The 64719-nt window shown below is 35.5% G+C and overlaps 2 protein-coding genes across 2 annotated transcripts; both read left to right on the forward strand.

Moving 5' to 3' along the window:
* Positions 1–18058: 18058 nt before the first annotated feature.
* On the forward strand, positions 18059–40267 carry LOC120625913 (proton-coupled folate transporter-like). The gene is made up of 7 exons (XM_039893180.1): positions 18059–19132; positions 31348–31501; positions 31980–32081; positions 36137–36274; positions 37409–37492; positions 38318–38474; positions 39480–40267. The coding sequence occupies exons 1-7, from the start codon at positions 18323–18325 to the stop codon at positions 39628–39630; spliced, it is 1596 nt and encodes a 531-aa protein (XP_039749114.1). The 5' UTR covers positions 18059–18322; the 3' UTR covers positions 39631–40267.
* Positions 40268–42575: 2308 nt separating this feature from the next.
* Positions 42576–55665, forward strand: LOC120625842. The gene is made up of 7 exons (XM_039893080.1): positions 42576–43396; positions 48212–48371; positions 49455–49556; positions 50186–50323; positions 51340–51423; positions 51751–51907; positions 55452–55665. The coding sequence occupies exons 1-7, from the start codon at positions 42593–42595 to the stop codon at positions 55525–55527; spliced, it is 1521 nt and encodes a 506-aa protein (XP_039749014.1). The 5' UTR covers positions 42576–42592; the 3' UTR covers positions 55528–55665.
* Positions 55666–64719: the final 9054 nt, after the last annotated feature.

Raw genomic sequence — 64719 nt, forward strand, 5'->3', positions numbered from 1 at the left:
TCTACATCTAAACCCCCCAAATTGGTCACTGGCCACTCTCAAACCCGGCGCCTGCCACTCATAATGTGACCATGTATGTAAGTATAGGTTTTAATAATTCGGCGTGCTTTTCTTTACTTTTTAATAAAAAACAAAACACATCGCAACTGATTATAACTTTGTACTTTAGTGATAATATCTAACGATATATCTTATACGAAGCGGACGGTCAGAACTCGCTTCGATCCTGCACCTACGGCAAACTCCAGGTTCCATTTAGTCGCACAAAATACTATAGTCACTCTTTTACGGTTAATTGTGTCGGACTCTGGAATTCCCGGCCTGCTGACATATGACAGGCACAATCTCTATACATATTCAAGAAGCGTTTGGAAAACCTTTTCTTATCCATGTACATAATAGTACGTAGTATACTGCATTAATATGTATATACTTATATATATGTATAATATGTGTATAGTATTAGAACTTTTGAGTAAATAGTTTATTATAATTATTTTTGTTATATTTCCTAAGTTTCTTCTTACATGTGTTTACTTTGTATAAAATATGTCTTTGCAATAAAGCTTTCAAACTAAAAAACAACTAATGTAATTTTGAAATATTTACAAAAATGAAACTTGAAAAATCATGAATTTTAACAAAATGTTTTTTATAAAACATTATAGTAGTATGAGGATTGTTTAAATCCAAAATTAACGTTAACTCGGCCAGATTAAAAGACATCAACAAAGCGTAATAGGTTTAAAATATGGTAAAATATTTTCTACATACGGTTAGAGATAGTAATTTCGCCAATATATTGTTGGCTTTCATCATGAAGGCCACAAATGAGTAGTTGACAATATAACCACAATTTCTGACGTCAAGTGTTGACTTCGCAAATTGAGTTAAAATTTATGTCACAACATTTCGTGCGTACAAACACCGTGCGTGTCAAATCATTTATTTCAAGAGCCTACTTTGCATGTACTTCTTGTGGTGTTTATTAAGTTTGTAATGACTCTACCACCGGATCAGAAAGCAGGTTCAAACGAGAAAAAGCAAGCAAAAAAACAAAGTAGTTGCTCTTTTCCAACATCAACAATTTATAATTTAACAAACGGAGTGGCTCGCGGCGTGCTTTCGAATAGCGACCTTGACATTTAGACGACGTTTAAAGACGCGAATAAATGATAATTATTCTATAACTTAATTACGTATAATGAACCAGACTTTATGAAATAAAATGCTTGAAATTGTAATAATACGATTTAAAGATAAACCAGTTTTGTTCGTACCATCTGCCGTAAAATAGAACAATCGATACGAGATTGGCTTTCTAAAAGGTCGATTCATTGGCCATCATATAGGTCGATGATAATGGTGTCGCCCACTGCAGGTCATGCATTTGCTTTTGTAGAGATATCCAAATAAGACATCGGTGTCGATTCTAATAAAAAAAAAATACGGAAATCTCTGAACTATTTTTTTAGAGTGCTGAGATAGTTTCTTACACTAGCTTTGTTGAACAATTATTATTATAAGGAAAAAGGTGAATAAAGTAATTAAATATAAGTGTCAAAAATTTTGCTTCCGGTTACCTATTACTTGAGATTTATAGCTCGTAATAATAAAACAACAAAACTAAGAATATGTTCTCTAGTTCGGTTTAGAATTGATTGATGATACTTGATAGCCTGTTCGAAATCCGATGTCGGTTTGTTATTACGGGCCTTAATATACTAGGTGGTATAAATTAAGAATTTTTATTGTTCAAACTAGTAGTTTTAAAATTGTACGACGCAGTGTTGAATGTAGGGGTATTTAATTACTAATGCCACTTTTTCGAAGCTATCTGCAACCTTGAAAGGCTATCAAATTTGCGAATATCCTTAAGGTCTCTATTCACAGGCAATCCGTTGCGTCGATTGCATTAAAACTGTTCACACTCGTGCAATCGGTTGCTGCGATCGATCGCTATTACCTACTCGATTGAATTGAAACGTGACATTAGGGAAAGCTCATGCAAGACAGTAACTTGTGTAAATAGACGGTATTTTTTTAAAAGATCAGCTCTTGACGACAATCATGCCCTTTAGAAAGCAATGATGATGTCATGGCGCTTAGACTAGATAATTGTGCGAGTAACTTGCAATAGTAAATAAGCATTATGTTAACGTTACTTTATTTTGCAAGTGTAACATGCTGAAAGGCGATTATATTGTAAAATAAAGTAACGATAAAAGTTATCGGCAACATAGGCATTCTCACTATTTATTTGACATACGTATGAGTATATAGGAAGAAACTCGTGCAAGACTCGCACGAGTGTACTTGAATGATGAAACGCTTCAGATTGCTTGCGATTTCCGAAACGCTTGTGACTTAAGTATGTAATAAGCCTTTACCATCGAATTAACGTAACCGACATATTATCAAAAATTTTACAATATGTTTTTTTTTCTATGGACTGCTTTTTGTAAATTTTTGGTTTGTCGGTTATGCTAATTCGGCGGTAAAGGCTCGATATGGACGATGCGATGGATTTCAGATATTATGTATAGACAACTTTACATATGATCAAACAGACTTAATTCAATATTTACGCCATAGCCTAAAAAAACCAAGTAGGCATTGTATGGTTTGGGTTTTACCATGTGCAAATTTAATTGTAATCTGTGGACAAATACGGAAGTGTTTCTAAGGCCTTAGATAAGATGTTTATTTACGGCACGGCTAAATGGCACCTTAGCGTTTGCCTAATGGAGCCCTTATGGTAATACAGACTCATCAAGCTCTCAAGTATCGGTAAACCTATTTTCATTTTAGGTATAACTGACAGTCCCAGTCTCTGCAGAGCATGGTGACGGAAGTAACCCCGATTCACGTAATGCTCCAATGCAATGGAGTAACAGAAGAACGCGCAGCACACTTTGGCTCCTCAGTAACACTTCATGAAGCACTCGGCGACCTTGGCGGCCTTCTGGATTGAGCTCGGCTGGCTGGAGTGATCCAGCGGGGAGCCACATCAGTGACCATACGTACAACGGATGGTATCAGACCAACCAAGTGCGTAAACGGCCCATGAACAGAAGAAGAAAAATATCGGTTAACCTAGCCTAAGACAAATCATGAGAACTTAAAACTCAATATAGACGACTATTATTATTTATTTATCTACTTAAACTCATATTTAAGTATGTATGGTATGTTAAAATATGTATTTGTATATTTATTTTTTGTATTTATCAATAGTATTGTTGTATTTGTGTAGTCTGGTTTATGTATTAGTATGTAGTTATTCGTATGGATGTACCCCACCTTTTAGTTTTTCTTTTTAGTTTTCCTAATCCTAAGGTTGCCTGGCAGAGATCGCTACATAGCGATAAGGCCGCCTTTTGTATCCTGCTTCATTCTTCATGTGTTTGTTCTTTTTTTTCTCATCTTTCTAAATGGTGTACAAATAAAGAGTATAAAGAAAGAATAAAGAACTTGTTCTCAGCTTATCATAATCATATTAACTCATTACCGGCCCAGTACATGGCACGGGTCCCACAATGAGAAGGGGCTGCGCTGGCCCAGTGCGGATCTATGGACTCAACACGCCGTTGACAACATTATGGAGAACTGTTAAGCATACAAGTTTCCTCACGATGTTTTCCTTAACCGTTGAAGCAAGTGATATTTTAATTACTTAAAACGCACATAACTTAGAAAAGTTAGAGGTGCGTGCTGGGATTCGAACTCGGCACCCCGAAAGTGAAGTTGAGCTCCTACCCACTGGGCCACCATCGCTTTCTGTCCCTCCTAAAACACAATTTTATTACACACGGGAAGAGGCAACTGTATTCTAATAAACATCTACCGTCACCTCACGGCATCTGGCATCTGCTCAGTCTATACAAGTGGGTCATCAGTTTTGTCTGTCAATTACTACTATATAAAGCTTACCACTGCCCAAAGCTACCAAGGAAGTCGAGAGTATATACGAGTGCTTTAGTTGTATAAGTCATCATCATCATCATCACATCAACCGATAGACGTCCACTGCTGGACATAGGTCTTTTGTAGGGAGTTCCAAGTTCCACGATTCTGAGCCGCTTGGATCCAACGGCTACCTGCGACGCGCTTAATGTCGTCTGTCCACCTCGTTGGGGGTCGACCAACGCTGCGCTTACCAGTACGGGGCTGCCATTCCAGCACCTTGGGAGCCCAACGTCCATCCTTTCTCCGAACTATGTGCCCGGCCCATTGCCACTTAAGCTTCGCGACTCGTTGAGCTATGTCGGTAACTTTGGTTCTTCTACGAATCTCCACATTTCTGATTCGATCGCGTAGAGATACTCCGAGCATAGCTCTCTCCATCGCCCGCTGAGTGACTCTAAGCCTTCTTATGAGGCCCATAGTTAACGACCATGTTTCAGAGCCATAGGTCATCACTGGCAACACGCACTGTTCGAAGACTTTCGTCTTCAGGCACTGAGGGATTTCTGACGAAAAGATGGCACGGAGTTTCCCGAACGCTGCCCATCCGAGTTGGATTCGGCGGTTCACCTCCTTCTCGAAATTGGACCTACCTAACTGGATCGTGTGTCCTAGGTATACGTATTCGTCAACAATTTCGAGTGCAGTGTTCTCAACGATTACTGGTTGAAGCGGAACATGAGCATTAGACATAATCTTCGTCTTGCTCATGTTCATTCGTAGGCCAACCTGTTGAGAAGCTCTGCTGAGGCCATCGAGCATCGTATTTAGGTCTCCCAGAGTCTCTGCCATTATGACTACATCGTCGGCAAACCGAAGTTGAGTGATGTACTCGCCGTTAATGTTGATGCCAAGTCCGTTCCATTCCAGAAGCTTAAAGACGTCCTCCAACGCAGCGGTAAATAGTTTCGGGGAGATAACATCTCCCTGTCGCACGCCTCGCTGCAATTGGATTGGTCTCGTAGTCTGATCCTGTATACGAACTGACATAGTGGCGTTTTTGTACAAACACTGCAACACTTGGATATACCGGTAGTCAATTCGGCATCTCTGCAGTGACCTAAACACAGCCCAAGTTTCCACCGAATCAAAGGCTTTTTCATAGTCCACAAACGCTAAGCAAAGTGGCCGGTTATACTCTTCAGTCTTCTGTATAACCTGCCGCAGCGTATGAATGTGGTCTATGGTACTAAAGCCCTTACGGAAACCGGCTTGTTCGGGAGGCTGGAAGTCATCAAACCTACGAGCGAGACGATTCGTAATGACTCTCGAAAACAGCTTGTAGATATGACTCAGCAGCGAGATGGGTCTGTAATTCTTCAACAAGGTATTATCACCTTTTTTGAAGAACAGAACCACCACACTCCTGTGCCATGCCTCTGGCGTTGTGCCTTGGTGAATAACGGAATCAAACAATCGCTGAAGGACTTTCAGTATCGGTTTTCCACCTGCCTTCAGGAGTTCTGCCGTTATTCCGTCATCACCCGGCGCCTTGCCATTTTTAAGCTGCTTGAGAGCCACACTAATCTCGTATAGGCTGACGTCTGGGATATCTTCGGTATAGTGTCGAGTTAATTTGGCTCTAGGATCCTTAGCCAAATCTTCAACAGGCGTCTGTACTGTGGTGTACAACTGTCCATAAAAGTTCTCAACCTCACCCAAGATCTCAGGTTTGGAAGAGACAAGACTACCATTATTGGTCTTCAGTCGCATCAACTGGCTCTGACCGATAGACAGATCTCTAGCGAACACTTTAGAGCCTCTGTTTTGCTCGATGGCATTTTTAATACGCTCTGTATTGAAGTGCCGCATATCACGAGTCTGTGATTTAGAGATCTGCCTATTAATCCGCCGGTAAGCGGACGCGTCTGCTATAGACTGTAGTCTCATCTCTTGCCTCTCCGTCATAAGCTTGAGTGTATTGGTTGAGAACCTATTGGCCTTGTTTCTACGGTGGGCCTTGTAGAATTTGGACCCGACTGTTTGGACAGTTTCCACCAGCCTGTTGTTCAAATCGTCCACAGTGTCGCAATCTGCTAGGCAACCGAACCGGTTCTGTAGTTCTAGTTGAAAGCTCTCGGGGTTTTGAATATGGGCACGAGTAGGCCGGAGTGTAGACTTCACCAGTCTGACTCTTTCAAGTTGAACGTTTATACTCAATGTGCCTCTTACCATACGGTGATCACTTCCGGTTTTAACCCTGTTGATCACAGAGACATCATTGAATACATGCCGTTTGGTCGACATGATGAAGTCGATCTCGTTTCTCGTGGAAGCATCGGGGCTTATCCAGGTCCATTTCCTGTGTGGCCGCTTCTTGAAGAAGGAGTTCATCATATAAAGGCCCTCCTTCTCCATGAAGTCAGCCAACATTTGACCCCTGTGGTTCCGTTGCCCATACCCAAATTGCCCCACCCTCAACTCTGAACCAGTTCGCTCGCCAAGCTTCGCGTTGAAATCCCCCATCACAATATTGTAGTAGGTGTTCGAGGCATGTATGGCTTTTGAAATGTCCTCATACAAAACCTCTACATCCTCGTCTGGGTGTGCCGAAGTCGGCGCGTATACCTGTATGACCTTCAACGAATACCGTTTGGTAATTCTGAGTATAAGGTATGCTACCCTGCTCGACACACTTTCGACTTTTACAACATTGTTGACGAGAGACTTGTGGACGATAAACCCGACACCACCCTGTGACTGTTGGTCACCCTCCCGGTAGTAAAACAAGTTGCCGGATTCCAAGATTATCGAGTCCTCCCCCTCTCGCCGGACTTCAGACAATCCTATAATATCCCAGCGCAACTTGCTCACCACTTCTTCCAGCTCAATCACCTTTCCATCGGTCCTCAACGTGCGTGCGTTGTATGTTGCCAGGTCAAGTCGTCGGGGTTGGCAGCGGAATCTCTGCCGGAGATTCTTAACACCCCTTGCCCCGCCGTTACCATAACCGCTGCCAGAGCCAGGAATAGCGGGGCCGCCGGGAACTAGGGGCTGTGGTTTTTTTCTCCTTCCCATTAAAGATATGCCCGATAATGACCACGCTGGGCAGGCGGGTTGGTCATCGCAGGGCTAGACTGATCGCCCCGGCGTCGCTGCTGCCCGACACCGGTCTGTGCCATTTGTTCAGCCTAGCCAATTCGAAGTGGTTATACCGCCACTTGTCGGTCGCCAGAGCCTCGTCGGTTAAACAGCAGGGTGCACCACGTGCAGGTGAGGTTGGCAATTTGGGAGGCTGACTGGTACTAGCCACACCCACTTACACCCCCCACACCCACTTACACCCCCCACACCCACTTACACCCCGTTGTATAAGTATTGTGGAGAAATTAATCATTCATCGAATCACAGTAACATAATCATATTTTTGAGTATCTAGAAAAGTATGGATAACGCTTATTTATGTACAACTGTATATCTTGTATGTTAACGACGGCCACAAAGGACAAGATGGACGAAGGAAGTTGGTTAAGTAAGTAATTGGACACGTGAATCCAAGCATTTTATGTAGTCGACTAAGAATGATGCTAAAAAATTATAGCTTTTAATACACTATATTTAAAGATGAAATTGGTATGATAATGCAAAATAACATCTCATTGCTCTTACATAGAAATATTGAAGATATATAGCTCTTAATTCTAGAGTGATAAAGACTGTTTTACCTTTTGCAACTTTTGTTATGTATAGTATTCCATATATGAATCTTGAAGACTGAGAGCTGGTGAACCGGTTACCGAAGTCTTAAGGTACATTAGCTGTACATAATTTTCTTCGTCCCAGCATGTTTACAATATGTCTATTTATTACTCAAAACATAAAACTATATTTAACGAGCTAAAAACTATTAAAATATGCTATCTCACCTCCACCATCGGATCTAAATAAACGAATTCCTTTGGATGCTAACAAACAAGCTATGTGTGTTGGAATGTCATGTTTATATTTCAAGCAATTGATTTTATCTTAAAATTTTCAAAAAGCCGTCAGTTCAAGCAAACGATGTTGCAGGCATGACCTAGTGTGTAAGTAACCTTGTTAAAGCATTGTTAAATTCAGAATAAGAAACCTAAACTAAAATATAATAATAAATAGGTACATATTTAAAATCTGTAGCGTATCGAAGGTCGGGTAAGTGAAGGTGAATAAAAAGCAATCAAGCGTCTAATCTGACAAAGAATACGTTAAAAGATTTGCATGTAGAGAAACATATTTTATTAAAACTAAAAAATTATAACTGTTACAAAAAAACACAAGGAAATAAACTTTAGCAGTGGCACATATTAATAATCTGAACAAAACACACGCACTACGGCTATTTTGACTACACTAGTTGTTACCCAAGACTTTGTCTGCGTAAAACATTTTCAATTCTATTCCTATTTGATACCAAATACTTAAAATAAAAGAATAATTTTAGATGCATTTATTCAAAGTATTTAATAACGGTATAAAATACCAGTATAAACACTTTAAGCAAATCGTTTACCAGCTCCCAGACTATATATTGGATGACTGCAGCCAGAATATTTACGTATCTGACCACTCTTGTACTGGCTATTTACACTCCAACGATGGAAGATGAGACTGTATTCTTTAAATTAATAGTTTATAATGTTTTTGTGAACGAGTGATGTGGTAATATAAAGTTTTTAGTGACTGTGTAATGAGGAAAATACGTGTGATATTTTATTAGGCTTTTTTGTGTTTATAGGTACATTTTTAATTGTTTCTGTTTTGGCTGGATCAATGTTATAGCTTGAGACCTCATTTTAACTTCCTAAAATTAAAATGAGGTAAAATTGGTTCGTTTATCTAAGGATAACTATTGTGTTAATAATAAGCTAATTAAAAAATATCTGGTGAAAAGCCACATCTAGGATTTATTTTATTCATAATTATGAAAAAAAATCCGGACCATTTCAAGTGTACGTCGTGTATTGAGGGTTTTATACCTTTGAAGGAAATTACCAATATTTATATTTAATTAAGTTTACTTATTCGACCGCGCTGTTAGCCTAGTGGGTAAGACGTCAGCTGCCCTTTCCGTACCGAGTTCGATCCGCGGCACGCACTTTTTTCGGAGTTATGTGCATTTTAAGCAATTTAATATCATTCGCTTTAAAGGTAAAGGAAAGTGTTGTGAGGAAACCTGCATGCCTGGGAGTTTTCTATAACAGTCTCAAAGTCGTGTGTCGCTGACCAATCCTCAGTTGGCCAGTGTGGCCAATTTGCATCCACTGCTGGATATAGGCATCTTTCAAGCAGCGCTAACTCATATGGACTACGGTTTAAACCATCTCATTCGGTGAAGTGACCTGCGCTTTGTAGTGGGACGGTAATGATAATTTTTCCGCAACTAGATAACTCCTCAGCGCAGGAACTGGTAAGCGCAGCGTTGGCCGACCCCCAACGAGGTGGACAGATGACATTAAGCGCGTCGCAGATAGCAGCCGGATCCAAGCGGCACAGAGCCGTGGAACTTGGAACTCCCTACAAAAGACCTATGTCCAGCAGTGGACGTCTATCGGTTGGTGTGATGATGATGAGATAACTCGAACAACAGTCTTCAAGGATTATTGCTAATTTCTTGAATCGCAGAGGCATCCTTTTTGATCATCCTTATCGACACATAATGTTTCTCGTTTCATAGTTTTGCAATGAATACTTTTACAAATTGACAAATGAAAAACGGTTGCGGCTTACAAGGAAATACCTATTTTACAATTTGCAAATTAACTCTGACGCTCATATGATATACCTACCACTTATTCTGTTAATCTTAATTTAGAAGCGAGTTGAATATTTGAGTTTTGAGCCTAGCTTACCTACTGTCTGATATTTTGTTTTATCCAAATCATATTACTGTCCCACTCCAGGGCACGGGTCTTCTCCCACAATGAGAAAGGTTTAAGGCCGTAGTCCACCACGCTGGCCCGGTGCGGATTGGTGGACCCCACACACCTTTGAGGACATTATGTAGAACTCTCAGGCATGGATTTTTCCTCACAATGTTTTCCTTTACCGTTTAAGTAAGTGATGTTTTAATTGCTTAAAAACATATCTTAGAAAATTTAGAGGTGCGTGCTGGGAACTCGCCCCCGAAAGTGAAGTCGAAGTCCTACCACTGGGCTATCACGGCTTCGAAAATAGCATCACCACGCATAAAACGTATGCTATTAATACATTACTTTTTAAGGAAGGATAGGAAGTAAAAGCTAGGAATACAAGATATCATAGTTTTGGACTATTATTAGTATTCCGCTACCAAGATATCCCCACTGGTATGGAAGGGATGATTTTTTCCCCCTATCCCTACCGAGTGATTTTTATCAATAATTAGTACTGTCAAGAAGAAAAATACTTAATTGTTAGGCAAAATTAAAACTAAATTTAAAGATGATTGGCAATCGAACTATGATTTCTAAAACATTTACTAGCTTTTAGCCGCGGTTTTGTTGGTTATTTAAAAATCTTTCCCAGTAGTACAAAAACACCGTCCATGTACCTTGACCACCGACTACCGAACACTATTCAAGAATGCTTTTGTAAACAATGTCGCTCCAATAACCACAAAGACATGTCAATTTCAAGCAAAGGACACATGCGAATAACGTTTAGCTGCCCATGAGACCTGTAGACCCCTGTGAATTTGATGTTTTCTTAGAACTAAAACTAGCCTTTTATTCTTCGTCATTTCAACCAATTCTGTATCCAAACCAAGACGATTGGTTGCTGAGTTAGGGCGTAGAGACAAGACAAACAGACAAATATACTTTTGCATTTATATTAATAAGGATGATATAATTCCAAGTAAACATTATTAGTATAACAGTCACCATTTATGGTCTTTTCAGGGCAATCTACTATACCCGCATAATGGAGCTCTCATTTTTATTTTCATTATTTACTGATGGTGTTACCAAAACGACTTTGATAGCTTAAATCTTGCTATATAAACCTGTCCATTTGGAGGATTCTATTCCATAAAATAATTATTTGTGTTAATCCGAGATCTTAATTTAAACAGTTTTTATGCATAGCGGCCGTTTTAAAAAGGCAAAACAGTAGGTAAGCCAAAATCCAATAAGTAAATCCTTAAATGATTTTATGGTTTTTTACAAAAACTATCAAATTCTGTTAAAATAAATAAATAAAAATACTACGACAATACACACATCGGCATCTAACCCCAAAGCTGGCGTAGCTAGTGTTATGGGTACTAAGAAGACTGATGAATATTTATATGAATAATATACATAAATACTTATAATATACAGATTAACACCCAGACACTGAAAAACATTCATGTTCATCACACAAACATTTTCCAGTTGTGGGAATCGAACCCACGGCCTCGGCCTCAGAAAGCAGGGTCACTGCAAACTGCGCCAATCGGCCGTCGAAATATTCACGTCAAGGCTTTCCTTTGATACAGGCAGGATGCTTTGCTTTGGGAGGCTTTGGCTATGGCTAGTTACCACTCTACAGAGAAAGACGTGCCGCCTAGTGTTCAGCGTTTCGGTACGATGTCGCGTAGACCTCCGATTAAGGTTGGGGTTCAATATAACTGCCATGATCCTAACAGGTTAGCCCACTCCTATCTTAGACTGCATCATCGGGTGTAACTTAAAAGTTGTACCTACTTCTTACCTCTTATGATATCGTGGCCCTTTAACGTCCATTTTCTACATTGAATTTATCTGTAATCTGTTGGTAAGTTCCTAAGCAAAGTTGTTATTAGTTAACAATTGGGTGAATATTTTTGACTATAACAAAGTTGCTACGTAAGAATACTGATGGATTGAATATGAATTAATATATGAATATACTTTAATTGTACAGAGATATATAAACAGAGCAAGAGAGTACAATTTGGTGGCCTTATCGCTACATAGCGATTTCCATCAAAAAAATAAGACATTATAAATGCCCAAATGAATATAATGTCTTAATATAAAAAAAATAAGATATTATGAATGCCCAAATTGCCCACACCGGAAATCGATCCAGGGACTCTCGCTTATAAGACCACAGCGCTCAGTACTACGCCATGGAGGTCGAAATATTAACTGTTTAAAAGCAATGATGATTTATTAGTGCTTTTTATATTTACTTTTTTGCAATCGGTCGTTGAACTGTCCCGGTTAATATATCTGCTTAATTATGTAGAACTGGTTTGGGCTTGGATATTGTTTTTTAGGGTTTCCTCGTTTGGATGTGACCATTAATGCAATGTTATTTATTTATTAGTAAGGTGCCTCTACTTTTTCTGAAGTGGTCATAGCCCAGTGGGTAGGACTTCGACTTAACTTTTGGGGAGCCGAAAGTTAAGTCGAAGTATTATTTTTTTTTAAATTATAAATTTAGTTCTAGATTTAAAAAAAATTAAAATATTCAGTATCGCTAAGCCTTGAATGAGGGGTTTGCTGCTGACGGCTGAGAAGTTCTGTCCCCTATCTCCAACGACAGTTTGGGCAAAATTAAACACATATTATTAAACGTATAAAAATAATTATTTAAATCGGTTATAATTTGTCGGGGTTATGGTGTAAAATCGTCAAACACTCACCCCCTCTCCCAAAGAAACCGAGCTTAATGTCGCGATAAAAAGTATCCTATATTACTTCTAACACTTTCAAGAATATGTGTACAGTTTCATGAGAGTCGGTTAAGTAGTTTCTGCATGAAAGTGTAACAAACAAACTTACATGCACATTTATAATATTAGTAGGGATAGGGATATGCGTTTTAAGAAATAAAAATATCACTTGCTTCAACTATCTTTTGCTACAACAAAATGCCGCACTAATGCAGGTAAACGCTCTCCAATGATGAATGACATCGATGTACACTTTGGCGACGTTGACATTTATGCAACTAGTGTAAGTAATTTCAAGAAGTTGTTAATAAGCTTATCTGAAATAAAAAAAACTTAAATAATAAGTCGTATTAAATAGTAGTTTGCATTATAAGTGATGAATTATTTAAAATTTTTGTAATAACTTAAATTTCTTTTTCAATTTTTGTGTAGTCCGAATGTTTAATATAAGTTTAGTAATACTTGGACAATGATGTGGGTCTTGCGCTAATGCTATTTTATTTTTAGATGTCTTTTTTGTTATTTTTGTGCATGACTGTCTGTTGTCGCTAAAAATAATTAAAAAAAAAAAAAAAAAATTCAACGGTAAAGGAAAACATCGTGAGGAAATGCATGCCTTAGAGTTCTGCATAATGTCCTCAAGGGCGTGTGCGGTCCACCAATCTGCACTGAGCCAGCGTGGTGGACTACGGTCTTAAACCCTTCCATGTGTGCCATTGTCACCCGTGCTGTTTAGTAGGCCGGTAATAGGTTTATGTGATGATGTACTTTCTCTAGTAGGTAAAAACACTAATAAAAATACTACTTGACTACTACTTGGCCTGACTTTCTCGCTGGTCTAGTGGTTAGCGTGTTTGATTACCGATGACGCGATCTTTGGTTCGGTCCCGGATCGGGCCAATAGTAATTGTCAGGTATTGAGTTTTCTTATCGAGGTATCTAAACCGACCCGGTAACCTAGCCCTGGGGCTCGTACTCTTTAGTCAATTATTCGTACCACTATTGCGGTTATCCATACTTCCAAATTTTGACGGCCAACTGGCGCAGTGGGCTGCGACCCTGCTTTCTGAGTCCAAGGCCGTGGGTTCGATTCCCATAACTGGAGAATGTTTGTGTGATGAGCATGAATGTTTTTCAGTGTCTGGGTGTTTATCTGTATATTATAAATATTTATGTATATTATTAAAAAAAAAATTCATCAGTCATCTTAATACCCATAACACAAGCTACGCTTTCTTTGGGGCTAGATGGCGATTTGTGTACTGTCGTAGTATATTTATTTATTATCATTATCATTTATATTAATATTAAATACGTGACAGTGTCCGTTTGTTTATTATCTATGTTCGGAAAACCACGGCAACGATTTCAATCAAAATTTGGCACATTTATAACTTGCATCTAGGGAATTTACATAGGATAGTTTTATCTCTTCAAAACACCCCAGTTACGTTCCCGTTCCAGGGGGATTTTAAAATATAGTCTAAAATCCAAAAAATAGCCTATGCATGCTATTTTTTGGATTTTAGATTTAACTTTTATCGGCTTCACAGCTTAACCTATCTTATCGAACTTAACCACCCAAAGTCGCGGGCAACACCTTATGTCCTATACTAATATTATAAATGCGAAAGCTTGGATGGAAAAGAATAAAATACATTACACGTTATATTTCTTAATTTCCAGTTACCCATGGAAACTAAATTATGCAAAATAATAATTGAATATTTAACATTAAAATCTTACACTAATATATAGAGCTGAAGAGATTGTTTATTTGTTTACTTGAACGCGATTATCTCAGGAACTACTGGTCCGACTTGAAAATTCCGTGTTTGATAGTTCATTTATCGAGGAAGGTTATAGTCATATAACATCATGCTAAAACCAATAGGAGCTAAGCACCAATGAAGAATTTTTCAAAGTTGGGTTTTTTTCCTTTTGAGGGCTTTTGCTGCGTGCGCTGTGTAAACGGTTAAAGTTTCGATAAAATCATTTATTACAGTTGTTCCCATTTAAAAGTTCTTAAGGTTGACATAAGTCTACCCCAACGGTCCCTCGCGATTCGAAAATCGACGAAATAGCGAGGGACCGCTAGTATTAAAAATTTTGCGAGCTTGGTAAAAAAAAAGAACCTTACATGTACCCTTACACTATCGATACACTATATCCGTCCCAATAAAGCCTAGGCTAGTTTTCAGAAGTTCCACTTCTACACATAAACCCATAAGAAGGGGTAAGGGCGTAGTCCACCACGCTGGCCCAGTGCGGATTTGTGGACTCTACACACCTTTGAGAACATTATGTAGAACTCGTTTTCCTTTCACTAGTTTTCCTTCACCGTTGCAGCAAGTGATATTTTAATTACTTAAAACGCACATAACTATGATAAATTAGGGGTTCGTGCTGGGATTCGAACTCGGTCTTACTCACTTCTACTGTGTGTGATAATTAGTTGCACAGGATTTTTTCTTAGTGCAGTATTCAAAGAATAGCAGGCGAAACCATCAATATTCCCACGCGAACGAAGGTGCGGGCAATATAACTAGTTTAAAATAATACTAATTGTTTTTAGACTTGCGCCGTCGAAACTCATATTAAACTTGTGAATTGCTCTGATTCGCACACAATCAAATGTAACGCCATTATATAATTATAAACAGTGACAATTGCAATTTTCACAACTACTGTCGCTGCAACAAGCGGAGTTTTGCGTTCGCTCTTCCGTGAAATACCTACAATTTATAGCGCATCATTGTTGAATGAATCTAGGAATTTTCCATAAATGTAATATCTTATCTGATTTCTTATACGCAACTATTCGTATCATGATTATCGCAACATTACTGTCCCACTACAGGGCACGGGTATTCTCTCAGCAGGGCTAGCACGAGCGGGAGATAAAAATTATTTCCCCTGATTATAGCCCCTGACAAGGGCTCGTGTCCACCTGCTAAATCACTGGAACATGGAATAGGAGAAGTTTACCCCCGTTTATTAATACACATATATTATTTGGATATTATTTCCACTTGTGCGCCAGTGCTCTGAGAGTTGATAAAGCTGCAGGGCAAGCACGGGCAGGAGACAACAATTATATCACCCGATTATATGCCCTTACATAATTAACTTAGCCACCTGCTAAAGTGGAAATATGGAATAGGAGAAGTTTACCCCCGTTTATTATTAAACATATATTATTTGGATATTATTTCCACTTGTACGCCAGTGCTCTGAGAGTTGATAAGGCTGTGGGAGAAGGTAAATTTGTATCTTTTCCACGGGGAGATAATTATCTTCTACCCATGCTAGCCGTGCTGAAAGAGATGTGTTTAAGCTTTAGTCCATACCACTGGCCAAGTGACTAGAGTAGACTTCACACGCGTTCTGAGGACGGTACGGAGAGACTCTCAGGCATGTATGCAGGCAATTTTTAGTACAAAGGTTGGCACTTACCTTGGTCCAAGAATTAGTTTTGCCATCAAAGGTGGAAGCTGTTAGCATCTTAGGTAGGTACTAGGTATGCCTCGCAGCGGTGGTTTCGGAGACGTTTTAGATTTCATATCGTTTTATTTAAAACCCATACGCAAAAATAAAAATATATAAAAAAGAACCGACTTTGTTATCCAAATAAAATGCAGGAAACAATAAACATATTTCTTGCTTTTTAGTTGTTACATAACAAAGTCTTTTCGAAATATTTTTTTCAAAAATGAGGATGTTCTCCTTTGAAGTCGGTTAAAAATCGAGCATCCCTCAAATTTACGACACTGCTGAGTTTTTTCCACTCACGTATATATTGGAGAAAAATTATAACGGAGAAGCGCGATAAACGGATTTTGAGGAAACTAAGAAACTGTTGCATAAAATGATTTTATGAAACACGATCGTGAGTAAACTATGCAAAACCTCGGTTACGATCTATGTATACGTTTTGTATTTTTATATAACTTATTGTATACGTTTAGATAAAGTAACTGAATTTATCTTAACTCATGTAAACGGGCAGTTAACTACCTATTTTAATTATAAGGTCAAATGTTATAGCCTCAACGAAAATGTCGTCACAAATCAATACGAAAGCCGACCACAAATCACGGACGCAAAAAAACCTCAACTATAAAAAAACATTGTGTGTTTTGTAATGATTTGTATTTGAACAATGTTTTTCTAAGCTTTTTTTTGTTGCGGAAAAAATATTGATTTGTATTCTATAATATTGATTTAGTTGTACACATATAACTCCTGATTAACTAACATCATTACTGTGCCACAGCTCAATACATTCTTCCAATCAATGAGAGACAAAAGTTAGAGCCCACCTTGCTGCTTAAATGCAGGTTGGCGGATTTTTTTAGGATAAGTGATGATAACCAGGCCTGATATTAATAATTTACTGAAAGTAATAGTAATATAGACAGAACCAGTTTCCGGATTGAGATGCAGATTGTTTTCTTAATTTTAGTCGAGATTTACCTACTATAAAAGCGTACTAGTAACGTAGGGCACGTTAGATATAGGGGAAAACAGAACCAAAAAATATCAATAATACCTTACTCTGAAAAGACATAAGCTGACTTTGACGGCCAAGCAATATGTTTTTCGGGGTCGACAAGAGAATTGTTGATCTGGACTTGTATAAACATAAAATAATATTTCAGCTGTAATTCGTAGCCTATGTTTACTTTTTCTTTTTTAATTTCACTACAAGTTAGCCCTTTACTACAATCTCACCTGGTGGTAAGTGATGATGCATTATAATATGGTAGCGGGCTAACCTGTTAAGAAGAATGGCAGTCAGACTCCTAATTGGTTTCTACGCAACTTAGCACCGGAACATTAAATCGCTTAGGGGCATGACTTAGGCGGTGGGGTGGTAACTAGCCATGGTCGAAGTCTCCCACCAGCCCAGAACAGAGAAAAGATATCAGAAATTATATCCCCTTGCCGGGAACTGAACCCGGGACCTCCTAAAAATTTCACCAGTCATCAATTATTAAGGTATCAGTTTAAGTAATAAACCCCCAGTAAGTTTGTGATAGCTTATATCTTAGAAAGCTCACACTTTATACCAGTTTGATTTATAATAATACTTAGTAAGATTGATTTGATGTCAGCTATTGATTAATACAGGTTTAATGCGTGGCCGCTATTAAGGAAATAATAATAATGGTGGAATATGCATAAGCTCCGTACTAAAATATTTAAACAAACAACTTACTTCATATCTCCATCAGTCTATATGCCAGTCAAAAATTACAGTACAGTACAGCTTATAAATTCAAATTCACATTCAATGAAATAGTAAGTTTTCAAAATTTGAGGGGCTTCTTATAAAAGTAAATTTTGTAGGTACGTGTTACAAAATCGATCTGAGCGACCTTTTTGCATAATATTGTTCCATCTACAATTATTGAGTAATGTAAATTAGCTATTAAAATAGAATTCAAACTATGATAACATAACTTTACAATCTTCAGTAATAATAAAACGAGCGTTGATCCATCCAATACAAAACAAAAGCCAATTATCTTTGACTACGTTTTATCATTATCTACGCTTAATTGATATCAAACAAATATATCGGACAAGTAAATAATAAAAGCAATTATAATGTCTACCACATTGGCGTTCATTGTGTTGTGTAAAACATTGCAACACTGAGTGTCGTTCGCGTCTCAATAGTTTTAATATAAAATGAAAACTTTAGTGTATCAATTGAAGATATAAACAACAAGAACTGATTGTGTCATCATGGCAGAAAAACAAGAGCATATAGAAAAAATGGAAGAAAAACCTTTACATTTAGAGAAGGAACGACTAAAATACAAAGACAAAAGTTTCACAGAAAAGCTATGGCATATAAAGGATAACATTACTGTTGAACCCTTACTAGCTGGCATGATTATACCCAGTGTGATATCTCGCTTTGCGATGGCCAATTTTAATTTAGATAAAGCCTGCAGAGTCTACTTTGAATTCGAAGACCACATTTGCAATGCTTTGGTCAAGAAGAATTCTAATAACTACTCAGTCTATGAAAAAGAAGTACAAAAATTAATATCTTCTATAGACATCTGGAAAAGCATTATTCACACAGGGCTACCTTTTATAATGATAATGTTTCTGGGGGCATGGAGTGACAGAACTGGAAAGAGAAAACTCTGCATTTTACTACCAATCTTTGGTGAAGTATTAACGTCGTTAAATAATTTGGTGAATGTTTATTTCTTCTATGAAATCCCCGTTCACATAACAGTGTTTTTGGAGACGTTCTTCACAGCAATAACGGGAGGTTGGGTGACAATGTTTTTAGGTGTGTTCAGTTATATCACAGACGTAACAACAGAGGAATATCGGACCTTCAGAGTGGGTCTCGTGAACATTGGAATGACCGTGGGACTGCCTATTGGAATCGGTATGAGTGGATACCTGTTGAAAGTGGAGTTGGGGTACTACGGCATTTTTTCATTGACAACAGTCCTGTTTATTGCTGTACTTCTTTACGGATGCTATAGTTTGCAAGAACCTGACGAATGGCTTAAAGAACGAGGGATGCCTATTGTAAGTATACATTTTATTTTAATATACGTGTATATAATTATTATTATACTAATAACCAGTATCATGATAGGTAACAAAATTTTTATTATTATGGTTTTAATGCTCAATATATTATCATTGTCTATTCATGTACTTATTATCTCAAATCCTGCTAAACAATGGATCACGTGCTTGTGTAAACACACCATGTCTACTATACTTTAATACACAAATTATAACACGTGTGTTTACACATATATATTTATCACTTATATATTATATCATGCAAAATTACTTTGTACATTAGTTGCAGTTTGTACTAGTTTGTTATAAAACGGTGATAGCCTGGTGGCTAAAGCGTCTGCGTCCATTCCAGGTTTGCGTTCGAACCCCTGCACGCACCTCTAATTTTTCAGTCTTTTGTTTGATTTCAAATTTTAAGCAATCAAACTAATAAATAAGCATTTGCTTCCACGGTGAAGGAAAACATAATGAGGAAACCTGAATTCCTCAGAGCTTAATAGAACGTTTTCAAAGGCTCGTGCCTCTTCAACAATGTCTGTCTAACAATTGGCAGTGGAGCAGAAATGGTAGACTACGGCCTAAACCTTGCTCATTCTGAGAGAAGACTCATACCCTGTAGTGGCCCGGTAATGGGTTGATAATGAGGGTGATTTACTTATAGTACTCGTAATACTAATTATGACTATTTACTTTGACTTCACACTTAATTTATTCCCATTAAATATGTCATTAATTTACTATTTAAATATTTTTACTATTTGTTATCACTATTCGTTATCGTGGTTTGAAATATGTATCAATAATCCTTAGTCGACCTACATTACTACGTTTACCAGGTCAAAAGAGGCAAACATCAAAAATGACAATGCAATCTTAATTCATCCAAAATAACTGCACTTTTTACAATATTTTACAAAGACTGATGATTGAATGAAGGAGGAATGAAAATGAATTTTAAATTTTGATATTTTCATGATTTAGTTTTATTATTTGCTAAGGAATAGAAGGCAGCGACAGTGAACTGGGTCACCACTGTAAGGTAAAAAGAAACACAATATATAATGATTTGTGAAATTAACTGTTTATCCATACGAATATTATACATTTGAAAGTATCTCAGTTTATCCGTTTCGTTTTATCTCTAAACCATATAACGAGGTCGTAAAAAACTCTCTGTCACAATACGTTAGATGAAAGCTAGAAGAAGTAGTTACTTATATAAAAATGTACTTGATGATGATGATGATCATGGTGGTGGTGTTAGTGGTGGTGGAAGCGGTGATGACGATAAGGATGTCATACATAACATGTCCTTCAACTATGACACCAACGCCTGGACTGTGTACGGAAAGGGCTAACCAAATTTTGTTTAAATCGTATATACGACTAGAAGTCTTAATTGTTAAAACTGTACTTCCGCAGGATTTAACTATGGTAATTACGCGGTATGGGACTATAGAAAGCGATATCTTTGTTTGTCTTTTTTGATTGCACCGACCGATACAGTAATTTACAATCACAAATCCTTAGATACACAAATTATTGCTGATAATAAAAATAAAACATGAATATATTTTGTCGGTAGCACACTTGAATTTACTTATACCACGTTATACTATTTTTTTACATTTTGCTACTGTAGATAATTTTTTTCTCGAAACAGTTTCGCCACCATTTTTAAAAACAGTTTGATATAAAATTAAATATTTACAGCGCTCACGAGCGCAATTTTTTGGGTCTAATGGTGTAAAAATTTTGTGGTCTGCATATAACCTAAGTATCTAGTATGTCACATTTATGATTCCAAAATGTATATGCTATACCTTCACAAGACGTTCGAATGTTTGCTTTATAAATCTTTTTAATTATATCCGATATTGGAACAATTGTAGAGCCCACTATTTAGATGTTATGCTCATGATCATCTTCATCATCTTCAGATGTTTTTTGCTGATCCAGATGGAGTCCAAGACATAGCAATAGTCAAATATAACATCCAGTTAACCAATGCAGCACCTTGTTTATTAACTAAAAAACTAAACGATTATTAAGTTTACTTTGTAAGTTATTATTTACTTAACATTATACCAATGATTCACTATATTCAGCCGCGGTACCGTGAATCTTTTCGAATTAAAAATAATCATCAAAAGATTTGACAGAGATACGATTTATTTCGGTTTTAAAAAGAGCACAACGAAAAGACATTTTATTCAGTTGATCGGCTATCTTTTCTTATCACCAAGTATCATTAGGCAGATGTGTGTTGACGAAAGTAATCGAAAAGGCCGGCTTTGTTAGACAGAATAATGTGTCAACATTAGCTTCAATTTTTGTCTCATCGTTCATATGTTTGACTGCGGAGGACAAAGTCCTGGACCGGTCTTCCGTGAGAACTGATTCAGTGACTACCTCATCATATCAACCGATTGACGTCCATTTTTGGACATAGGTCTTTTGTAGGTAGTTCCAAATACTACGCTCTTGTGCCACTTGGGTCCAGTGGCTCCCATGTCATCGGTCCACCAACGCTGCTTTTATGGGTTTAAAGTCGCCACTTTGGGACGCCAACGTTCATCGATTCTCCGAGCTATGTGCCTCACCCTTTGCCTCTTCAGCTTTGCGCCTCGTTGAGCTATGTCCGAAAATCTGGTTCTTCTGGTTCCATGCATTATTATAAACGTTCAATAGTTCAATTGCATTAAAAGGCCCAAGGTCCAGTACCTTTGGTATATTATTAGCAAATATGATGATAATTATTATTATCGTTATTATTATCGTTATCCAATATTTTTTACAGCTCGACAAAAACCATTTGTGAGACTCCATAGCAAATAGAGAATATCTGATTATTGTATCACTTCAAAGAACGTCTTATTAAAATTATCTGATATTACTTCTACTTCGTTAATCTAGTGGTTAACATTTTAGATAACAGACTATGAGGTTCTAAGGTATTTCCTGGTTCACATCTCTTATTGTTAAGAATTCGATTTTTCTCTCAGTTAATTCTTAGTAACAACCTACATCATACCTTCATTAATTGTCAGAAGTCTTGGACAACATATAAGTCATATACGTATGAGAGAGAAAACTTGTGACTGGGATGAAAATACTAACTTAATCATTAACAAATTAAAGCAATGCCATTATTAAATCGAAACCTACATCCTAGATAGATAGATGCGAAGTATTTGCTGATGATTTATTGTTTCAAAATTACTAACTAACTCTTCATTACCGGAATTCAAAATGGTTCTCAATCGATATCCATAGTAATAATAATAAAAATTACCCACGCTAAGGTAAGCCTTGTGGTGATGGCAGATCAGAATACAGTTGTCGCCACCCCTCCTCTATCCGTGGATGTCGTACGAGGCGACTAAGTCCTCCGACACCTTACTACTACTATCATCTACTGCGATCACCAACCCGTCTGCCCAACGCGCTGTCTATGGATATACCGTCCCTTTGGGAGAGGCCTTTAGTCCAGAAATGGTATGTTATAAGCTATTGATGACACTAAGGTAGTCTACCGGAGCTAAGGTGATACGCTCGACCATAGCAATAGGAAGATCTTCCTCCAAGCGGGTGATCGCGCTCGGGGACCGAGGTTCAAACATTCAAATGTGGAAGTATATATGGTCGATTTTTGTGATTACAGCGTTAGCGCGATGCAGGATTTTTGTGGCGCCATCTAGTTTTTGGTAATGTGAGACCGCCACAGTAGCCAAGTGCCGTATTGATTATTTCATTGAAGATTACTTAATGTTATCATCAACAATCATTATAATCACATACCAGATACCAAAAGTATTACCCATTTGTTCGAAAGCGGTAAGTTGCTCTCTCCTATGAGACAGGAGGCTTCTACCGAGGCATTATAATAACATGTGTTTAGTGAAACATGTATAAATTGGACGGGTGTCAAGATGTTAACTTTTTGCGTCGCCCACACCACGCACCGTCCCAAAAAAAAGTGTCCACTCTGAGTGACACGTGACTCTCGAGATAATTAAAAGTCAATGACACTTCTGATAAGTTCAATTTATAGGTCGTCGTTGAAGGGCCTTTTTCCACAGAATAAATATGGATAGTTGTAAGCATTTTACTCTATGCAGATAACAATATCGTTTTATGTAATATGCTAGCAATTACTCGCGACTATGCCTGCCCAGAGTTTCGGTTTTCGCGTTTCCTACCAAATAGATTTCTTAGAAGATGCCTTTCAAGGTTCCTATGTATCATTGAAAATGTAGAAGTTGATTTTGGTTTTTCTCTAGTCTGGCTGGTGGAAGGCTTCGGCCATAGCTAGTTATCATTCCACCGACAAAGACGTGCCGCTAAGTGATTTAGCAGTCCTGTATGTGGTCGCGTAGAAACCGATTAGGGGTATAGGCTACATACGAGTATAACTGCCATAACCCAAACAGGTTAGTCCGTTACCATCTGCCTACTGCATCATCACTTACCGCAAGTCATATTGCAGTATAGGGCTATCGTGTAGTGGAATTAAAAACGAAGGCAAATGAACTCGCGACCGAGCTCAAACCCAATGGACAGATCAACTGAGAGAAACCGTTGCCCGTACTTTTTACAATGCAATGCAAATGTCCAAGGACATACATTCCAAGGACAGGACCTGATGGAGAGACGTAATATACCACCAGATTGCAATAGAAATTTTAACGGCCGATTGGTGCAGTCGGCAGCGACCCAGCTTTCTGAGTTCAAGGCTGTTCGATTCCTACAAGTAGAAAATGTTCGGGTGATAAACATCAATGTTATTCAGTGTGGGTGTGTATCTGTATATTATAAGTATTTATTTATAGTCATCAGTATTAAAAATATTCATCAGTCATCTTATTTGTAGTATATTTATATATTACTAGTTGTTGCCCGCGACTTCGTCTGCGTTTGATTTTGTTTTTGATGTGGCATTCAATTTAGTTGTAGTTCTAAAAAAAATAAAGTATTCAGAATCGCCGCTGAGGAGTTCTGTCCTCTATCTCCAAACACATTCAGATCTAAATAAAGTTTGGGCAAAATTAAACACATATTATAACCTCTATAGTACAAGAATAATTATTTAAATCGGTTATAATTTGTTAGAGTTATGGTGTAAAATCGTCAAACACTTTCATCCCCTCTCCCAAAGGAACCGAGCTTAATGTCGAGATAAAAAGTATCCTATATTACTTCTAACACTTCCAAGAATATGTGTACAAAGTTTCATGAGGTTCGGTTATCTAGTTTTTGCGTGAAAGCGTAACAAACAAACTTACATTGACATTTATAATATTAGTAGGTATAGGGATAGGGATAGGGATTTATGAAGAGAGATACCTAACATTGTATATCTCGCGGTAAAAACATGATTTCCTTTACAAAATGCTCTTGCTATTTTAGATTCGCTTGAACAAGCAGACATACATATGAACAATCAGATACAGACAGACGTCTGTCTGTATCAGTTGTCCTTGTGGTATTATTATTTTAGGTATATCGTACCTACCTGCAAAGGGCGTATTGCGAATCTCCTCCTTTTAGGGTTCCGTACACAAAGGGTAAACGGGACCCTATTAGTAAGACTCCACTGTTTGTCCGTAGGTCTGCCTGTCTGTCCGTCTATCGCCTGTGTCTCTTGAACCGTGATAGTTAGAGAGTTGAAATTTTCACAGATGATGAAGTTCTGTTGCAGCTATAAAAACAAATACAAAACAAAATAAAATAAATATTCAAAGGGGAGCCCCATATAATAATAATAGTAATAATTTATTGGATCATAAAGTTTACAAATAATATCAATAACTACACCAGTTAAAAGAAAAAATAATATGATACAACACAAGAACTTAAACTATTCGACATAAATTGATAAACATATGTTTATGCTGAATGTACATTACTATTTGCCTCTTATTATTGATAACCTGTCGACCCCACACTAGGCAGCCTGTATCGTGGGGCCCAGTTAATAGATTGCCAAAATTGATTGCTGATTGCAGAAAAGAGAAATTGATGAAGGTGATAATTTTAAATAAAGTTATTAAAGAGGTTAAAAACGAATAATTAAAACAAATAAGTACGTATATATATATATATAACAAATATGATTGATTATGATGATAATATTCTTGCCTTTTTATAGATAGTACGGAACCTGTCATGCTCGATTCCGATGCGCACTTGCCCGGTTTAATGAGATGCACGTTCATATGAAATCTTTCTTTTGTCATTATTCCTTAAGTTTTTTGCATCGTTTAGTTTTTTGAAACATCTCATTCAACATGAATTTTTTTTTGATAATTAATACAGAAGTTTTGAGATACCTTGTATACCTTTATAACTTTTAAAATTATGAATAGCACAATTTTGTAGTAGATATTATTATTACCAATTATCTACTCGATTTTATTGGTTACAACATTTGTTACCATAAAAAGCATGTCTTTTAAAAAAGGGTACCTATTGCACATTAAAGACTTAAAAATAGCATGGATTCTGTAATTGACCCTAAAAAACCAGATAGGTGAGGTTATACAAGCCCAAAAGTTTATTAAATACTAAAAAATTTAACATAATATCTGTAGGTTAATATTAAATTTTTACATGTTATTTAGAACATATTATTTTAATATTTTTTAAATTGATACCGTCAGTACTGTCGATGTTATATTTTGAGCTTCATTGCGATATTAAAATACATATTTTATGTGTTTTTTTAAACAATTAAGTTGAAATGTAATGGTTATTATTTAATTATTGGATATTCTAATTAGACGTTCCAAAATTTTGACAATTTAATAATTTTTTTTTTAATGATTTCAAGATTCTAAAAACATGTAAAGCCGCAGTTCTGTTATCGCAATCCTTCTATACATAATCAAAGATGTTAATTTTTAAACCATATATTTATTATTATTTTATGAAGTATATTTTTGACGACCCGGGTTCAATACAAAGCAGGGACAATTTGGGAATTTATTATTTCTGAATTTTCTCTGGTCTGGTCTGGTAGGAGGCTTTGGCCGTGGCTGGTTACCACCTTACAGACAAAGACGTGCCGCTAACTCCGGTGCGATGTCGCGTAGAAACTGGCTAACTTGTGGTGGCATAAGAAAAACATATAATTCACGTACAAATATCTAGACATATTAACTGTATGAAATGTGAACTGATATTATATAATCCGTTAAACTACGTTAATTAATTCATTTCTCTGTATCGAAACTAATATTGCACATTCAGCTGAAAATCGAAATGGGTCAGTAATATATGGCTGTATTAAAAATCAATAATGCAAATTGTACGTCACACGCATTAAGCGAACAATAGTTAGTGGGGAGGCGAATACACGTAACAATAAATATAATAGGCTTACCAAACCTCTGCACCTTGAAGGAATAATCCTAAATCCTACTGTTATAAAATTTAGGATAACCAACTTATTCCATTATAAAAACCAGATGACTGCCTTGTTGGTCTAGTGGTTAGCATGTTCAACTACGGATCACGAGGTTCTTCTTCAAATCCCGGGTCGGGAAAATTATATAAAGTGTTGTGTGTTTAATGGAATAAAGAATTTCGGCACCCCGGTGAGCACGTAAATCCGTCGGCCTTGGTTATTGTTAATTAATTGGGGGAATTGACATTAAAGCTCAACAACCCGCATTTTAGCAGCGTGGTGGGTCTGAGCTCAAAAAACGAAGCCGAGGCCGGTGCCCAGCAGTGGGGCGTTAATAGGCTGCGGATGACTATGATATCTTGTATAGAATCCAGTTTTCAAAAAACAACATTCAATAAAATTATATTTTATTGTTGTTTGCTATTATACATATAAAGCGATATAAAATCCTCATGGTCGCAAGAGTAAAATTCTTAAACCCTGAAAGTCTCTGTATACATAAGTTTCAAGTACCATTGCAACTCCATCGTTCAACTCACAGTAATGTTCATAATATATTAATTTTCAGTAGGTAGTTACTCGTTTTATGGGGAAAATTATTTATTAACATTCGTTCACATAAGTGTTTGTAACATATATCAATACTTATTCAATTCAAATGAGCCTTAAATAATGCTAAACTTCTGGCCAGCTTCTTCTGATTAGAATCAAAGTAACGAACCAGTTGTTCAGATTTATTATCAAGGAGCAGATCTTTTATGATTCAACAGAGCTTGCAAAGGATAATTTTGGAACATAAATTCACTCTGCGATCATCAGAAATGAATGAATGAATGAATTAAATCTTAGTTCTTTTTTTACATTCACGCAAATATGACACTATATAAAATAATAAATAACTATTTATGTTCACAAAGTTAGTATAAAATATTTGTAAGCAAGCAACACAGCTTTTTAGATAAAATAAGTCTATACATAAAAATAATAATTACGTTTGCGTTTTTATTTAAATATAAAATAAAATAAGTCTATACATAAAAATAATAATTACGTTTGCATTTCAAAACGCATTTAAATATAAAATATATAAATATTTAACGACAAACCATACATCGCCATCTAGTCTCAAAGTCAGCGTAGCTTGGGTATATAAGATAACTGATGAATAACATATTTACAATATACACAAATACTTATAATGTACAGATAAAAACTCTAATCACTGAAAAAGATTCATATTCATCTTCTCCTTAGTCGTGCACTCTTAGCAGAGTGGTCGTGGCTGCTGAGATGAATTTCATGGCGCTAGGCATTATTGCATTGCACGGCTTCCCGCGCGAGTCTTCTCCACTTTTAGTGGTTGGTACCGTGTCGAAAACATTCCACCACAGTTGTCTGGGTCAGCGATTTCACCGTATCTGTCCAACGAGTAGGTGATCGCCCTCTTGCCCTTTTTCCTTCAACCTGTCCTTGCACCACCAATCGTTCAATCGTCCCCTCATTCAAAAACTTGAATATTCGGAACTGCACCGTAGACAAAAGTCGTTCCTTGATATTCAGTTCTTTTAAAATGGAATTGTTGGTGCGGAATGCAGTCCAAGGGATCTTTAAAAGGCATCTCCAGCACCACATCTCTAGGGCATCGATTTTTCGGCGGTCTTGTAGTCTAAGTGACAAGACAAGGCATAAGAAAAGACAAGGCACCTCATGAGTCGAATCTTAGTGGTTTTGGTTATTCTCTTATCTTTCCATATCTTATTAAGCTTCTCCACTGCAGACCTGCAGACGTTATCGCACACCGTCTTTGAATTTAGAGGTCACATACCCCAGTATTAGATATAGTTGAACCAAGATAAATGTAGGTTTGCACCACCTCACAGTTAGTTAGGAACTGTTGTCATATTCATACACAATCATATTTCAGGTTTAGGAATTGAACCCACAGCCTTGGACTTGGGAAGCAGGGTCAAAATTAGCAGTCAAATTGTAGCACGTATTGCGGGATCAATATTTGATTATAGTCGGATAAAGTTCGGATTAGAGGCAAATAAAGAACGTGCAGACAATCGTTTGTAAAGTTATTGAGATGAGATATAAATTAAGCACATGTATATATAAAACACAAGCCGTAAACACTACGTTATTAGTAAAGACTACGGAGTACGCATTTAAAGCACAGCGCAGCTCAAGACATTCAAGAATCGGTTCCAAAAATTGGTTCACACGCCTTGGGTCAACCCAAGAGAAGGTGCTTATTAAGACCAACGTCTCTTGCAATTCAAAAAGGCAATTGGTAGGTACTAGCTAATTTGAGGTGCAATCTCTTTGGTGACGGTATAATTTTTTTGATAATATTATTCAATTTATTAGGTTGTTCTTTTGTGTACATATTTTATGTATAAAATGACTGAATTAATAGAGAAATTTATCACTTAAACAATAGAAAGAGCAAAAGCACGTTACCACAACAATTTATCGGAAAGCGTCTATAAAGAAAAATTATATCATAATCACATCATCGTTTGACGATGCTACAAAAAATATTAACATTTTAATATTTTGAGGTAATGTCAATAAAAATGTAGGTAGATGCAAAATCATCAATCTTGTGTATTGTTCATTAGATATAAACTACTTTTAAGCAATTTTATTAAAGCATTGTAGTCTGATCAGCTACCACAGTTGTCCTCCTAAATTGGTATAGTATGGTCAGCCTACATACGGAGCTATTCATCAAATGTAATCTGTGGTCATGTTGGCACTTACGTGGTTATATTTAATAGTATTATGCGCTTTGAAACGTTAAAACCGTTTGTACAACTGTGGAATATTGTTTTTTAGCATTTTGTGCAATAACAGAAGCCTCAACAAATGTACGTGGAGTTTTAAAATAAAAAATATACACGTGACTTCGCCAGATATTCGCGTGTTAGGTACACGTACTGTACCGCCACTTCCCTACTAAAACTGATGTTATAAAAGCGAAAGTTGCGTGAAACAAGGACAAACTAACAAACTCACTTTCTCATTAAAAGTATGTTACAGAATGTGGGGATGAAATTAAATAATACAGTATCTCATCATAATAACTATTAGCCTATTAAAGTAGCACTGCTGAACACTCGCCACTTCTCTCACAGCAGAGAGAGCATAAGCCCACTATACTACACAAATACAGGCGGGCGGACTTAAACCATTACTATCACATATAAATGATAATAAACGGACGTATTCAGGAATAAAAGCTACAGTTATAGCCATAATCCTACCGTAGTTCGGTAAAGAAAAAGTTTAATATCCTTTGTTTATCCATATTTTTTTGTTCTACTACAACTTGGCCCTTGACTGCAATCTCTCCTGGTGGCAATCGATGCTGCAGTCCCAAATGGTAGCAAGATAACCTGTCAGGGAGTATGGTAGTCATACCCCTAATCGATTTCTACGCGACATCGCACCAGAACACTAAATCGCTTAGCGGCACGTTTTTGTCGGTTCGTGGGAAACGAACACGGGACCTCCTACTTAAATACACAGCGCTCACCGTTGCGCCAGGGAGGTCGTCAAATTATAATCCTAGAGAACAAAAATATTAAAAAGAATAGAAGTTTGCATCACGCGGTGAAACTCTTTGAACAATTTAGATAAAATGTTGCGGCCAACAATATCTATAGGTATAGCAATTTGTTAAAAAAATAATATCAACACCGTAAAACTAAATTTCCATATCGTTCATATATCCGTATACAATTTTTTTATCCACTTTAATGTTTTTTTGTAGTAAAAGATACAGCATATTCATATCTTAGAGCGTTTAATCGTAATTAATTTTGTATCTGTAATTACAGCATAACATATTATAAACTAAAATATTAATGTATCTGAACTTAAAGCTAACTTTTAATTACCTTTAGAGAGATGAATCCTACAATGTTCCCTTGACAATTCTATCGGCACCCGTCTGCACCTCTTTTTCATAATTTTTCATGGTCTTCCTTTTTGGTCTGAGTTCCTGCAATTTTGAATTCCTACTCCAATTTATATCGACCACAGATTATGCATAATTTTCACCAGTCTGAACGAAGATTAACCAAACTTTTTTCTTTAACCAAACGCACAATATAATATAGATGGGTTTTGCTAACAGTAGTCTAGACGATAGACTACATAGTGCATAATGAAAAGGATAGAATCTAACATAGTCATCATTATCATCGTCATTATCAACCTATTACCGGGCACAGGTCTTTTTTCAGACTGAGAAGACTTTAGGCCGTAGTCCACCACGCTGGCCAATTGCAGATTGGTAGACTCCACACGCCTTCTTCCTCTTCTTCTTCTTCTTCCTCTGGGCTTGTCTCCGTACTTGGTCGGCCGGAACCTTCCGTTGTACGTAGTGCCACTGGTGCGGCTCCCAGCCGAGCTCACTCCAGAAGCCTAGCAGGCCGCCCAGGTCGCCAAGTGCTTCAGGGAGTGATGCTGGGGAGCCAAGGTATGCTGGCTCCCCAGCATCACTCCACACGCCTATGACAACGTTATGGAGATGTATCAGCTTTGATCATTATATTTTCCTTCACCGGTAACACGAGTGATATTTATCTGCTTAAAATGCTCTTAACTCCGAAAAGATCGCACTTGGTACGCCCAAAGGGAAACCGAAGTCAATAGGCTATCGATGATTTTCTATAGCAGTACAGCAAAAAAAAACTATATTACTACCGTAGTCTATTAATCCAAATAATCATAGACAGCAAAACCCTAAAAAAAAGGTTGGAAGCCAACATCGTAAAATTTACATATTCCGCAGATAGAGCGTGGCAACAGCAAAGGAGTTTCGTTTTTCGATGTCACTCACGTAGTGGATACAATGAGAGTGGCGTTCCGGAAGCGGCCCGCAAATCGACGGGTCAAAGTGATCCTCACCCTGGTCGCCGTGTTCATATTATTCGGGCCATCCATGTGTGAGTATGTTTTTAACTTATAAAAGGGAGGTCCTCAATTCAGTTGTATTTGTACCCCCGACGTAAAAACGAGGGGTGTTATAAGTTTGTTGTATCTGTATGTGGGCTTTCACTATTATAATTTTATATACTTTGTGAGTCCCGATCATAAAATATTTTCTCATTTTTTCAAATGAGAAAATATTTTATGATCGGGATTCATATTTTTTTTTAAATGTAAATAACACAGCTTGGCCCTGGTCTAGTACAAGTTTACCCTTACAACGAAATCTTAGTTCAAGGAGAATCATTAGTTATCGTTTATATTAGTGAGTAACGGTGGATACGCCTATCAAGTCTTACCTGCTAAGTATACTTTTATTTTAGGTAGGCCTATATATAATACCAATTAGAAAACACAATAATAATTCCAAAGTAACATTAATATTTACAAAATATATAAAACTTATACCTGCTAAGTTAACTTATAATTTTACAGCGGAGTTCAATGTGTTCTACCTGTTTGTGAGGAACCAGCTAAACTGGACTCCAGCAAAATACTCCTTCTTCACCAGCTACTCAATAATTCTTCACTCTATCGGTAAATATATTTTTTTTTATATTTTGTTCATAATTATCTGGAGATAATGATCATATAGTCTCTCCCACAGTGAGAATGGCGTAGGTAGTAGCCCAACACGCTGGCACATTTCGGAATGGTGGACTCACTTCTATTATCTCAGTATCTTCTCCTTTTTCACACAATCCATCAATCTCTTCTTAAGTCTTCCTCTATTTTTTTGTCCTTCACAACTATATATTTAACTAACAGTTAAATTCGTATCACCTTTATGTTGCATTCAATATTTAAGTAATGACATAAGTTTTTTTTGATATTGCATACATATCATTATGTAATTTATTCTTATAACATGGTTAAGGTACGAGTTAATGACATTTTAACGATGAATAGGTAGGTACTTTGTTGAAATTTGTCATATATAAATTGCATTGTTTGATAACTAATTATACGGAAATCGTATATTTGCATGTGTATACAATAGTGCCCAAAAATGTAGGTTGATGTATAAAACGTTTTCTTGTTCAACGGAAATGCATGAATATTTCAATTATTTTTTCGAAACATTATATTTTAGACTCACGATAACTCAATCCCAATGTACATCAAAAAATGTGAAAAGAGCCAAGTTCGGTATCCTTTAAAAAGCATCAATAATTTCAGACACCAGAAATTATTACATTTTCAAGTAAAGTACTCGTATATTTTATTTCATATAAAAGTACCTTTAAAAAATATCAACCGTGGTATTACAACTAGCTGTCATATCATCATCATCATCAGATCAACCCATTGCCCACTACTGGGCACGAATCTCCTCCCACTATGAGAAGGGTGTAGGCCATAGTCCACAAAGCTGGCCCAGTGCGGATTGGTGGACTCTACACACCTTTAAGAACATTATGGAGAATTCTCAGCCATGCAGATATTTTCCTAACAATGTTTTCCTTCACCGCTGATACAAGTGATATTATAATTGCGTAATACACACATAATATAGAAAAGTTAGAGGTCCTAACCACTGGGCTATTACCGCTTCTGAATTAAAAACTAACCTATAGTTAGCTATAATAATTTGATATTATGTTTACGCGTGTATGTTAGTAGTTCAGGGGGAGCGATTTGGATCCCTGGCATGCATGTCTAATTTTGTGTGTTTCATTTTATTGAAAGCAATTAAAATATCACTTGCTAGTAGCTCTTAGTGAAGGAAAACATCGTAACTAAACCTGCATGCCCCCAAGTTTACCATAATGTTCTCAAAGGCGTATGATGTACACAAATCCCAGATCGAACTCTGTCTCTCCAAATGGGAGACCGACGCTCTAACCACTAGGCTATCACTCCTCTTAATAAATAATATTAAAAGTGAATTAACTAAATTTATATAAGTATAAAAAAGAAGGTATATTTAACACGTTGTGCAGAATTTTACTTTTGTCTTCATTTCGAACTTAATTCGAAGATTTGTGTACAACAAAATTGGTACCCACTTCATTCTTCTTTGTAACAAAATACAATTTATTTCACCAAACAAGTATTCAAAGGCCTTTTAAACTGAAAAGAAAAACTTGGGTGAAAATATTTGAATATATTATAAGCAAGGGGATTTCTTGGAATAACTTTTTGTGTCGGGAAGAAAGATTTTCGTTTTTCACTAAGCGCAAAGTTTATGTGGGAAACTTCAAGCTAGGCAGGTTTATTTACATTATCTTTTTATGCATGTTTTCAACGTTTCTGAGTTTCAATGTTATTGACGTTTCTTTAGGACAAATCGCACACCCTTACTTCATGGAAGTAGGAAGTTTTGTTATGCCTATTAATAAATCCTAGCTAAGCTAAAATAATAGTAGTAAAATGTACGGAACGAAATAATTTATTTTTAATACAGATTCGTTATACCTAATGGAGTATGCAGTGATATATGATATGAATAGCTATCGAAATTCGTATGGAAGTTTTAAGTGGCGATAGTGCGAATCAGAGCAATTCACAAGTTCTAGTTTTTTCGTTCTAGAGTTCTAGTTCTAGAGTTTCGACGGCGCAAGTCTAAAAACAATTAGTATTATTTTAAACTAGTTATATTCCCCGCGACTTCGTTCGTGTGGGAATATTGATGTTTTCGCCTGCTATTCTTATAATACTGCACTATGCAAAAATCCTGTGCAACTAATTATCACACACAGTAGAAGTGAGTGGGGCCGAGTTCGAATCCCAGTACACATCCCTAACTTTTCTAAGTTATGTGCGTTTTAAGTAATTCAAATATCACTTGCTTCAACGGTGAAGGAAAACATCGTGAGAAAACCTGCATGCCATAGAGTTCGACATAATGTTCTTAAAGGTGTGTAGAGCCCACCAATCTTCACTGGACCAGCGTGGTGGACTACGGCCTTAACCCCTTTTCATTGTGGGAGGAGACCCGTGCTCTGTAGGGAACCGGTAACGGGTTGATGTGATGATGATGATCGAAGTTTTAGTTGTATAAAACCTTACCATGCCTTATGTACTTTTTTAGCATATTGATGTAGAACATGACATGTTCAACATCAATATGCTAAAAAACATGTAGGAGAATTTTAGCCGTTACATTCCATTTTCCTGCAGTATGCATACCCTGGTAAGGAACCCAATGCACGCTACTGTAAGTGTATAGCTCCTCGGTAGTTCCAATTAGAGAATTTCTGAATTAACTATGTCTGTTGAGTGGTTTAGGCCGCGACTAGTTACCACCCTACCAACAAAGCCGTGTCGCCAAATGATTTAGCGTTCCGGTACGATTCCGCGTAAAAATCTGAGTTACTCCCCAGTCGCGCTTAAAGAAGTTTTACTTCTAAAATAAAAGAATCCTAGGTGGAATAAAAAAAATATCACATATTCGATGCTAAAAAGAGGTTGCGAAAATATATAACGTTCAGAAATACACAAAATGGGGGGAAAAAAAATTACACAAAACGTAGATAAATAACGGCCCTCCAATCCAATACTTTGCACAGTAAAACAAGCGATTATCCGCGTCGCCTCACATGAACAATGTTACGCGAAGTTGAATGCGACGCTCACGAAGCTTCTTACACACTCATTCTTTATATTTTCCCTATTTACATAAAATATCGCGTATACTTTTAATATAAAAATACAGTGAATATTATACATCTATAATAATATTGTACAGGCGAAAGATTTGTTTATTTCTTTCAAACCAACTTACACATTTCATATATATATAATATTATTTGATTCCACTACAAGTTAACCCATTTTTACTTACACCATTATTATCACAAGTAAATGATAATATACGGACAGCTTACGTACTGGCCACGGGCGCGTTTATATTCAGGAATAAAAGCTACAGTTATATAGTAATATCCATAATTCTACCGTAGTCCAAGAAGAGTGTAGGTTAAGAAAAGGTTTCATATCCTTTATTTATCCTTATTATTTTTATGTTCCACTACAAGTGAGCCCTTGACTGCAATCTCACCTAAAGTAATTGATGATGCAGTCTAAGATGGCAGCGGGCTAACCTATTAGGGAGTATGGTAATCATACCCCTAATCGGTTTGCGACATTGCACCGGAACACTTAATCGCGGCACGTCTTTGTCTGTAAGGTGGTAACTAGCCACGGCCAAAGCCTCCCACCAGACCAGACCACAGAAAATTTCGAAATTATAAATTCTCAAATTGCCCCTGCCTGAAATCGAAATCGGGACCTCCTGCTTAAATTTACAGCGCTCACCGTTGCGCCAGGGAGATCGTCAAAATAAGCCGTATAATATTAAGGAGGTATTCCTTCTCTCGCGAGGACTAAGTTTGATCGCCTGCACACACGTTTAAGTAAGACATGTGTGTTGAAAGCAATTAAATATCACTTGCTTCAACGGTGAAGGAAAACCAGCTTGCCTGAGAGTATGAAGTCTACCACTCCGCACTGGGCCAGCGTGGTGGGCTTAACCCCTTTCTATTGTGGGAGAACACCCATGCCCAGTATTGGGCCTGGTAATGGGTTGATATGGTACATTGTAAGATCGGGGTTAGTTTCCAAACATCTGAAATGTTACTTTGTTTCAGGTACCATGTTCTCAATAACTGTACTGAGCAGAAAAATGCAGATTGACGACTCCCTGCTCTGCCTCTTTTCTGTATCCAGCAAACTGTTAGGCTCCATCTGGACAGCATTTGTTAAAAGTGACCTGGAAATGTACCTAAGTAGGTATTTCTCCGCATGCAATGAATATTTTTTCTTAGCTTCTAGTTCATTGTGAAATCAACATCTCCTGAGGATGTTCAGGAGATGTTGACGGTGTCGTAGCAAAACGTGCGTAGAGGGTACATTGCAGTGAAGTTCTGTTTGCCGTGGAATATTAAAAATTGAAGAAATTATAAACTAAACCGCAGAGGAGAACAGGGATGAAAATAACAATTTTCTATGTTCTCGAAATATCTCAAAAAGTTTTTTGAATATCATCATTCTTATCACTACATATGTTAGACTAGTCTTTCTGCTATATTTTAACATACGCATAACTAAGTGGCGGTACCACAGAAGCCGAAAAGCCGGGCTTGCGTAACAATAAATATCTGTTTTAAATTTTGCTTGAATATTTCGAATTGCATTTCACAAAATAATTAATATTTGATAGCAATGTGGAAGTAAACACTAATGACTGCTGCTCAAGAACGTCTACGTTACTGCAAGCACTACGTTACTCTGGTAGGTAGGCTCTGTGGTAGCAACCAGCCGAACGCGATAGAATGAAATCGCCGAAATATCACGACGTGTACGAAGACACGATCGGAGGTCTCCCTTTGTTTCGTTCACACTCATTGGCTTTCACTCATAGGAATTTTAATGTATTTAGCAGAGACAATCTACATTATTTAATAATTTAGTATGGAGATCAAATGGCAGATTATGAGTTAAAATTGGTGAAGATGACCAGCGAGCGAATTTAAACCACTTCACTCATATTATGATTTACTCTAGCATAAGTGCATAAGATCTAGTTTACACAGTTTTTAAAACAAGTTATTCGATATTGTAAACGACATAAGGCTTACTTTTCTGTGCCCTAATTTGAATTGAGTTTAGTTCTATTTATCTTCTAGTCGACATAGTACGGACCTGGACCATGAACCTTACTTGCGGTTTCTTTCGATTTTTAATAATTTGTATCCTTCATCAAATTAAATGTTTGGAAAACCACGCACAATATCCGCACCGTATGTTAGGAAAGAGTTAGAGATAGGTATACGAAAGAGATAGCACGATATCGGCCATCTGTTATTTTAAAATCTATTATTTAATGGCGCGGGCTATAATTATATTATATATCATTTCAGTACCAGTTGTAGAGCTGCTAACGGGTACCATATTTACTTCATTACGATCAATTATCTCAAAATTAGTTGACAAACAAGAAACCGGTAAGTTAAGTAAAATTTCAATATCCATTCTAATTTTATAAGTGTCTGTATGTGTATTTGTTTGTATGTAACCTATCTCCAGATGAACCAGTGCACCAATCTTTATGAAATTTTACAAATTCATAGCTTGCATCCTAGAGATGGGCATAAGATAACTTTTGTATCGAAAAGCATGATAACGTTCCTGCAATATTAAACCTACTAAAACTTTTTCCGAAATAAACCTACCGATGAAAGGAGTATCCTCCAGTTACTCCATAAAATGTAGCAGATAGATTAAATAAATAAATAAATATAAATAAATATACTACGACAATACACACATCGCCACCTAGCCCCAGTAGTAAGTAAGCGTAGCTTGTGTTATCGGTACTAAGATGACTGATGAATATTTTTATGAATTATATATACATAAATACTTAGAAAATACATATAAACACCCAGACACTGAAAAACACTTAATGCTCATCACACAAACATTTTCCAGTTGTGGGAATCGAACCCACGGCCTTGGACTCAGAAAGCAGGGTCGCTGCCCACTGCGCCAGTCGGCCGTCAAAATTAATAAAAATTAATAAAGATTATAGTTAAACCCTCTAGAGTACCTCTTAATGGAATTCAAATTTTTAAGATCAAATAATAAAATTAGTCTAGCCATCCTTATCGACAGAGAAACGTAGGAAAAGGATAAAGCACTACTAAATTCTACTTAGCGATATGGCCGCCTTTTGTATCCAGCTACATACTTGAAGTGTTTGTTTCCTTTTTTGAAGTTGATGTGTTGTATAAATACAGAGTGTAGTTTAATTTTGATGTAAATTTCAGCAAAAGTAAATTCCCTTTTCTCTCTGACGGAGACACTGGCGTCGCTGATATTCCACCCCATTTACTCCTGGCTGTACATGAACACTCTGCAAGTTATGCCTGGAGCCGTGTTCCTCACTAGTGCCTTCCTCATTTTGCCTGCTTCCGCCATACTTATGTAAGTAAATAGCTCCTAGATATATCTGAGTAAGCAAACCAATAATAGAGCTTAAAGTTAGGTCCCCAAATCTGTACCAAAAATAAAGCTGAAACCTTTGTTTGGACACTATAGTATCCAACTAGTATTGAAACACTAGTTGGATACAAGACTGATTTGGAATATTTATTTTGCATAATATGATACTCCAATATTTGAGGAAGGTTATAAGTTATACAATTTTTTTGAAAGTCTACCCTAGAGGGAGTTAAACAGGGGATAAAATATTGTACACTTTTAAAATAGTAAAGTAGATATTTTTATTACAAAAAATAACTAACTCCAAAGGGTTTTTCGTTAGAGTAGTTTTTGCCTGATTTTAAGGAGGGCTATAGGCAATTTATCACCCTTCGACCCATAAGAGCTCGGCAACGGGTGGGCAATGCAAAGCAATGGGTCAAAGAATAAAAGTTTTTATGGGACAAATATACTTGTCAGATAGTATGCAAACAAAGTCGCGGGAGACCGCTTTTGCATATATACACCTTTTAAAGTGAATTCAAACAAATTCGATTGTGTGAATGGAATATTTTTAAAATAAAGCACGCTCAGAACATACTGAGTGAATCCGTAACTAAAAAGTGAAACAAAAGCACGAGTCGTAATTCCATTTCATTGACTGAAACAGTCATTAACTAAATACCTTTATTTTTGAAAGCCTACCGCTTCGAGATGGTCTTAAAAAACTACGATTAACGATCGATCAATTGGGAGTTTTCTTTAAAAATATCGTATAACCAATTAATATAGAATTCATACCCAAACTTTTTTATAATAAATTTAATCCTTAATATTGCATTGTGATTTTTCTCAAAAACTTTAGGACCTACGACATATAAAACCGCTTATTGCTTCAACATAAACTCTGCGCGAATTCAAACAGGGTACAGTTACGGTTTTTTTTTTTTGATATTTATTAAAGTGTTATGATTATGTCATTTATTAATTATATTTATTAACTTACAGATACTTTTTTACACAACATCGAGTAAACTTGAAGAATGCAAGAAAGAAAGCTTTAGAAGCGGAGGGCAAGAAAGAAAATGAAGTCACAAAAGCGCCTGAGAAGTCACCACTACCAGAAATTGAACCTCCTTTCGATTCAACGCGGTTATAAACGGATTAATATCGAAAGATTGAAATGCTAAGGCTGGTTTGCCACTACACCGTGCCGTGCTGTTTAGATGCTCTGAAAAAACTACGAGTATGATGCTAAATGTGTGAATATAATAATTGAGAGAACGTCTCAGATGTTCACAGTGTCTCGGATCAAACTTTTTATTGTTTTAAGTCGCAGCACTTATAAACAGCTAATATTCCACCTGTGTGCAATATCATATGCTTAGTATAAAACGTAGCAAGTAAGTAATATTTAAAAAATATTGTACGTTAAAATAGTGCTAATAACATGAAATCTGTAATTAATGTGGCATTGTTGTCGTGGTAATGGGTACTCAGTAAGCAACATGATGTGTCTGGTTGAAGGCTTCGGCCTTGGCTAGGTACCACTTTACCGACAAAGGCGTGCGGCTAAGCGATTTGTTGTCCGGTACGATGTCGCGTGGAAACCGACAAGGGTTAGGGTTTAATATAACAGTCCTTTTTTTATTTACCTACTTCGTGGGGGAGAAAGTAGGTTACGATGCAGTTTTAACCCTAAAACCCTCTAGTTGGCCGCCATCAGCTCATGGTGGAAGATTCCAGGATCTCTTACGAAAACACCTTGCACAACGCCTTTTGGGCACGTCCCAGGAAAACGCAGTGGGCTGCCTACCCTAACATTTTCATATAACTAGCAACGGAGGAAGATTTTGCCATTTTATGTCATTTTAGTTCTTAATGCTTACGTTCAAATAACTGTGCACTCCACTGGAGGCACGGTTGCCAGTGGCACATGGGATTTAGAAAAGTGAACGTTCAAACTAAGTTAGCCGGCTACAATATTAAACTGCATCACCACTTGCAAACAGATGAGATTGCCATAACTTATTAGCTTATAGTAAGTATTAAAAAATTGTTAAATTCTAAAGCATGAGTAAAATTTTGTAAACTTTTACACACTGATATTTATTTGTTACACGGATTGTATTGATTGTAAATATAGTTATATTAAAATACAGTACATGTGTATGTACCTACAACTGTATGCAGCTCCGTTAACCCGCAACTTAACCTGGCCTGCATCCCATTCAAATATTGATTGACGTAACTCATTGATGTGAGAACATTCATTTTGCCCATAGTTACAAATGTCATAAACTCGGAGTCTAACCTAACCTAGGATAATACTCGCAAAGTGGGCGTTATGTAAACAAAGTAATTTAGAACTTTCATTAAAAAGTATCATTACATTTTTACATCACTATCCAGTATTAAATTAATGTGTATCTCGTTTAAATTGTAAGTATATTTATAAAGTATTTACGTAAGATTGTTGACGGCATGATCAATTAATATTATAACGTTTTTCATTAAAATTGCAATTTACATTGACCTGAGTAAAATGCATACTTGTAAAATGAACTTTTACTAGAAAATTTTCATTGTCGCTATAAAATGTATATAGGCAAAAAATTTAATCGTAGATATCCCCTGACGGTCCCCAAATACTTTAAGCTCATTTAGTTATTTTTCTTATTAACATAATTATCGCATTTATAAAATTATTACGTAATGAGTATTTCATACAAATGTTGGAAAATGATTTAGCATGTTTATGTTACGTAAATACAAAGTTATTTAACATGAAAACTTTCGAATTGATTTAATTTACGTTTATATTATTAATCCTTTAAACTTGAGGAGGGGATAAAAAACATACGTAGGTTAATAATAGAAAGATGGGTAAAAAAAATTATACAATTTATTCCTAAACTCAAAAAATGGTTACTGTTAATGAATTTTTACAACAAAATGACATTTGTTACATTTGACCTATTACTTTTAATATTCATGATTAAAATTTTACTATTTTATTAAATTTTCCTGTAAAATTCTTTGCATGATGCTTAGATTTTACGCGCCATGTACCTATTTTTTTTATATATACTTAGCTTTTAAAGGTGTATTTTGCAAATAAAGATATTATATTCTAACAAAAATGGTAAGACTAACGAAGTTATTATACTTTTACTGTCGCTTGAGAACAAACCAGTCTGTGAATTCCGAGTTTTAGTTATTTATTTGACTGTGAAACTGTTAAGTATTAAAATTAATTGTTTATTTTTTATTTGTTTGATTTTATTTCCTATTCAATTTAAGAAAATTTGCTTAAAATGAATGTGGAAATAAGAGTTTCCTTCTAAGATTTGCTAGTTTCCTCATTAGGGTGACCCTTGGCGATGGATATCGCACAAAAAATTTCATCCTCACCAAGAGATACTGCATTGGTGGCTACTCCTACAGAGATTCATGAGCGACTGTAATTAATTCAAGCAGGTGACCCAATTACTTATTTTCCAGAAACTCATATTAAGAAAAAAGCTAAAGCTAATGATCATGGATAGTCCTAAATATGTTTAATGAACAAACAAATTTACATTACTGACACAAATGATATATTGGAAACTTGGATCTGCACAACGAATTAATAAAATTAAATTGAGATTTTAACAAAAACATTAATTATGAAAATACAAAACAAAGAATTAAGGTAAATATATACCTATATATATTTATAATCTAATCTTTATAGGTGCACATAATATGATCCCTGTACCTAGTTGAACATAATAAATCTTTGTGATATGCTATCAAAGATGTCCCTAATAGTTTGCGTTACTTTAGCAGCACATTGTGTAAGAAGCTTGCTACTTTATCAAACACTTAATCCTTCGATTTCACAATTTATAAGTAAATAATAAAACCATAAAGAGATTAATCAATCCTCGAGATAGATATGCGCAGTGCACTTAGTGAACCTGTTGTGTGAAGCTGGAATTATAGTTGTAAGAAATGACAGTTAAATAACGAAATAACTGAGATACTACAGTAGAACAGGTAAACCTTATACTATGGCTGTAGAAAAAAATTGTCATGAAGATAGAACGAAAAACTTTAAAGAAAATGCTGCTCTAGAAATGCATAGTATCAAAAATGGGAAGGAAGAATATAAAGAAACAGACCCTTTACGAGAAGACGTTGAAAGAAAAGAGAAAATAATTCAAAGGACATACAAAGAAACTTGCTATTACGTATTGAAGAATGTGACAGTAGAACCAACGATGTTTATTTACATAATTCCTAGTATATTAATGGTTTTAACATCTCAAAACTTAAGTATAGAGAAAGCATGTCGTGTGAATTTAAACTTTTCCTCAGAAATCTGTGATGCATTAAGAGAACAGACTTTAGGGGAACAGAATGAATACGAAAGGGATGTACAGCAACTTGTAGCTAAAGCTATGTCTTGGAAAACTTACATCACAGCAACGCTACCCTGTATTCTGGCCCTCTTCATCGGATCTTGGTCTGATATAACTGGTCATAGAAAATGTTTTATTATGTTACCAATTACTGGTCAGATTTTGGTATGCGTCAATGGTTTTATAAATACTTACTTTTTAACCCAACTCAATTTAGAAGTGTTAGTATTTTCCGAAGCAATACTCGATGGATTAACTGGATCCTGGTGTGTTTGTCTCCTAACCTTATTTGCATATATTAGTGCAGCAACGTCTGATGACAATAGAACATTCCGAATGGGATTGGTCAGTTTAAGCTTAACGGTTGGCTTTCCTATAGGAATGGGTATTAGTGGCATACTGTTGAAAAGAGTTGGGTTTTATGGATGTTATGGTATAAGTGGAGGCTTTCACTTTATTAATTTGCTACATACTATTTTTATTCTGAAGGATCCAAAGCGCAATGCTGAGCAGAAAATGGTAAGTCTCTACTGAATTTTACTCTTATGTTAACTTCTCTTATATTAAATAATAGCATGCAAGAGTCATCAAATCAATTGAGACAAAGTTACTGTTTGAAGTATTGTTACTAACAGAAAAAACTACTTGACTCTAACTTAACACTGGCTCAAAATTTGTTGATTAATGGCTATCCATAAACGTGGATGTTTTTTTTTCAGTTAGGTTTACGTTAATCCTTGAGCTTCAAGCGATTTAACATTATTAGCTATGTGTCTAAACTATGTCTCTAAATAACATTCTGTCACACTGTGGCACGGTTTAAGGGGGTTAAATCCTTTTAATTTTATATTATTGTTATATAAAACTGTCTTATTTAAAATAAATAGGCATATCGCTAAAGGATTTGATTAATCTAACTACGAGTACATATATTTCTGCAGTACATAATGTTCACGTCTAATGAAACATTTAGTCATCTATCTGGCTGCACAAATAACATCATAATATTATTACCTGAAATAAAACCTTATAACACCTGAAATATTATTTGTAAAAAACCATTTACAAATAATATTTCAGGTGTATCTGAAATAAATTTGTGGGATTGAGTATATGCTTTATAATATCATTCCTAAGGTAGTGTTTTACCTATCAATGCATATGTTTAAACAATGCGTTAAAATACATTTAATAAATCATGGTGACTATACGATTCACGAATTTCTTAAAGATAAGGGTGCTTGGAAGCAGGCTCCACTCTCATGTCTCACAAGATAGAAAACTCCAAGGTTTGTAAACTGTAAAATCTTCTCGTAGAATCAGCCTACCTATGTATATCCAAACCGGTGGTAGAGACACACAAACAGACTTGACGTTTCAAAAGTGTTTATAAACTAGGCCTACTTAAAATAAATGTTTTTATTTTTTTGATAATGCTGGTATAGATATCCAAGTATTTTAAATTATCAATTCAAAGTCGACCCAGTTATGAAAATTCGTTTCCGCTCATAATCACATTTTAATTTAATCAGATATTAGATAATTTACTTGAGATACGTAGGAATGATTAAGCTACTTTAAATGTAGATTAAAGTCTTAATCAACTAACCATTCATCCATCCATCCACAACCATGAACAAAATTAAAAGGTAGAATATTAATTAGTGAAATTGCATTTACATTTCTGCATTGTTTTTGCATTTCATAGCCAGATTATTGGGTAAGACTATTTAACGAATTTATGTCAGCCTAAGCAATATTTGATTGAAAAAAAAAACATATTTAATAATATTAAATAAAACACAACTATAGAGATAGCCTAGCAGCATAAGTAATTTTTCTGATTTCAAAGAAAGGAGAAATCTAAAAAGTATTCTGTTGACAAAATAAATACCATTTTAGTGCGTCAAACTAGCTCCGACTGTAATAATCATTTTTTTACTAGTTTGCTCCTTAAAATTTAATGTCTTTCCGGATAACAAATACTCAGTGCACTAAATTATATTTTTTAGTGAGAGCCTAAAATGCTAAAAAGATACACCGGATTATTTGGCCTGGTGTGTAACATGTATTCATTTTCAATAAACCCTTTAAAAATAATTTAGGCCAAAAATACAACAAACAATCTTAGTTCAGCTGGCTACTTACGAGTTAATAATTGGGTAAAATAACCGTTGTCTATTCTAGTTAGGCACCGCCATAGGTATGCACAATACCTGACAATTTATGGTCCGATCCGGGAATCGAACTAAGGACTTCGTGTACCTCAGTTGAACGTGCACTTGACCAACGAGACAGTTTGGTGCTGGGTTTCTACAACTGTAATATTTAACAATCTTACCTTTTATCTAACTCTTTAGCTGTTAATACTAACATATTACACAAGACCGATAGATAAAATCAATGTTATCAATAGTAATTTGGCATCACCTATCTCAATTCATTATTCTTTCAAGTTAAATGGCTGTGCAAAGACCACTGCACTTTTAGTTATTAAAATAATAATAATGTATAACCATAAATAATAATAATAATAAATAATCAGCCGAATTATAAAAAAAATCAACGCTTATAAAATAACCGGGAATAAAAATGACCACAGAGTTAAATAATCGCATAACCACGGAAGCAAATCAAGACTTAGCAGAAACTGATCCATTACAAGGGGATAATGAGGAAGATGAAAAAGAAACGAAGAGAACATGCAAAGAAACGTGCCTCTATATACTGAAAAATGTAACAGTGGAGCCCTCGATGTTTCTTTTTGTACTTGGAATCATCATATCCATATTGACATCACAAAATCTGAATATAGAGAAAGCGTGTCGTATCAATTTAAATTTTACCACGGAAATATGTGATGCACTCAGAGCACAAACATTAGGTGAACAAAATGAATACGAGAGAGCTGTACAGCACCTTGTCGCTCAAGCTATGGCTTGGAGGACTTACGTTACAGCATCAGTTCCTTGCATTCTAGCATTATTCATCGGATCGTGGTCAGATAGAACTGGGCATAGAATTTTTTTTGCTGGCTACGCTGTCACTGGACAGTTTCTGAACTGTGTAAACGGGGTTATAAACACGTACTTTTTGATGCAGACTAGATTGGAAATTTTTGTGATGAGTGAGGCTATCATAGATGGTCTATCTGGATCTTGGTGTGTTACATTTCTAACATTGTATTCCTATATAAGTGCCATTACCACTGATAAAGAGAGGACTTTTCGTATGGGACTACTCAATTTTAGTCTCACGGTAGGGTTTCCCATTGGAATGGGAATTAGTGGTATACTGTTGAAAACAATTGGGTTTTACGGATGCTACAGTCTTTCTGGGGCATTGCATATTATCAATTTGCTATATATTATTTTCTGTGTTAAAGACGCCAAACGTACTCTGGAACAAAAAATGGTAAGTTATTGAAAATAGTTTTTGGTGACGTTTTCGACTGGTAACTCAAAAGCTTATTTTGCTGAATAGCTTGGTATAAATCAAGTAGGCAATCACTAATGCATTTAACTATTGGTTCAAATTCAAATTCAAAAGAGTTGTATTCATGTAGACCTATCACAGGCACTTATGAAGCGTTCATACATATATAATTATCATTATTTTGAGGTGATGGTGATAATAACATTCGTTAACTCAAAACTGAATCTAGTTATTGCTCTTAATAAGTAATTATGAACATTCAATAAAACTGTGAAGCCCATAAAGTAATCAACAGTAAAGAGATGAGTAGCAAATTTAAGGAAATTAGACTTATTTTGAGTAAAAACTATACGTTTGGAATTTGGTTTACTGGCAGTGAATTCATTTAAGCCTTTACGCTGTTGGAGTTTTATGATAACGCCTATCTTTTAATTATGATTGCCTTAAAACTTATCGATAAAAGACAAGTATCTTGATTTTGTATTAGAAGTAGATCACCTTTTCATTGTTTTTAAATGTTTAAGAAACGCTATAGTTAATAAATATTGACGATTTGGGAGAAACGAAAAAACAAATAAGCTAATGGTGTAAAATGATTACTATTAAAAGCAAAATAGTTATCATTTTACAACATTGAATAATACAAATATTATGTATTATTCAATGGTTGTACAAAAACACACGGTAATTAGATAAAGAAGCAAAAGCCGACTTCATATCAATATGTCGATCGAAGCCCAAACATTTCAAATTAAGAAAAAAATATTTAAAATACTACATTAATATTTCAAAATGGGTTGGCAAACAAACCATTGTTAGCAGCATTTTCCACTTCGGTATAGAAGGAAAGTTAAAGTTAAAAAATGTTGACCTTGAATTTGAAAAATATTTTTCCATCGTGGAATAAAGGTATCTTATCTAGGATCTCATAATACAATTAATATTTCATGAAGAATTAACTATCATTCGTTAAAATGAAATTCCGATCCTACTCATGGTGACTTGCACTTGACAAGTGCCTATAAAATACTTTATTGCTGAATCATGACCAGTATAATTTAAGGTAGGTATCGAAATATTTTAACTCGTTCATCTGTATGAAACTATTTCTCTAAATAACTTTATTTTTTATCTCTCTAATGAGTATACAATAAACAACATTATTAATTTCGCAAGTCGCAGTCGATATAAGCGGGAGGTCACGGGTGCGATCTTCGGCAGCGACATTTTGGGAATTTCTAATTCTGTATTTGAAATCCTCTCCAGACCTAGTACTATTAAGGGTATATGTTGTGTATATTGTGTATAAGGATATACGTACTGTTTCATGGAAATGTCAGCGATTTTATAATTTATTAGATTTTAACGGAAATATATATTTTCTAGATTTAAGCCGAAACATTAATTAGTGGTTGCTTTTGAAAAATCTGCTCTGTATATTAGTTGTGATTATATCGACATGCAGCAGGCAAGAAACATTGCTCTTTTCCAACAATAACTATTCTCTCTAGTGACAGTTGAAACGGGAACGCACTTCTTTTAAGAAACCTTGTCATTAAAAAATCACCAATTGTATAGTAACCACGATGTAATAATTTTAATGAGAAACATCTATTGGCATCACGGCAAACGGCATGACGCTCTTTAATACCATTAGCCCTTTCAATGCCACCACTTTAATAGTAATTGTAAATAATGTTATTTAATTAAAAAATTAAGTAGATAACGTAAGTGATATAAATATAATTTACCTAAAAGGTATTTTTAAAGTCTACTATCACCTTCCGATGTTTCACAACTGCCAAAGAGGGCCAACTTTTTTTTTAAATAGTTATTTAGGATATTTATTTAGAATGAATGAATAGGAAGAAACCCACAGAATTTTTGTCCTTATTTCAGCATGACAAAAAAGGAGTTCTTCACTTCTTCCGTACGTTCTTTGATTTGAAAAACATTAAAGAAACTCTCGCAGTTGTGTTTAAACAGGGTCCAAACAATAGACGAATGAGGATATGCGTGATGCTATTGGTTGTTAGTATTTTATTCGGACCTATGCATGGTAAGAATTAGCTTATTTTTATAATAACTACATGTATTTTTTGCACACACAAAGCTAATTTTTTGAAAGACAATATTTAACATATAACCACCTATCTCAATTCATAATATAAAACATGATCATCTACAGATATAAATGGTAACTACAGATTAAAAAAATCATATATTTGTACAAGCATAACTTCTTAGTTTATGTTAAAAGCAATAAAAATTATAATCTTTGCTTCTAAATTTTTTTTATTTTTTTATTTTAATATACTTTGCTATTATGTAGGTACATGAGACCATGTCAGGGTAGGAGGGCCCTTGGAAGTTTGCCACCCAAATAATGACAGGCCTAAGAAGGTGGCGTGCCGTGTAGTGTACGCCTCTCTGGAGGATTTGGCTGGCCTGATGCCAGTGATGGTAGGACCCGCCACGCACTGGGGGGTCAAAACCTTGGCGAGAGTGCGGTGAATACGCAAGTGAACACCGTGCTCTCACTTATAGGGCTATCGAGGGACACACAGAGTTTTTAGTGGGTGCAAGTCCCACATAACTACTCCGTTTCCCCAACGGAGTGGTATGCGTCAGGCATTTTCTCTGTATAAAAAAATTAAAAAAAAATAAAAAAAAGGGTAGGAGGGCCCTTTGGGTATAATGAAGCTTCATTGTGGCCCCACTGGATTTCGAATATGTACCCAGACACGATAAAAATTTCAAAGAGTAAGCAATGCATCCTTACAAATTAACTTTTTATCAAAGAAAAGCAACCGGGAACCGTTCCCACGGGATAAAGCCATGCTCGAGTTTGCGCAATATTGATAATAAATCAATGAGCGAATCAAAATTAAGCAATATAACGAACAAAAAAAAATTAACGTTTTCTTATTATTTTGGCAAATCGAAAATCTTGCTTATTAATCTATTTAACAGATTATTATTGAATTTTACATCAGGTTTAACTTACATTTATTCGTTTCATAAACAATCTAGACCGAAATCGAAATTATAATTTTGCTTTAATTTCACCTTAACATTTGTAGTTAAACGAATATTATATTAATACCTTGTAGTTTTTTCAACAGTTACATTTTGATTTCAGGTGAACTGTCCGTAATGTACATATCAACTAGATATAGGTTTAATTGGGATGAAGTTAGATTCAGCATATTTCAAGCGTACAACTTCGTTACACATACTATTGGTAAGCTATAGTTCACCATCTATATTATGATTCCTTTAAATAAATGTCCTATCTTCCCTTTGCACTTAAACCTTTGAAAATTTAAATAATAAGTTGAATTAACCCTCAATTAATATCAACTTATATATAGGTATAAAAAACAAAGTCTGAGATGTTTCTAGAGTTTTCCTCGTGTTACTATAAACATAAACCAAACAAAAGCGGCTAATCTGTGATCACAATCGTCGTGTCGGTTTTTGCACCCTGTTTGCAAACCAATCAAGACTCGCTCAAACCAGTGTGTCTTCTGATTTGTTATACGTCACCGCGTACAAGGGTTAGACGTCTTGCTTCGTGTTAAAACTAAAGAGTTAGAGTCATCATAAACCTAACAATGAGTAGCGTGCATGATATAAAGTGAAGAAAATCTCTAGAGAGTCTACTGCTGGACTAAAGGCCTTCCAACGGAAGAGTTTGTTCATAAACACCATGCCAGGGTTGATGGGTTGGTGATAGCAGATGGTTTTCCGTTATATTCCCTCAGTCACCTCGCACGACACCCGCAAAGAGAAGTGACGGTGACAACTGTATTCTGATCTGCCGTCACAACAAATTGCCGTGATTATTGTGCAAAAATAATTAAATTCCAGGAACAATCTTCTCGATATCGGTGTTCAGTAAATACCTGCAATGGCACGACTCTGTGCTGGGCATCATATCCACAGTCAGCAAAATAGCAGCTTCATTTGTTTATTGTTTTGCACCGAACGAAAGGATATTCTTCATTGGTAAGTAGTTTTCTTTCCAACCGCAACGCAAAATGGAGATAATAAGACTTTATTTGTATTAGAAGATATTGGATAGAAGCAGGCGTTACTTTGCGGAAATTCATAATATACTTATTATAAAGTTAAGCTTCATTAGCTGGACTCCGCGAAAAGCAGGAGAATCTTTATGGTGTAATTAATAATTTCTTTAATCCTTATACTCCACACCAAAAAGATCTTTAGCAATGTACCCTCTACGCACGTGCGCCAGTCAGAAAGGCGTAGTTGTCTGTGTTATTACAGGCACATATAGTTTAACAACTACGCCTCAGGTTGACGGACTCAAGTTGGCACTCTTGAGGAAGTTTAGACAGCCGACTGGCGCAGTGGGCAGCGAACCTGCTTTCTGAGTCGTTGCCGTGGGTTCGATTCCCGCAACTGGAAAATGTTTTTGTGATGAACATGAATGTTTTTCAGTGTCTGGGTGTTTATCTGTATATTATAAGTAATTATGTCTATTGTATTCATAGAAATATTAATCAACTATCTTAGTACCCATAACACAAGCTACGCTTACTTTGGGGCTATGAGGTGATGTGTGTAATGTGGTAGTATATTTATATTTATTTATTATTTATTACAGTCTCTCTTGCAGGGATGCAAGGAAGACTAGGTACTGCGAAGCATTTTTCTGTTTATAGGTGACGGTTTTTCAACAATTTGCACTCTTTGTAGATATAAAGAGCATTTTGTGCGTCTTTTAAACTTCAATGGAATACAATATCTGGAACCAAATTCTTGGATATATTTTTCGTCTTTATCCCACAAGATTGGACAGCAATCATGTTTTGAATGCTCAACTCCTGTGCAGATTTTGGTGGATATTTTTAATAATGTGGCTTAACTTTAAAAAGAACACAACAAGAATGGTTCTTGGCCGCTGTTTGTTTACGATTTCTATATTGATTTGGTTAGATTCGATTTCTTTACTAACCTTGACTTTAATAACGATTCAACCCAATTTTTATCTCTTTCAGCACCTCTAGTTGACATTTTAAATGGAACGTCGTTGCTGGCCATGAGATCTATAGTCTCAAAATTAGTGCTACCGACTGAATTTGGTAAGTTTACGCGCCCAACCTCTTATCATTTTAAAACATGGTAGAAATTTACCTTTTCCTGTAGCTAAGCTATTAATATCATCGCTTAAAATGGCTTATTTTAAAATTAAATTCAAAATTAATTTACAGTTTCATATCCATTAAAAGCACTTTTCAAACGTCCAGTATATATATATATATATATATATAGGTTTATATATATATATATATATACAGGGTGTATACCTGTGCCACCCCTAACAGCTTAAAACACCCTTAAAATATTGAACTACCAGATAAAGCTAGCAGTAACTTTAAGTGGTCTAAAATAAACAATTGTATTTTCAGGCAAAGTAAACTCTATTTTCGCCCTCACCGAGAACCTCATGCCTCTAGTTTACGTCCCTCTATACACGCAGGTGTATGTGGCCACTATGGAGGTTTTACCGGGGGCTGTATTCCTAATGGGGGCTGCGATGACGTTACCAGCTGTTGTCATTTTCATGTAAGTAAACCTTCGATCAATAATAATCTCCTGCATAGTACAAAACAATATCGCTTGCGCATTTATTAAATAACTAGCTGTTGCCCGCGACTTCGTCTGCGTTTAATTTTGTTTTTTGATGTGGCATTAATTTTAGTTGTAGATCTAAAAAAATTAAAGTATTCAGTATCGCTAGCCTTATATGAGGGGTTTGCTGTAGTTCGCTGAGGAGTTCTGTCCTCTATCTCAAACCACAGTATGGGCAAAATTAAACACATTATAACCTCTATAGTACAAAAATAATTATTTAAATCGGTTATAATTTGTCGGAGTTATGGTGTAAAATTGTCAAACACTCATCCCCTCTCCCAAAGGAACCGAGCGTAATGTTGGGATAAAAAGTATCCTATATTACTTCTAACACTTCCAAGAATATGTGTACACAGTTTCATGAGGATCGGTTAAGTAGTTTTTGCGTGAAAGCGTAAGAAACAAACTTACATTGTCATTTATTATATTAGTCATTAGGGGGGATCGCCATGCTTATTTCTGCCGCTAAGCAGCATTGTTGCAATGCTGTGTTCCGGTCTGAAGGGCGTGGTTGCCGGTGTGATTAAAGGCACAGTAGGCTTAACACCTACGGCTCCAATTGATGGACACAAGGCGGCATGTAGCAGTACGTGCTCCTTGCATACCCTGTTTTTGAAGAGTTGCTCAGTTATCAGGCGAAGGTTTTCCACCTACAATCAGGTGGACCATCTTCTTGGTCTTTTCATTTATCTATCATTTACTCTTTTACATTTTTTTTTAATTCTTAACAATGCTTAAAAATGAAATAAAAAACAATATTAAAAATTTATAAAAAAAAAACATTCACCCGCCGCTTACGGGGCTTTTGAATGCCCATGCAACCGGCGGTCAGGGCTCCAGAGTTAGGAACCTCCTCACAATACGCGCCGTTTCAAGGACTACTGCCTTCTGTATCCGACCCTTGATCCAACAACCAAGCGAAAGCTTCTTAAGATGTTGGTCGAAGCTTTTAATTATTATTAAAAGAACCTATAAAAATAGAACCTATTTTGTTATCTGCATCACTGTTATGCAGAAGATAATCATGTTCATTGATCGAAAAGAAATCATCTTTCATATATATCAGGAGCGAATCGATGATTTGTACGCCATTATAAGAAAAAAGACGACTTCCCTCCTGACAAGGTTGCGGTCAAGCTCGAACAGTATCCTGAATATGTTAGCGGGAAAGTTTGATTCACCTATCTTGCAACACTTCATGTCGGTGCTTGTACGGTGAAGCAAACTGTCCTATAATATAATATATTTCTATAATATAATTAATTAATACTAACATAGTCGTTTAAGTTGTATTACTAACAAAGGTGGGCCTTAGTTGTCTTAATAAAGAGATTATCATTATTATTATTATTATTAATAGGGATTTAATTAATTAATTATTAATTAATTAATTAATATTATAAATGTGAATGTAAGTTTGTTTGTTACGCTTTCACGCAAAAACTACTAAACCGATCCTCATGAAACTTTGTACACATATTTTTGGAAGTGTAAGAAGTAATATAGGATACTTTTTATCCAACATTAAGCTCGGTTCCTTTGGGAGAGGGGATGAAAGTGTTTGACGATTTTATACCATAACTCCGACAAATTATAACCGATTTAAATAATTATTTTTGTACTATAGAGGTTATAATATGTGGTTAATTTTTCCCAAACTGTGTTTGAACATAGAGGACAGAACTCCTCAGCGGACAGCAGCAAGCCCCTCATTTAAGGCTTAGCGATACTGAATACTTTAATTTTTTTTATATTTACAACTAAATTTAATGCCACATCAATAAACAAAATCAAATACAGACGAAGTCGCGGGCAACAGCTAGTATAATATAATTCTATAATATAATTAATTAACACTAACATAGTCGTTTAAGTTGTATTACTAACAAAGGTTAGTTGTCTTAATAAAGAGATTATTATTATTATTATTATTATTATTATTATTATTATTATATATATATATATGAACTGTTTCATATATGCTCTGAACTCATCGTCATTATCATCATATCAACCCATTACCGGCCCACTACAGGGCACGGGACTCCCACACGTGAGAAGGGCTTAGGCCGTAGTCCACCACGCTGGCCCAGCGCGGATTGGTGAACTATAAATGTTTGTCGGTGTGTCCTTCCCTACCTTCACGCCTTAACTCAACAACCAATCAACTTGAATTTTGGCATAGAGTATATGAAAAGATGGAAAGTAACATAGCCCACATTGAATGCCAGGAAAACAAACGATTCTTACGGGATTTGTAAAAAACCGTAGACGAAAAACGGGCCAAGAATTAGTATTTTGATAATGGCTAGTAAGTGCAACAGTTAGTGAAATCATAAAGACACTTTTCAACAAAAGTGCGGCAAAAGAAGAAAAGCAAACTCAATATGTTTCATCAGAATCATAACCAACGACTGCTACTTTTTTCAGTCCGAGCTAAAATATCTCTAGGCAATATAAAAAAAGCGTCCAGCGTTATCAGTTTCATCGAACATTTTTAGCTTAGTAAAAAAAATATGCAGTTTTGAAACATTTGATCAGTTTCAAATTGTTTCGCTAAAATGACTGAACAGTGATTGATACCGCGAAGCTCGTTAATGGATATTTCTGTAATGATTACTTTTATTTCATTGTTTTATCAATGAAATCATGCTCGTGAATATTTGCGCGATGCGAATAAAATTTTATGTTTCTACTTTTATTGCTTTTTGGACGCTAAGCACGAACACATTGGCTTTTTCACTAGAAAACTAACGAAAATAGACTACCAATTTGTGAGTGAAATCTTATTTTTCACTGACATTTATTGAAGACTGACAGCGCATATAAATAAGTCTGTTCATAGTTATATTACCCAGATTTTACCTCTAGCTTTCAAGTTAATTAATTTATTTATTAGGTATTTATTTATTTATTGTTGTTTAACTCGAACGGATTTAAAATTAATAAAAGCGACTACTTAAATGAATTCATTGCAATACTATATAAAATAAAATATTTTGGAAAACTTGACTAATTAAATTAATGTTCTTATGACTATATACTATGCTAGAGACTCGCCCCGGGTATTATAAAATAGCAAAAAAAAAAAGAGTGGAATAACTGCGTTTAATGGTTGGTTAGGTTTTGTTTTCAGCTTTTTAGGTAACCCTTAAAGTTTAGCTTACGAAGCACCTGTTAATTTATTTCGGCGACTTTGTTGTAAAATATTGTTAGTTTCTAATAATAAAAAAATTTATTATACTTATATGTAAACTATCCGTGAAAAATTATTTCAATGATGTTGAAAACCGCAGTAAATCCGTGGCTTGGTTGAGAAATTTCGCATAATTCGATTCTATAATCATCTATAAAAATGATTCCCAAAAGCTGCTGGCATTTTTTTAATCAACCAAAAATGGCATTTTTACAACAAACCCAAAAACAATTGCTAAAAACGAACACGTACATGATATTTTACATTAATTTTTTTCAGTTGGCTGTTTTGGGAACACAGAAGAAACCAAAGGATATTAAAAAAGCAAAATGGTGTCGAATTAAAGGAACACTAGAATAATTTACCGAAAAAAAAAAGACTGGAAAAAATATCAGAAAACGAAATAGGTGCATAATTTTCAGCACAAAGGAATAAAACAGGTTCCATGAAAAATGTTATACGAATTGATTGAAAATGTACAAAGGGGTTTTATGGCCGCAGCCCAAATATATTTTTAATTTTATTTCTGATAGTAAAACTTTATAAACTTTTATAGTTTTATAATAAAACATTTGCTTCAAAAGATGTGGTTTTGTTCGAGTTTCTTCTCTTCCTTCTTCTTGCTCGTTACACTCTTGTCAGGGTAATATATATATTTATTTCTGAATTTGCTCTGGTTTGGTCTGCTGGGAGAATATGACCGTGACTAGTAACTACGCAACCGACAAAGCCGTGCCGCTAAACGATTCAGTGTTCCGGTACGATGTCGCGTAGAAACCGATATGTACCCAGTTGTAGTAGATTATGAGTTTAATATAACTGCCATTCTCCTAACTGGTAACCCTGCCACATCTCTTAACAAGTAAGATTGCAATAAAAGGCTACCTTATAGCTAAATAAAAAGATAAATAAATATACTACGACAATACACACATCGTCATATAACCCCAAAAGTAAGCGTATCTTGTATTATGGGTACTAAGATGCCTGTTGAATATTTTTATGAATAATATACACAAATACTTATAATATGCATATAGCAAGATGTATATCAAATTAAGCTTAATTTTCCGCAAAAAAAAGCCTGCTTCTATCCAATATGAACGACGTCGTCATGAATGACGCTGTGTGGAGTAGGTACATGTGTCGCTTTACGAGTATTAATTACGAGCCACTTCTGTTTGCTGACAGCCTAGTACATTTACTTTCAGCCTTTTCAGTAAATGTACTACTTTGGTTATTTAAAATTCAAATAAAAGTCCTTGACAGCAATCTCACCTGGTGGTAAGTGATGTTGCAGTCTAAGATGGTAGAGAGCTGCCAGAGGGGTAACCTGGCAGGGATAAAGTTAATATTAGATTCATATCCCTAATCGGTGTGTATGCAGTTTTGTCCCAATACGCCTAATCGACAAATCCCTGTAGATTAAGCTTATTTAAATTAATAAGCTTCCATTTATTAAATAACTCACCAATGCGCAAAGGAGGTCCAAAAAAATAGGTCTGATGCCTTACTCTGTACAAGGTGCCCTACAGAAACATTCTCTCGCTGGGAGAAGTATAAGTTAAGTATTCGACTTCACACTAATATCCCCTAAAATTTAAAGAAGTTTTAAAGATAATGTTGACTTTAAGAATGAGAGTTCTTCCGCCTTACAAACAGTTGTACAAATCTACAATGGTTACTATTATAGTATTTTATCGGTCATCAAATAGTGGGTTTTCCTCATTTACTTTGGAGTGAAAAGAAAATATTACGAAAGATCGGGACACATTCCGTCTTATAAATTCAATTTCCCATTACGAAAATGGGAAAGACATTCGTCCAACTGGAATACGTGTGGTGTCTCAGATGATGTGCTTCTTTTGCTGTCGTCGTCAAAGTTAGGAACTACTTAATTGACTCTAAATCGGAGCAAATTTTACGTCGCCATGATTTATTAGCAAGGGCCGTGGAAATTTCCATCTTAGGTTTTCGAAATTATTTATTTTATGTATTGTTTTTAATGAATTCAAACTTGATTAGCATGTATACATGTGCAGACTAACTGTTACATCTGCGACTCTTAGCACGTAAAAATAAAGACTACTTTTTCGTACATGTCTCATAATGTAAGCAATGTTTTTGTTACTTTTAGTGTAAAGTTTATTTTCGAATAGTGAAGAAAATAATAGTCATAATATATAAATTTAAAATAAAAAAACCCCTGACTTTCAATATCGTATACAGTATTCTACTTTCAGTATTCAGGCCCTTTCATTTGATACCCATATTGAGGGAGTTTGAAAAAATAAATTTCATTTTGTGGTGGCGGCCATCTTGAATTTGAAATTTGTTGTAGATTAATTTATACTAGTCAAGCACTACGATGCAACAGACAGACACATGCATACACACATACACACAAACACACGTTTTAAAACATACTTTAGTTTAGTGACGTAATGGTTAGTTAGCACGTGTGTACATGCTCAATGTCTTTGATAACGAAAATACTTATATCTGTTATAACTAGTGTTGCCCAAATTCAGTCTTGGTCTTGCAGTCTTGGTCTTGTTCTTGCGTTTTTGCAAGACCAAGACCAAGAACAAGACCGCGTATTTTTAGCAAGACCAAGACCAAGACTGACCGTGCAAGACTTGAGCAAGAACAAGACATAGCCTGCAAGACTCTTGCGTCTTGCAGCTAGGACTTAGCGCTATTTCACGGAGTAGTTAGGTGTAACAGTTCGGTGTATAGGTAGGTAGGTACGCTTAGGAATTCTATGAGACGCAAAAAACTATATCAAAGAATATGAAAAACTGGACCTATGCGCATTACGACTAATACCATAAACATAGCGAATAAAAAAATATCTATTAAAATCAAACTGAGTGCATGCATAGTTATGTTTTAACCATCGGCACTTTGATAATGCGGCATCAAAGGTTTTGTACTTACTTCTCAAAGAAATTTGCCGCTTTTCGGAAGTACATGGTTATGATACACGCGCCGGCGGCTTCCTTTGAAATCTAAAACAATCGTTGCCGCCGCGCCGAAATCATAACATTTGACACTATTCATGCAAAATAATTTCGAATTTTAAGAGTACCTACAGGTGTTCCAAAGAATAAATAAGTTTCAGATTGGTGATTTTAGATTGGTGGAGGACGCATGAGACAGAGTATCCGATTTTATCGAAAATGGCCCGTGATTTTCTCTCAATACCTGCAACTTCAGTACCTGCTGAGAGGTTATTTTCTAAAGCATCATTAGTAATTAGAAAACATAGAAATAGGTTAAGTGATGAGTCAGCCAGATGGTTACTTTGTATTAATTCTTGGTCAAAAGAATTGATATAAAGTATCATAACCTAATGATAAAGCTGTTGATTTGTGTTGTATTTTATTTTTTATTCAAATAAATGATAAATCGTAAAACTCTTTTATTAAATTTCTTATAAGTTGAGGGTTCAATCTCTTTCTAGACAGATAAGTATTGTTCTTTAAAATACAGTCAAGTTATTGTAATTAATTTGTTTTTTTACATGTTTTAGCAAATGTAAGCTTATAAATCATAAATGTTTATTAAGAAACAGTTACTTCCATGGAAAACGACATAAGGGTCAGTTGATTTTTCGAATTTCTTATCAAATCTTCAGTTATTTATTAATCTGCTTGATCTTTACTATGGCTATGTTAATTCAAGCTCACAATGTTCCAATTCTAATACGTTTTTCTAAGATTTAAAGTAAACTTTAATAAATAGTAATAGACTAATAGGTAATTGCAAGACTTGCAAGACTCTTGCTGCAAGACCAAGACCAAGACCAAGACTGGGAGCGCAAGACCAAGACCAAGACCAAGACCAGGTGTATTGGCGCAAGACCAAGGCCAAGACTGGCTAAGTCTCGTCTTGTTCTTGCATTTGGGCAACACTAGTTATAACTTACAGCAGTAGAGTATAGCAGCAAATAAGAATGTTTGAACTGTTCGCAAACAATATCGCGACACAAAACTCATCTTATTTATTTTCTAAACTTTTATTGTACTAGTTTTTAGCATGTAATTTATTATCATCACTACAGTGGTGGACTTACTTACTTTCTATTAATTGCTAATCGTTGGCCACCTTTTATATAAAAAATATCCGATGAGTTGACAACTGTTGCTATCAAATTATGCATTTTGTATGAAGACGATGAGTCGGCAACTTGTTGGAAAACTAAGTGAATCGGGCACCAGGGAACGGGTTTCCTGACAGAATGAGTACAGTTTAGGAAGCCTTCACACCCCTTTCAGAACAATACAAAAACTCTCAGGAATGCATGTTTCCTCAAAATGATTCACCGTTAACGTAAGTGATATTGTAATCACTTTTTATATAAAAAATACCGGGATTGGTTGTAGTCACCCAAATTATACTGTGTATTTTAAAATAATAGTAAAATAAAGAATGTATAAGGTAAGTACAAACTGAAATATTTTATACATTATTTTCTAAGCAAAAAGTTCCACTATGTGACCGTCGAGATTTTAAAGTAGCCTTCGCTATCCGTCTATCCGTCCGTTTCTTTGTCAGCGAGCTGTACCCATCAAAACATAATAGGTACCAAGCGATTTAAAAGGAAGTTTTTTTTCTACATTTCCAACCACTTTCAACTTTTCAATGTACCTTCTACAATGCAGTACAAATAAAAAACATAAGGACCTGATGGAGAGACATAATTTATCACGAGATTACTCGCCATAGCAGTGATCATGTTCCACAGTCATGAGGGGCCGACTAGGGAGACCTCTGGCCATTATAGGCTATTGGTCATGATGAAACTATAAGTTCAAATACAAATTTAATTTTTTTGTTATCACCATTTCACAATAAATTAATATTAAGCTACGAAGTTAGAGCAATTCACAGCCAAGTAATCCTTAACATTATAATCGGATTTTTCTGTAACCTTGCGTTTTATATAAACTTTGAACTTATTGAGAGACGTAGTAGGTATGATACGATTTCTCAGCGGACGATGGAGAGACTGTTGTGTGGAAACTGAAACAAAACCGGTAGTAGAGTCACTATAACACTCCGTGGATCAAATTTACTGCCAAATTCACCAATTTTTTTTTTTCGCATTTAAAATTTATATCTGTGATAGGCCAACATGAATAAGGAATTTTAGATTTGATTTCATTTGATATGAATATGTTGTGTTTATTATGCATAGAACGAAACGTCGCCAGACAACTTAGCCTAGTCTGACGGTGCCCTTATCAAAGTAGGTCTAATCTTCGCCTCTACAATTTCCTTTATCTTTATCTATACAAATAAATGTCTGTGTGCGATATTAAAATAACCGTCTATTATCATTATTAGCAATGCGCGATTTTTTTAAACTTCCCGTCAGTACTTACCTATCTTCGGAAGGTTTTTTTTCATGAACTTGTTTCAACCGTTATACATTTATAAAAAATTATAAAATCTTTTTATCAGTAGAACTAAAAATATTCAGCTACATAATTACAGCTGAACTGAACTGAGCTGAGCTCAACTCGGTTTTAAAAACTTGAATTACATAAAAAACAGTGATCGCGTATCATTTCGCGAGGTGATATTTGGATTTAAAGCAAATACTGCAAATTAAACTTACTTGCTGGCCGTTTTTATGCCATCAGGCTTACCGAAGGTTTTATACTACTGCTTTTGTTGATCTCCCTGGTGCATTGTTAATCAATGTGGTTTTATAAGTGCGAGGTCCGGAGTTCAATCTCCAGTATTTAACATTCTCACTGAATGAAAACTTTAGTTTTCAGACACTGGGGTATCGACGATGAGAAGAATTGGCTAAGTTTCCTAAATACTGGCCAGCCCAGGATTCTTCTGTTGGCTTCTTCCGCGACCCTGCTTTCTGCGTCAAAGGCCGTGGGTTCAATTCCCACTACTGGAAAATGTTTGTGTGATGAACAGGAATATTTTTCAGTGTCTGGGTGTTTATATGTATTTTATAAGAATTTATCTGTATTGTTCATAATAAAAAAAAATCATCAGTCATCTTAGCACCCATAACACAAGCTACGCTTACTTTGTGGCTAGATGGCGGTGTGTGTATTGTCGTAGTATATTTATATTTATTTATATCTGCTACACCCCTAATAGGCTAAACCGCTACCATCTTAGACTGCACCATTACTATAGCCACGAGATATTACAGTCAAGGCCTTACTCGTAGTGGAAAAAAAGACAGTCAAGTTTTAGTGACCAAATAATTTTTATTTACTTTTTGACTTAGAACAAACAAAATATCACTTTTTTCAGATCATCAGCATCATTATATAAACCCATCACCACTGTCACTAAAGGGCCCGGGTCTACTACCGTACCGTTAAGGCCGTAGTCCACCACGCTGGCCAAGGCGGATTGGTGGACCACACACAGCTTTGAGAACATGATGGAGAACTCTCGGGCATGCAGGTTTCCTCACAATGATTTGATATTGAAGCAAGAAAAACAAAGACATATAACTTTTCATATTATTATTTTTTTCCGATACTTTTTGACGACTTATTCAAGCTGTTTAATGAGCTGTATCAATATTAGAAGCAGAAATAAACTCGTTATGCAGTTTACTAGGGTACATAGGTTGTGAATTGCTCTGACTTCATAGCTTAATATACTGTGAGATGGTGACAGACAAAAAAAATTACCCGGCTAAGTTTGTTGTGGGCTCTTCTTAGACCAGGACGCGTTTGGAACCCTCGTAGCTTGATGTTTATGTTGGCGAAAGAAGTTATCACCATCCCCTTACAATTTTGCATACATATTTGTATGAACGCTTCATAAGTGGCCTACATGAATAAAAAATATTTTAATTTCTTTTTTGAATGTGAATTGATACTCTATTTTCTAGTTTAAAATTTCTTGTTTAAAAGCGTAAGCTATGTTATTTATATTTAATTTTAAAGCCACCCTTGCTGCACATTCATTACAAACCAACGTTCCATTACAGGGACCGGGTCTTCTCTCAGAATGAGAACGATGGAATTCGATTTATAGATTTTCCCTCGACAGGGAGACCTAAGCCCTGCACAATAGAATATAATATAATATATAATATAATATGATAAATATGATGATTAAATATTAAAATGTATTAATTAAAAAAAATATATATATATTTATTTTTTATTTATTTATTAGCTTTTCAAGGGAAACAAACAGTATAATTATACATAAAAGTAATGCCGTATTTTTGTATCACATAGACCAATGAAGTTTCCACAACTTGGTTATACATATAACACGATAACATTAACCACAATTGCTTAGGAGTAAGTACCAGCAAGCAATTATTATACAAAAAAAAGAAAAAATAATAATAATGTAAGTAAAACAAAAATGAAAAACAAAAACTTTAAAGCTATAGTACTTATTTTGTCAAAATAAATTTTCTAAAAGTGCCAATTTTGACATGAAAAATGTCCGTCTCACAATATTTGTTGTTAAAAGAATTGCACGCACGAGATAAAAAGTTATTTGCCGAATACCTTGTCTTCCATCTAGCCCACGCAAAGGGAGGTTTACGCCTTGCATTTAACCTACGACATGCAAAATCGATATTACTTAGAAGAAGTGGGGAGTCAACTAAATTATGTATTATTTTATATAACAACATTTGATCTCTTAAATCGCGTCTTTTTTCTAAAGTAATTTCAGTTGCAGATACACTGTGATCACATACTAAATAACGACGTTTAATATAACGCAGAAATTTATTATAAATCCTTTCAATTGCATCAATGTACACGTTATACTGCGGATTCCAGCATGCTGAACAGTATTCAAGAATAGAACGTATTAAGGCATTAAATATATATATATATTGATTTTGTTTTTGATGTGGCATTAAATTTAGTTGTAGTTCTAAAAAAAATTCAACTATTCAGTATCGCTAAGCCTTAAATGAGGGGTTTGCTGCTGTCCGCTGAGGAGTTCTGTCCTCTATCTCCAACCACAGTTTGGCCAAAATTAAACACATATTATAACCTCTACAAAAATATTATTTAAATCGGTTAAGAATAATTTGTCGGAGTTATGGTGTAAAATCGTCAAACACTTTCATCCCCTCTTCCAAAGGTACCGAGCTGTCGGAATGAAAAGTATCTGAAAAGTAATATATACTTCTAACACTTCCAAGAAGATGTGTACAAAGTTTCATGAGGATCGGTTAAGTAGTTTTTGCGAGAAAGCGTAACAAACAAATTTACATTGACATTTATAATATTAGTAGGGATAATATATTACGACAATACACACATCGCCATCTAGCCCCAAAGTAAGCGTAGCTTGTGTTATGGGTACTAAGATAGCTGATGAATATAATACACATAAATACTAATAATATACAGATAAACACCCAGACACTGAAAAACATTTATGAATATATATGAAGAATAGAATAGAATAGAAAAACTTTATTGCAACACAACACAATAGAGAAAACACAAGGAAAACAGTGCTAGGGTGCAAAGGCGGCCTTATCACTAAAAGTGCTCTTTTAAAAGGCAACCTGAGCGTACGAAGCCGATAAAAAAGTGGAAAGTGGGAACAATATTAATGTTAAAGAAAAAAATAAACTAGACGAAGGTAAAAGTAAACTTCTCAGTCATTGTCTGTGCATAACACATAGAGGTCCGATTCGTTGATAAAATCCTTTAATTTTATGTCTATTAAAGAGGTACCTAATCGGACAAAGGAACAAAGTAGAATTAATTTACTTGAACATAAATGCCACAATAAGGGCAGGACAGCCCCCAACGATGTGGAACAAATCGCTTCAGAATGAATTTGAATAAGTGGATGAGTCTAGGCGTATTTTACGGCTTGCTGCACCCAAATAAATCTTCTGGGGATTATTATTTTATAAAGATGCAAAAAATATATTTTAATACTTAAATTAAATAGCAAGATTTGTTCATGTCACATTTATGCAGACAAAAATTATTCTTTATGCTCATGAGCATAAATGTACTCATATGTACAGTAGAAGATTTTATTTTTAAACGAAAATCTCGGTTCTTCGGAGCTAACTAGATTTTGCAATACACCCTAACAAATTATTCATTCAAACGTCTTTAAATAAAATAAAAAACTTTAAGTTTCGTATTATAATGATTAAGAGTTTCTTTAGCTAATCCGCTAGGGGAATGGCAGTTATATTAAACCCATACACTTAATCGGTTTCTACGCTGTATCGTACTGAAAAGCTAAAATGCTTGCCGGCAGGTCTGTAGGAAACCAAGTAAAATCCTCTTACGAAAACAGACCAGAGAATATTCAGATTGCATTTGCTGGGGATTGACCTCCCACTTTCACTACTCACCACTGCGCCTGGAAGATTTAAAAAAGTTTCATAGGAGGACGGCTATGAATTATATCAATATTATAAATTTACTGCTTTCTTGAATTCAACTTGATAGAAGCAACGAAGAACTGTTTATAATTAAAAGCAGAATAGTTTGTATAATTTTGCGTGCTTATCTCGGAAACTACCTGACCGAAAAATTTGACCTCT

The sequence above is a fragment of the Pararge aegeria genome, chromosome 8, assembly GCF_905163445.1.
Source record: "Pararge aegeria chromosome 8, ilParAegt1.1, whole genome shotgun sequence".
Lineage (NCBI taxonomy): Eukaryota > Metazoa > Arthropoda > Insecta > Lepidoptera > Nymphalidae > Pararge > Pararge aegeria.

What these genes read in the sequence shown, in the direction of transcription:
- LOC120625913 (XM_039893180.1), top strand. Translation starts at nt 18,323, where the DNA reads ATGGCAGAAAAACAAGAGCATATAGAAAAAATGGAAGAAAAACCTTTA. An exon ending in AAGAACGAGGGATGCCTATT is followed by an intron (nt 19,133 to 31,347) that starts GTAAGTATACAT and finishes CATATTCCGCAG; the next exon opens with ATAGAGCGTGGCAACAGCAA. An exon ending in CCTGCTTCCGCCATACTTAT is followed by an intron (nt 38,475 to 39,479) that starts GTAAGTAAATAG and finishes ATTAACTTACAG; the next exon opens with ATACTTTTTTACACAACATC.
- LOC120625842 (XM_039893080.1), top strand. Translation starts at nt 42,593, where the DNA reads ATGCATAGTATCAAAAATGGGAAGGAAGAATATAAAGAAACAGACCCT. An exon ending in TTTATTCGGACCTATGCATG is followed by an intron (nt 48,372 to 49,454) that starts GTAAGAATTAGC and finishes TTTTGATTTCAG; the next exon opens with GTGAACTGTCCGTAATGTAC. An exon ending in CTTCGTTACACATACTATTG is followed by an intron (nt 49,557 to 50,185) that starts GTAAGCTATAGT and finishes ATTAAATTCCAG; the next exon opens with GAACAATCTTCTCGATATCG.